The sequence below is a fragment of the Nylanderia fulva genome, unplaced genomic scaffold (assembly GCF_048542155.1).
Source record: "Nylanderia fulva isolate GAGA-0341 unplaced genomic scaffold, ASM4854215v1 Scaffold122, whole genome shotgun sequence".
In the NCBI taxonomy this organism is placed as follows: Eukaryota; Metazoa; Arthropoda; class Insecta; order Hymenoptera; family Formicidae; genus Nylanderia; species Nylanderia fulva.
The window spans coordinates 213,236-285,324 of record NW_028189432.1 but is presented as its reverse complement, the minus strand read 5'-3'; the positions used below and the strand labels follow the sequence as shown (position 1 = coordinate 285,324).

The 72,089-nt window shown below is 30.7% G+C and overlaps 5 protein-coding genes across 9 annotated transcripts; 2 read left to right on the top strand and 3 right to left on the bottom strand.

Annotated features, from left to right (window-relative positions):
- Positions 1-14,165: 14,165 nt before the first annotated feature.
- On the bottom strand, positions 14,166-16,428 carry LOC114937846 (uncharacterized). 2 transcript variants are annotated; one of them, XM_029311511.2, is made up of 9 exons: positions 16,133-16,423; positions 15,956-16,036; positions 15,466-15,780; positions 15,284-15,353; positions 15,134-15,207; positions 14,978-15,044; positions 14,827-14,897; positions 14,668-14,737; positions 14,168-14,571 (listed from the first exon to the last, which is right to left on the bottom strand). In XM_029311511.2, the coding sequence occupies exons 1-9, from the start codon at positions 16,238-16,240 to the stop codon at positions 14,360-14,362; spliced, it is 1,068 nt and encodes a 355-aa protein (XP_029167344.2). In that variant the 5' UTR covers positions 16,241-16,423; the 3' UTR covers positions 14,168-14,359. The 2 variants fall into 2 exon arrangements, with proteins under 2 accessions (XP_029167346.2, XP_029167344.2); XM_029311513.2 differs by lacking the exons at positions 14,978-15,044; positions 15,134-15,207 and having other exon boundaries at positions 14,166-14,571; positions 16,133-16,428.
- A 417-nt stretch (positions 16,429-16,845) lies between these two features.
- bc10 (BLCAP apoptosis inducing factor bc10) lies at positions 16,846-20,293 on the top strand. Of its 2 annotated transcripts, none has more exons than XM_029316194.2 (2): positions 16,846-16,993; positions 17,103-20,293. In XM_029316194.2, exon 2 carries the CDS (start codon positions 17,173-17,175, stop codon positions 17,413-17,415), a length of 243 nt encoding a protein of 80 aa, XP_029172027.1. In that variant the 5' UTR covers positions 16,846-16,993; positions 17,103-17,172; the 3' UTR covers positions 17,416-20,293. The 2 variants fall into 2 exon arrangements, with proteins under 2 accessions (XP_029172027.1, XP_029172026.1); XM_029316193.2 differs by having other exon boundaries at positions 17,091-20,293.
- A 913-nt stretch (positions 20,294-21,206) lies between these two features.
- On the bottom strand, positions 21,207-22,536 carry LOC114941263 (small ribosomal subunit protein eS10). The gene is made up of 3 exons (XM_029316187.2): positions 22,452-22,536; positions 21,706-21,850; positions 21,207-21,590 (listed from the first exon to the last, which is right to left on the bottom strand). Exons 1-3 carry the CDS (start codon positions 22,511-22,513, stop codon positions 21,255-21,257), a joined length of 543 nt encoding a protein of 180 aa, XP_029172020.1. The 5' UTR covers positions 22,514-22,536; the 3' UTR covers positions 21,207-21,254.
- A 7,557-nt stretch (positions 22,537-30,093) lies between these two features.
- On the top strand, positions 30,094-35,133 carry Mdh1 (malate dehydrogenase 1). Its single transcript, XM_029316188.2, has 5 exons — positions 30,094-30,255; positions 30,972-31,167; positions 31,499-31,821; positions 32,611-32,988; positions 34,444-35,133. Exons 1-5 carry the CDS (start codon positions 30,253-30,255, stop codon positions 34,540-34,542), a joined length of 999 nt encoding a protein of 332 aa, XP_029172021.1. The 5' UTR covers positions 30,094-30,252; the 3' UTR covers positions 34,543-35,133.
- Ufd4 (ubiquitin fusion-degradation 4-like) lies at positions 34,673-68,735 on the bottom strand. 3 transcript variants are annotated; one of them, XM_085479542.1, is made up of 23 exons: positions 68,484-68,735; positions 67,803-67,863; positions 67,423-67,562; positions 67,110-67,344; positions 66,347-66,687; positions 64,250-65,309; positions 63,739-63,849; positions 59,635-60,031; positions 58,616-58,651; positions 56,818-57,084; positions 54,089-54,642; positions 52,699-53,605; positions 51,734-52,020; positions 50,607-50,864; positions 50,092-50,302; positions 49,446-49,649; positions 48,972-49,228; positions 45,561-45,719; positions 45,264-45,479; positions 44,544-44,788; positions 43,894-44,470; positions 39,172-40,226; positions 34,673-37,850 (listed from the first exon to the last, which is right to left on the bottom strand). In XM_085479542.1, exons 3-23 carry the CDS (start codon positions 67,560-67,562, stop codon positions 37,568-37,570), a joined length of 7,800 nt encoding a protein of 2,599 aa, XP_085335668.1. In that variant the 5' UTR covers positions 67,803-67,863; positions 68,484-68,735; the 3' UTR covers positions 34,673-37,567. The 3 variants fall into 3 exon arrangements, with proteins under 3 accessions (XP_085335668.1, XP_029172017.1, XP_029172019.1); XM_029316184.2 differs by lacking the exon at positions 63,739-63,849; XM_029316186.2 differs by lacking the exons at positions 58,616-58,651; positions 63,739-63,849.
- Between the last annotated feature and the right edge of the window lie 3,354 nt (positions 68,736-72,089).

The following is a 72,089-nucleotide window of genomic DNA, read 5'->3' as shown; positions in this document are numbered from 1 at the left end:
TATATATTTTAATAATTATATTTTAGTTTTTATACAAATTATATAAATACATATATATATATATATATATAAATAAAGAGAAAAGATCGCACATATACAGAATGAATACGTGATACTGTGTTAACACGAAAATTATGGGCGTAGCACGGACTCGCACCAAATACAAACTTTATCGACCCTGCCAGAAAATGGGTGTGCAGTTAGTTCCGATATTAAAAACGGGTGCGAGGGGCGCTTCAAGCAGTCCCGTAAAAACGGTAACAGCCAAAACGCCGGCCTGGCCGCTCTCATCTTTCTCTCTGGTATTACTAACGATAAATAATAAAAACGTCTAAGGGTGCGATTACATGGACGCGCGGAAACGCGGAAACGCGGAAGAAAAAGTAACTAAACTTTACTAGAGTCCCGCATTTCCGCGCGTTCCGTTCCGTCTGTTTTGATTGCCTTATATTACATGGAGCACATTTTGAGCGCAAAAGCGGAACGGTATAGTGACAAATAGACATTTGTATTAATTTTTTAAATTTATATTTACTTAATTCATTGTAATTCCTTTTAATATGTTCATCTTTTCAACTTATCTATTGAATACAAGCATTTTAATCAATAAATATAGTTAAATATTAATATTTTATAATTCCCCGTTCCGCTTTTCCGCTCAAAATGTGCTCCATGTAATATAAGGCAATCAAAACAGACGGAACGGAACGCGCGGAAATGCGGGACTCTAGTAAAGTTTAGTTACTTTCTCTTCCGCGTTTCCGCGTTTCCGCGTTTCCGCACGTCCATGTAATCGCACCCTAATTCTAAATTAAATCATTCTCAAAATAGTTAATTATATGGGTTCTCGCAAGAAATGATGTAAAAGCGAAAAATTTTGGGTTTCGACTAATGGCGGGACGTCACAAAAGAATCGCTAGTAGAAATCCTTTCTTCACTAGTAACTAGAATTCCTCATCTCCAACGTCCCAACACTCGATCCCTAGTTCCACAGTATAGTCCGTGCTCTCGGCGTCCCTGAGGTATAGCCGGTGTAAGCAGGTTGCGTCATGAAAAATAGAGAGCGCCCCATTCTTTCTAGCCTAGGAATAGAGAGAGTAGGAAGGTCACTAGGACGTGACAAAACGTCTAATTCTAAGTTAAATCACTCTCAGAATAGTTAATTATATAGTGTTACGTCCGAGTGACCTTCTTTCCTCCTCTATTACTCTAGGTCTAGGAAGAAAGGGTTAGCTCTCTATTTATTTAGGACAATCTGCATGCACCGACTATACCCTGGGTGCGCCGAGAGCTGGAACTGACTTTTCGGATCTGGGGAATTTTAGGAATAAGAAATGTTTCGTAGGAATATATAATATCGTCTAGCAAAATTAATATTAATTCAAAATCGTATTTCCTATTTAGGATATAAGATATTAAAATAAAGTAAGTTATTAATAAAATAAAATAATAGTCTATTATCAAGGATTTGAACATTCAGAATAATCGGTATCCTAAAAAAAAAATCATAAAAATGAAAAGGTCAGGCCATGTTCAAAAGAAGGTACTCAAAAATTTAAACCTTTCAAAATTTAAACGATCTAATAATAAATTATCACGAAAAGTAACTGATATGTTATTCAAGGTGCCAGTTCAAAGTGAACATACGTAAAGTGTATATTATCTAAATTTAGTAATAATATATTACCATGAAAAGTAACTGTGATATTTTATTCAAGGTGCAAGTTCACATTGAACATACATACATATAAGTAAAACTGATTACAATTTGATTCTAGAAAATAAGTGCGATATGTTATTCTTAGTGCACAAAATATAATAGTCGTTTATAGAGATTTAATTTGAAATTCATACTAGCCCGTACAATGAAAAATAATTGCTCGTACTTCCAGAGTACCAATTTGTTAATGACTCAGAAAAATAACATGGCGGCCTGCTCTCAAAAAACTTTCGATGGATAGAATAAATAATTGAAATAAGAGTTGTGAAAATTGTATAAATTAAAAACCTCCAATCTTTCTTTAGTAAAATTTCCCGTTAATGACCATCATTAACCTAGGCAAGGTGGCATATGTGATTGGGATTTAACATTATCAGTAATTTATTGAACAGACAGAGAAAAGTTTTGTTGTATGCATCGGTTCAATGTTTGAAATAACCATGTACTATCCATATACTGTAAAGCACAAATTCTTCATTTCTATCATAAATAATATCTATTTATTAAAATTTTAGCAGACGTCTTTTAAATAGAAAATAGTGTCTTGTGATCATAAAGAATAGGTTTTGAATAGCAAGGTTTCATTTGACTTACAATTTTCTTCAGAAACACAGAAGAAAAAGGTATTTGTATATAGTTTTGTATATTCACTTCGTTGTGTGTAGAGCTTTTAAAAATACGTTGAATCCTTATTTTAATCTAATCTTCTTCTAATGTAATATTTTCGTACTTCAAATGTTGTAGTAATTATTCTGTAAGAGCTTCGACATTATTTCTAAATTGACATGGAGAAACATCATAGTTTTTTGAGAGCAGGCCGCCATGTTATTTTTCTGAGTCATTAACAAATTGGTACTCTGGAATTACGAGCAATTATTTTTCATTGTACGGGCTAGTATGAATTTCAAATCAAATCTCTATAAACGACTATTATATTTTGTGCACTAAGAATAACATATCGCACTTATTTTCTAGAATCAAATTGTAATCAGTTTTACTTATATGTATGTATGTTCAATGTGAATTTGCACCTTGAATAAAATATCACAGTTACTTTTCATGGTAATATATTATTACTAAATTTAGATAATATACACTTTACGTATGTTCACACTTTGAACTTGCACCTTGAATAAAATATCACTTTTCATGGTAATATACGAGGTGTGTTCAAAAAGTATCGCGAATTTTGAATTTCCGCGGGTTACGTATATTCGATTTTCGATTTTTTTGTGGCGTTATGTTGGTACTCATGTTTCTCATTTATGCCGACAAGTACGGCCATTTTGAATGTTCAGTTAATTTTTGACAGCTGCTTTGCTTGCACGTGTTTTGGCTCGTCTTCGATTTTTGCCTATTCCAAAAAATGGATCAAAGAATCTGTATCAAATTTTGTGTAAAAAACAAAATTAAGTGCGCGGACGCATTCCGAATGTTGACTGTGGCATATGGTGAAGCTACCTTGGACCGAAGCAACGTTTATCGGTGGTACAAAATGTTTTCCGAGGGCCGAGAAGATGTGAACGACGAAGAGCGTGCCGGACGCCCGAGCACGTCAACAGACGAAAACATTGATGAAGTGAAGAAAATAGTATTGGTCAATCGTCGAATCACCGTTAGAGAAGTTGCTGAGGACCTAAACATATCGATTGGCTCGTGCCATTCGATTTTTACCAATGATTTGGGCATGACACGGGTCGCCGCGAAATTTGTACCAAAATTGCTCAATTTCGACCAAAAACAGCATCGCATTAACAACACACTAATAATGCCGCAGCCACCGTATTCCCCAGATCTGGCCCCCTGTGACTTTTTCTTGTTCCCGAAACTGAAGAGGCCCATGAAAGGACGACGCTACGCTATGATTGAGGAGATAAAGACGGAGGAGCTGAACAAGATCACAAAAAATGATTTTTTGAAGTGCTTCGAGGATTGGAAAAAACGTTGGCACAAGTGTATAATATCTGGTGGGGATTACTTTAAAGGGGACAAAATAGATATTTATGAATAAATAAATAATTTTTGAAAAAACACAAAATTCGCGATACTTTTTGAACACACCGTATTATTACTAAATTTAGATAATATACACTTTACGTATGTTCACTTTGAACTGGCACCTTGAATAACATATCAGTTACTTTTCGTAATAATTTATTATTAGATCGTTTAAATTTTTAAAGGTTTAAATTTTTGAGTACCTTCTTTTGAACATGGCCTGACCTTTTCATTTTTATGATTTTTTTAGGATATCAGTTACTTTTTGAAGTACAAATATATAGAGCAGCTTTCTAGTAATTCAAGTATCACAAATATATGTATTTTCGATTCTTATCACATAACTTTGTATAAATAACAATTTATGCAATACAGTTCAAAATAATTGAAATATATATGGTATATATGTACATATATAAAATATATAATTATATTATAGTATACATATATATTTTATTTAATCATATATGTAAATGTTTGTATAATTGTAATAACTTTTAACGATACATTGCACATTTATTTCAATTGCAACAGAATGAATTTATATTCTTGTATGAATATTGAAAATAAAGAATGGGCTCCTCCATCGCCCATTCTCGTGAGAACGCAACCATATATTTTTCTTCGTCATGTTCAAAACAAGGTACTCAAAAATTTAAACCTTTAAAAATTTAAACGATCTAATAATAAATTATCACGAAAAGTAACTGATATGTTATTCAAGGTGCCAGTTCAAAGTGAACATACGTAAAGTGTATATTATCTAAATTTAGTAATAATACGGTGTGTTCAAAAAGTATCGCGAATTTTGTGTTTTTTCAAAAATTATTTATTTATTCATAAATATCTATTTTGTCCCCTTCGTCTCTCCGATTTTAACACGACATACATATTTCTGTCTGATAATTTTTTTCTTGATGATACTTTTTGAAATGTCATGAAGCCTAGGTCAAATTAGAAACTTATTGCACTCGTTTTAATGCAGCGCTTACAGCAGCTTTTATAAAGCGCCAGAGCAGCCGATATTTTATTTTGGCGCTTACGGCAACTTTTATACAGCACTAGAACAGTTGATGTTTTAATGTAGCGTTTACGGCAGCCTTTATACAGCGCCAGAGCAGCCGATGTTTTATTTCGGCGCTTACGGCAGCCTTTATACAGCGCCATTATTTAATCTGTTCTAAGAACAATATGTATGCTCCTTGTGCTTCTTTGGGCCATTTTTTCTTGAACACTTCCATATCATTAGAGTAATACCATTCCGATTTTGTGTCAGCTCTCAACATACACGTGTAGTGACCACGATTCATTTCTTCACCTTCGTGAAATATAGCGCTTATTACCTTGTACTTTTTTTTATTAATCGTGATATTACTCGTCGGCACGGCGGTAATCCGATTGTTGATAATTTTTTTAGAAGCACCGTTTACAAAAGTATATAAATTGAGCTGTATTACTACGACGGATAAAGTTGATTCGATTACGGTTTTCTTTTTCAACACGGTACCCTTACATTCGTTACAATTGCCGTTTATCGTTTCCCATTTAGAAAATTCTACATTAATCAAACTTTGTAGAGTGACACCTTTTTTCCTTTTTAATGTCGAATGTATAGGTAATATTAACAAACTACTGCTTTCCAGCTTAGTTACATTGTAATTACATTTGACATTCGAGCAACATGTTACGTGCTTTAATTCGAGTTCTAATACATCATTGATGTCGGAATACGTCGACATTAGAGCCGTAAAAAATTCCGAAACATCTTGTCGTGTTCGTTCTTTGAAGCGTTTTCCGACAGATCTAACCGCTTGAATGTTGCAATATTTAGGGTTACCATACGCGCAGATGGCATCAGTCAATGCATTCGATGCTTTATTTTTCAGTATTTGTTGCCTAATACGTACGCAATGAAACGCATATTGTAATATTACATTAGCGTAACACGAAACAGCATTGTTATTGCAAAGGCCATATATTTTCCACGTAACTATACTTTCTGGTTCCTCACAATCATAATTCTGCACATTATCAATGATATTAGGGATAGCCCATCGACGATCGTACATTTTCTCGGACGGATTGATTTGTGGCAGTTCAAATTTGAATATAGATCTCAGTCGATTATATTCTACAATGGCTCTCGAGTTTGCTTTAACTGATGCTGGATTGAAATTTATCAAATGTAGGCCTTCCAATTTACTTACTCGTGACAAACCTACATAGGCTTGACCATCACTGAATACAGTCGTTCCTAAATCCATCATTGCATTGTTACATGTAATTCCTTGACTTTTGTGTATAGTTATTCCATAACTGAGAAATGGAAATTGTTTCCGATGTACCACTAATTTGTGGAATACTTCAAATTTAATATCTACTTTCGTTATTGCGATTTCTTTGTTATCCGAAAAAACTATTTTGATGGAATCAATACGATTGCCGTCAGCAGAGCGATTAACTGCAACTACATTGCCTATCGTTCCATTGACAAGTCCCAAAGTTACGTCAATGTTTCATCGAATCATCACTTTAGCGCCAATTTTAATCGCTATTACTCTTTCAATGCCAGCTGTTTCAGACACTTTATCATCTTTGTCTTCTAAAATTTTATGCACCTTTTTTTTCATTGCTGGAGCACAGTCGACATCATCTTCTGCTATCAGTAGAATTTCATCGCTGTCGATTTTATCGAGCATTGCTGTGTTCAAAACCTTGCACAAATAACACGTGGGCAATAAACAAATTGTATCAATCGGTAATTGATTCATATAAGTGCAAAGTTCATTCAATCTTTCGTTGCAACTACTTTCTTTAAAATTGATTTTTCTAGACTGAAGAACATTGATGTCAGAATCCGTTACTAAACCTATTCGTATTCTAGAAAGTATATTACGATATGTATTGTCGCATCTTTGTCGCATATTAATCAAAAGTTCGTCGTACTCGAACAATCTCCACAAATCACATCCACCCATGGTACCTAAATACTTCTGAATCTCTGATCGAGACATTTTAACAAACGAAAACTGTCCTTTTACAGGAGGAAGCTGCAACAAGTCCCCAAACAGAAGAATGTGTTTTCTGCCAAAGAAACCATCATCTGTATTTGTCGTATCAAAGATCGTATCTAGGTTTTTATGATTTTTTGGAGATAGGGTGAGAAAGGACGAATGAGGGTCAGAGAAGACGAGATAGGCGAAAGAGGGTGAAAGAGGACGAAATTGGGTGAAAGAGGGCGAAAGAGGACGAAAGAGGACGAAAGAGGGTGAAAGAGGACGAAAGAGGGTGAAAGAGGGTGAGAGAAGGTGAGAGAATGAAAGAGAGGGAGAGAGGACAAAGGAGAGTGAAAGAGGACGAAAGAGGGTGAAAGAGGACGAAAGAGGGTGAAAGAGGACAACAGAGGGTGAGAGAGAACGAAAAAACTGAAAAAATAGGACGAAAGAGGGTGAATTAGGGCGAAAGAGGGGTGGGAGTGGGGGTGGGAGTGGGGGTGGGGGCGGGGGGACGGGATGTGGGAGGGAAAGGGGTGGGTGGAAGTTGAGGGAGGTGTGAGTAAAAGGTGAGAAGAGATTTATATATATATTATATATATATATATAATCCTGATGACGTCAGCGGACGCGAACAGAGAAGAAGAAGAAGAAGAAGAAGAAGACGACGTTACTTCATTTTTCATGAAAAACGTCATTTTTTGACCGCTTGTATCTCCAGAATGGCTTGACCGATTTTATTCTTTCTTGGCTCAAATTACTCGTGGCGATGCCGCTTTTCAGGTTATATTACGTGCAATTCAAAATTTTTTATATTTTAATAGTTCTACACCCCCAAAAGATGGACTTTGATGGTGCAGGATAAGAGACTTGTAGTGTCTTTTTTAAGGTCTTTTAGGGTTTGAACATGGCCGGAGACACTACCGCGTCTCCTGAAATAATCGCGAGTTGAGATTATTAAAGATTTAGATACTTCGAATAGTCGTCGATTTCGAGGGGAGGCTCTATCGGTCCTGAGCTTACCAATTCTGGTAAAGAGACAGCAGGAAAATTGTGGTCCTCGAAAGGTGGAAAATCTTGATAGGAATTCTTAGACGATTCTATTAATTCGTTGATTATATTATCAATCTCCTCAAGGGGAATTGGGGATAAAGGTTCTATTTTATATTGAGAATTGTCAATTGATTCGGAACCTTGGGGTAAATCAGGAGAGATCACCTCTTGAGACTCAGGTAATTGTTTATCTCCGGATAATCTCTCTTGAGAACTCGAGAAAGTAGTCGCGATTGATCTGTATTTCCTAATTATTGAAGGGCGTGTACGCTTCTTCTTACGTACAAGGTTGCGTTTCCGGCTGTCCATTTACAAGGATATGTTCATCCTTATAATATTAGTTAATTAGTTATTAGGAGACTATAAATTAGATCAAGGATTAAAAGGATTAGTTCTTACTTGATTTCGCACGGAGATGAAGATCTGCTCTGTTGTTCCTGGTGACTATGCCTGGGCTGTAGTTCTCCTGGGGACCTCGGTCTCAGGGTGGAATTGGAAGAACAGACGTGCACTGATTTTATATTAATTTTAATTCTTTATTTCTTTATTTATGAACAATTTCTAAGTCTGTGACTTATAATCGTACAATTTGGAGTTTACGAATTTAAACTATCAGATGAGTTAACTAGAATGATAACTAACATAAGAATTCGCAGAAAAATCTAAGTACTAAGTGACACGAAAACTAGATTAACCGTAATCGGTTAAGTGTAGAATTTAGAATTTGGAAAATAGTAATACGAAATGACCTATTCTAGAAGTTGACAAGAAGTGAAGTGCCTGCAGGACGCCAAATCCGCGATTTATATACCCTTTGGAGGACCAGGCGTGCTTAGATTTTTACATGTTTATGGTTCCGTAGGAATTCGGTTTGCGTCATCGAAAAGGGGGCGAAGGGTGGTCCATCAGCTAAGATGGTTCGTTGGCGCAGTATAATTACGATTCTTAATAGACGAATGGGAATTCTTACAATAATTTCTGAATTGCTTATTTATAAATCGTTAATATTTATCATTAATAATTTATACTAAAGGGTTAAATTGCGTGCCCTAGAAGCCATTACAAAATGTGGAGATTGTAATTCCTTGAATATTTATTATATTAATAATTGAGAGGTTTTTATTGTTAAAATAAAAGAACGTGCAACGTTATTCTGTAAAGGATTCAAGGGCTAGCTTTTGATAGTTTGAGTTGTAGTTTATAATGATAAAGATAATATTTCGCTTCTTAAATCTTTGGTTCGGCGTAGAGTGTTTGTTTTTTCCTAAAGCTCAGGAATGCAGCAGGGGGTCATACGAGGTCAGGTTACAAGCCATCGTGTCGCCAAGTCGATCTCTACGAATACTTATGTCTAGCAGTACATTTAGTATTCCTTTGATCCTTTTACGCATATTGATCAGTCAATTATGGCATCCTTCAATTATAATATATGATATTTATAGTTAATTATGGCATACTTCATCAATAATATTTGGTATTTATAGTTAATAAAATAAATCAAAAATTATTTATGGATCCATAATTCATTAATACAATATTTGAAGGGTTACATATTCAAATGTGTACTCGGATAATTCTTAGTCGCACTTACAGAATCGTGTTTCGTTTCAGTATGAATTCTGAAAGAATTAGTGTTTCTCTTTTAGTTATCATATAAATTTGATGTGATTAGGATTCCGTAAATCTGACTAAAAAGGGTTGTTTCGGAATTAATAATACATCGCGTTGTATTGTAATTTACTTTAGGAGGGAGTGGGTTAACATTTTTAGTCCTTATATCTTGAGCTTGATTATATTAATATTTATCTTACTTATTATTTATAGTTTGGCGTTATTGTAATAAGTGTTTGATAAGTACCCCTGTAAAGGAATATCTGGGGGTCGATTGTGTATCTCAAAACCTAGTGAAAATGACAAAAGTGAGCATTCACTTGATTGGCTAATTTTCACTATAGTGAAAACACGAAATATTTCACGTGAGATTATTCGACAAGAATTATTGTGTCGAATAATGTCAAAATGTGTCATATATCCTACTGCATTATATGTTATGTAGAGTAGAGCGCGAATAAATAGGTTAAAATTTAAATTAAAATGGACATTATTAATGTTATATTGTTGGTAGAAGAAGAGGAAAGAATAATAAATATAAATAAAAAACAGCAAGAATAAATATAAATAAAATCCATTTGATATCCCAGATAATGCATTCCTTAAACTGTATAGGTGATATATCCCAGAAAATATAATTTTATAATATTATATATATATATATATATATATATATATTATATATATTATATATATATTATTATATATATATTATTATATATATATATTATTATATATATATATATATATATTATTATATATATTATATATTATATTATATATTATATTATATATAATGTAATTTTTATATATTTCAGATTAAATAAAGCTGCAACTATAGAGCTAATAGAAGAATTAATACCTTTTATGCCAATTAAAAAGAGAAAGACAGCAATTCCATCACATTTACAAGTTGTTAATTTTTCAAATATTTTCCTTCATCTTTCCTATTTTATTAAAATGTTCTTATAATGTTTTCTACTTTATACATATAAACTGGACAGTCAATGCTCAACAAATACCAAATGCTTTATACTATATTTAGTTAAATTTTCTTAATTTTTATTGTTTTACGTAAAATCGTACTCATTGGTGCACGTAATTTTTATATTAAAGTGCGTAATTTTTATCAAGTAGAAAATGCTGTTTATTATATAATTTTTATGCAACGGGTGCGCGGAAAGTCGCCCTTTCCGCACATGATGGGATTTTAGAAAGGGCTCCCTTTACACGCACCGATCGCATAAAATATTGTGACCAACATATGTGCGGGTCGCAAATCGGCCGAGAGTGCGGATTGTCGCACTCGGCTTCGCCTCGTGCGCCAAACTTCCGCATTCTCGTCCGATTTCCGATTTCCCGCACTTGTTAGCCAATATACTATTATAATCTTAATTTTTATTATGTTTTAGATTTTTGCTACACTTAATTTCTTTGCATCAGGTTCTTATCAAAGAAGAACTGGACAAGATTATTTATCAAGCATGTGTCAGACTTCCATTTCTGTTGCTATTCATGCCACTGTAAATGCAATAAATACAGTTATGGGACGATGGATAAAATTTCCAATATCAAACAGAAGAAAACAAGAGATTAAAGAAGAGTAAGTACTTGAATCGCATATATAAAATTGAAGTTAATTTGTACAAAATATGCTCTGTAACATAACTCTACCTGAACTTATTATATAGATTTTTTGAGAAAACGGGATTTCCAGGAGTAATTGGAGCCATAGATGGAACTCATATTGCTATCTTTCCACCAAAAATTGAACGAGAACATCTATTTATAAATAGAAAACTATATCATTCCTTGAATGTTATGATCGTACGTATAAAAATAGTATAGTAATATAAAAAAAGAGTATAATAAAATAATTAGACGCATATTTTTTTCTTTAAATAAAAATCTGATCTGATAGAGTTCAATTATTCCTCCATTTATCGTCGATTGCTCTATTTTTTCTTTTACATTAAAAATTGCTAAGTGTAATTTGTATTCAATAAAATTCGCGCCAATTATATAATTCGGTGTGTTCGAAAATTTTACATGTTTCTGTTAGGTTTCTTCATATAACTATGAAATATTAGCAGTAAATGCTATGCATGGGGGAAGAACACATGATTCTAGAGTATTCCATTCCTCTCAATTATTTAATTATTTACAAAGACGACAGGCAGCAGGTGAAAGAGGTTCATGGCTTATAGGTATATCATTGTATTTCTTTATTATTTTGAATGATTAAATAATATATTTAAATAATAATATTAAGTATTAAATAATAAGATTAAATAATAATATTATATCCTTTAATAAACATTTTAGGAGATTCAGCGTACCCACTTATGCCATTTCTTTTAAAGCCATTCATGAATGCACCTGCAGCGTCACCAGAAGCTAGATATACAGAACACATAGTTAAAGCACGATCGGCAATAGAAAGATGCATAGGTGTCCTTAAAGGACGGTGGCGATGCCTTAGAAAAGAGAGGACATTACATTATACACCAGAATTTGCTGGTATGTAAATAATTATAGTCAGGGTTGGGAAGTAACGAGTTACTTGTAACGAAGTTACAGTTACAGTTACTTTTTTTCGGTAACTGTAACTTAACTTCGTTACTTTTCTCCATCTGTAACTGTAACTGTAACTTAGTTACATTTTTTACTAACTAGTAACTATTTTAACAGTTACTTTATTAATTACTTTTTTTGGAAACATCCGCTAAAAGTATCGTTTAAGTATGGTAGCCGTTATATTATTAAATTAAATTTTGATAACAGTAGCATATATATATGGATCTTCATATGATTTAATCTTTTACCTAAAATTTTAATTTTGTGTACATAAAATAATACAACACATAATTACAATCGACCAATCACAGTCAAGTATTTAAAAAAATTCTTAAATGTAATAATTGATCGATTTGCTTGCAACTTTGCGATTACCATTTAGTAAGTTACCATATATAACTATTTTTACTGTTGTATATAAAGGTCATTCATACATTGATGGTAATCACAAAGTCGCAAGCAAATCGATCAATATTACATTCAAGAATTTTTTTAAATACTTGACTGTGGTTGTGCATAAAATGTAAGCTCCTTATATTTAAAATAATGTATAATTATTTTTAAAAAGTAATTGAAAAGTAACGACTCGTTACTTTTTGAGTAACTGTAACTGTAACGAGTTATTTTTTAAAATCGGTAACTTGTAACTGTAACTAGTTACTGTTTCAATAAGATAACTGTAACTGCAACTAGTTATTTTTACAAAGTAACTTTCCCAACCCTGATTATAGTGCATAATTGAGATAAGAAAAGGTATTTTTTAAATCTATTCTTTACAGCTCTAATTGTAAATGCATGTTGTGTTTTACATAACATTGCTTGTAAATGGAGAATTCCATTAAATGAAGTATATTTGGAGGAATAAGGAGAAGTGCCGATACCATTTAATGATATAAATATAATGCAAGCAGAAGAAGTACGAAGAAATATTGTGCGATGGTATTTTGAATAGTATATATATATATTTATATATATTTTTTTTTTGCACATAAACGGTACACTGATCTACTTATCTATACTTATCTATACTTATACTATACTTATCTATACTTATCTATACTTATCTACTTATCTATACTTGTTCTTCCATCACCATTGTATTTTCAAAAAACCGTATAACAAGTTTCCTAATAAAGTATACCGTCTATATTACAAGAATGGTTTATTAGGTATTGTCTTTGAAAAATATATTTAGCCACAATTTATGTTCCAGAATTTATAAAAAAATTTTAAATATCAATTTGTAATAAATTGCTTGGTAGCACTATATTTATATATATATTTATCACATAAATTGTATCACAAAATTAGTACATTTCATAATCTTATAATAAATTAATAATTAAGATTATCACAGTACATTTCATCAAAATCTTAATAAAGACAACTTTTGTAACACGTGTTAATTTTATTTCAATCTTTTCGAAAGCAAAATCAAAATCAAAATGAACTAACAAATCATATTAATCAAAATCTTAATAAAGACAACTTTTGTAACACGTGTTAATTTTACTCAAATCTTTTCGGAAGCAAAATAAATCAAAATGATCTAACAAATCATATTAATCAAAATCTTAATAAAGACAACTTTTGTAACACGTGTTAATTTTATTTCAATCTTTTCGAAAGCAAAATCAAAATCAAAATGAACTAACAAATCATATTAATCAAAATCTTAATAAAGACAACTTTTGTAACACGTGTTAATTTTACTCAAATCTTTTCGGAAGCAAAATAAATCAAAATGATCTAACAAATCATATTAATCAAAATCTTAATAAAGACAACTTTTGTAACACGTGTTAATTTTATTTCAATCTTTTCGAAAGCAAAATCAAAATCAAAATGAACTAACAAATCATATTAATCAAAATCTTAATAAAGACAACTTTTGTAACACGTGTTAATTTTACTCAAATCTTTTCGGAAGCAAAATAAATCAAAATGACCTAACAAATCATATTAATCAAAATCTTAATAAAGACAACTTTTGTAACACGTGTTAATTTTTCTTTTCGGAAGCAAAATAAATCAAAATGATCTAACAATCATATTAATCAAAATCTTAATAAAGACAACTTTTGTAACACGTGTTAATTTTATTTCAATCTTTTCGAAAGCAAAATCAAATCAAAATGAACTAACAAATCATATTAATCAAAATCTTAATAAAGACAACTTTTGTAACACGTGTTAATTTTACTCAAATCTTTTCGGAAGCAAAATAAATCAAAATGACCTAACAAATCATATTAATCAAAATCTTAATAAAGACAACTTTTGTAACACGTGTTAATTTTACTCAAATCTTTTCGGAAGCAAAATAAATCAAAATGATCTAACAAATCATATTAATCATATTATTCTTAAATTTGTCAGACAGTTTATGGTGAATCTTGAAAATTTATCAAATACTGTCCACTTCTCGTATAGATAATATATTATTATTTAAATTCTGTAGTTCTTGCAGAATACCTTTATCAACTGCTAATTTTTCTTTGTTTAATTGTAGTTTTTCTTGTTTTAGTTCCAACATTTTTTGTTTTAAGTTTTCCGATATAGAAGATTTCCTTTCTAATAAGTTCATTGCAGTCGTCATAAGTTTTGGTTTCTTTATACCTAAATAAAGGGATGTTTGTAAAAAAAACTGAAAATTTATAACTAAAACTTAAAACTTATATGTGTAAATATTAATACATTTTTTAGTTTTCGTACCTTCTGAATATTTTGTCGATGCAAGTCCCTTAGCACTTGGAGCTGTATAGATTGCCTGAGTATCTTGCTCCTATTAATTATATAAAAACATAATATGAAATCACATTCAGGATTTCTAAAAATTGCAATACTATATCATAAAAAAATGATAATACATACTAAAGCATTATCGTCGTTTTCATTAGATGATGAATCGAATACATTGGTCATAACTTTTGGTTTCTTCGTACCTAAACAAAGGAATGTAATTACAATATTTATTATACATGTAAATATTAATATATTTAATATAAATTAGATTTTTTAATACCTTTTAAATATTTTGTCGATACTAATCCCTTTGCTGAAGCTGTATAAATTGCCTGATTATCTTGCTCCTATTAATTATATAAAAATATAATATGAAATCACATCTAAGATTTCTAAAAATTGCAATACTACATCATAAAAAAATGATAATACATACTAAAGCATTATCGTCGTTTTCATTATCAGATGATAAATCAAATACAGTGTTCATAACTTTTGGTTTCTTCGTACCTAAATAAAGGAATGTAATTAAGATATTTATTATACATGTAAATATTAATTTTAATATAAATTAGATTTCTTATACCTTTTAAATATTTTGTCGATACAAGTCTCTTTGCACTTGAAGCTGCATAAATTGCCTGATTATCTTGCTCCTATTAATTATATAAAAATATAAAATGAAATTCTATCTACGATTTCCAAAACTTACAGAATTATTTATTACAAAATTGCAATATTATTTATAAAAAGAATCGTAGTACTTACTGAAACGTTATTGTCTTCAATTTCAGATGAATGGAATATTTCATTGCTAAAATTATGTAGTGCCAAATCCTGATTTGGTATTCGAGGAGAAATGGGTTGAGAACATAATATCAACTGATTTGGCATTACATCTTCAAATCCGCCTTCAGATATTCCTGATAGGCCAGTAGCGTCTGGAGTTAAAAAGTCCAATAAACTTTGTTCAATTAATGTTAATTGTAGATTTTTAGCAGGTGATCCACCACCTGTTCCCATCATATGTGTCTTCTGTTTTGCAATTTTCTTTAATGTGTTGGATTTCCAATCTCTCCACGTCTAAATAAAAAAAATAAAGATCAGTGATGAATAATAATTTAAAATACTTAAAACTCAAAAACAAATATTACATAAAATTAAATATGTTGATGTAAACTAACTCGCTACTTTATCACAGATTTTGTTACAACTATTAGATTTATATAAAACACTAATAAAATGTAATAAAATTTACCTTGGCCCATTCTTTAGCTGATTTGCACGGCCCACATCCAGCTGTATTTAATATTTTTGTTAATTTTTCCCACAGTTCATCCTATAAACGTTTAGAAATTAAAGATTGTTAAATCATATTTTTAGGAAATCTAAAATAATATTTATTACGTTATTAATCGCAATATCCATTACTTACCATTTTTCGCTTATTTTCATTATTGTATCTTATCCGCCCCCGACCGAAATCAGAATGTTTAGTCATAAAATTTAATATAATTTCTTTTTGTTTCTCTGTAACATTCATTCTTATTCACAGAGGTTATAAAGATAAAGATATCACTGAAACATATATGCATGCATATACGCTTTACGGAGTATTCACAATGGTTTGTACTCCCGTGAATCTAGGGATATCGTATTTTCACCTTGCTCATAGCCAATCGCGTGTATTTCTTCACGTGAAATGAATGTGCGAAAAGTGAGAAAAATCGACACAAATAGACAATCGATCCCCTGGTTAGTTCCGCTAGTTACATGCCGTCTCTGGGGTCCCTAGATGGCGCCTGATTGGTCGCGTGGTTAGGACTAGATAGAGATGTTTGGTTCCTAGGTAGAGGACCCCAGATCTGGCGATTTTATCTATTAATGTTAAAATAGTCAGATTAGAGCGATTAGTAAAGTATAATGATTGTTAATAATTTTATTTCTACGAGAATATGAGTAGCGCGCAATAGTTATATTGAAAAATAAAAATTTTAAAATAGACGGGACGTCACAATAGATTCTCGCAAGAAATAATGTTAGCGCGAAAAAATTAGGGTTTCGACCAATGGCAGGACGTCACACGAGATTGGATGGCTGAGTGTAAACTAGGTCAGTGTTGATGTTGATTGGTGTTTTTCTTCTCCCTCTTTTTCCTTTCTAACCTTAATATATTTGCAGTATAGCAGCGAGCAATTGTACGAACGAAAAAAATGCATATTTAAAATTGTGTAAAGAATGACAAATTGTTGGCGACAAACTGATTTATGTGCAAGCAACGATGCTTCCAAATGAGGTTAATAATAATCTCTCTCTATTTATCTCTTTCTATGCCGATGAGATATTTGTTATTAGCTGTATTGCTCTGTTGCTCTCATGTTATTTCCCCGAAGGTCCTGTTGTAGGTGAGATACTCATTCGATGTGAACGTAACGGGAGGCAGTTTGAACCATCTTCACGCACGCACGAGAAAAAATGTACTGCCTACAGTGGCTGATTCCGGTGCTGCTAATACCAAAACCTGTGAATCCGGCGCTGCTGCAAACCCACGTCATGTTCATGGCGCTTTACCTGATCGGATTCTTCCTAGAGCGTAAGCCCTGCACTATTTGCAGCCTCGTGTTCCTCGCTGCTGTCTTCCTCATTTGTTACAGCGGCATAGGCAACTGCCTGCTATGGAGCACAAATTGCGACACAGTGAGATGCGATAATGGCTAAGAATGCGCTTTATTTATTTTAGAGAATTATTTTTATCTCCTTTTTATCGATTTCCATCGTTTCTACTTCCTTGCTGTAACAGAATTTTGAAGTGAAGTCCTGTGCACAATAAAGAAAATGATAGAAATAGGAATAAATATTAAACATTAGAAACAGAAATTATATAGGAATTACTTTATTTCAAAAAATAATAGAGAAAATATTTGGAATAAACTAAATGTTAATTTTTAGGAACTATTTTATTTCAAAACACTAATCGTGTATTAGTTTATTTTGTTTTCTTGTTTTGAGAAATAAAATAATTTATAATTCCTATTTCTAATATTAAATACTTATTTTTATTTGTAACATTCTCTCTATTGTTTCTTGAAATAAAATAATTTTTATTCTTAATATTTATTGATAATTACATATGGAGCACAAATTGCGATATAATGAGATGCGATGTCTAAGATCGCTCTTCTTTCTAGAATTATTCTCCTCTCTTATTGATTTCCATTATCTCTACTTCCTATAACAGAATATCAAAGTGAGACTCTGTGCACAATAGAAAAAATATTAAGTATAGAAATAAATATTTAATATTAGAATTAGGAATAAATATTAAATATTAATAATAGAAATTAGGAATTTATTTCTTAAAACACGCTAAAAATTCTTAGATGCCATTTCAAAATAAAAAAATAATAAAATTCTTTAATGCCATTTCGAAATAAAAGACTGCGGCGGGAACTCAGAAGTTTTAATACATATTTAAAAATTAAAATTGTTAGTTTTTTTTCTTTTTTTTAATTTAATTCTCAATGCATTGTATGTTAGTAGATTTCACTTCTTTATTTTGAGAAATAAAATATAATTTCTAATTTTTCTTCCTAATATTAAATATTTATTCTTGTTCTTGACATTCTCTTAATTTTTTTAATAAAATAATATTTATTTCTTTATATATATAATAGTTTCTATTCCTAATATATTTATAAGCAATGCTGCTGGAGCACAAATTGCGACACAGTAAGATGTGATATCGCACTTTATTTATTCTAGATAATTATTTTTGTCTCTACGGATTTCCACTGTTTCTACTTCCTTTCTATAGACGACTTTTAAAATGAGGTCCTGCGCACAATAGAGAAAATGTGAGGAATTATTTTATTTAAAAAAGATACAATGTGTGGAGGAAATTTTAGGAATAGGAATGAATATTAAATATTATGAATAATAATTTTCCTAATAATTTATTATTTATTTCTACTCCTAGTATTTTTTTTATTGTGCGTAGAGCCTAGCTCTAATCGATTACTGTGCTTCATCCATAATACTATGCTAGGCAGATAGCTTTTAAATTTTTTCGGTTTATAGCTAGTTGTCAAAATTTCAGTCTATGTATTGTATTGTAATATAATGTTATATAATGTTGAACACTTTAACACATTGAATTTGTGTGTTTTAGATTATTTATAGAATTCTAAATAACAGGACTAACAAAGATATAGTTCAATGAAATTTGTACACAGATACTAGAACTATTACAATATTTAAAGGTTGTACAAACTCTAGAATTATTACAATGGTTAACAAAAGTAAAGTAAATTTAAAAAATTCTAGTGCAAAATTCTAATACTTTTACTCATCATTATATACAAAAAATAGAAGTTTTATATTTATTGCTAGATTATGCATTAATAATATATTTTTTCATATTTCTCTAACTTTTACATGCAATTCTAATGTCTTTTTATAACAATAATGATATAATGTGATTTTTTCTTTTTAGAAAGAATAGAAATTGATTTTCTTCCTTACAAATGCTTGAAAAAATAATTGTATAAAATTACAATGTACTTTATTAAAGTCTTGCTTTGCTTTGAATAATATGTAAATGAATATTGTACTACGTAATATATAATATTGTTAAATTTATTTCAATTAAAAATAATGTGTTTATATTAAAACAACATAAACATAATGTACAAAAATCATTAAAATTTAAGATATTATTCAATTAATTTTGAAAAGATATAGACAAATTAACAAAAATAGGAAAAAAATATTTATAAAATATATATTAATCAATTTTAGAACTTAAAAAAAATGATGAAACCTTTATTGAATGATTGTTATGCATTAATTGCACTGATTTTTCAAACAATTTGTCAATATTTAATATAATTTGATTTAATTGCAACTTGTGTTAACCGCTTTATGTTGCCAGGAATATAAGTTATATTTATAGTTATAAATAGAAAAGAAAAAAATTTGCCAGATTACGATATTTTAAAGAGATTTAAGTGATACAAACTCTGTGCTATAATTTATAATTCTAACTTACTCTATCTATGAATAGATATCAAACTTAGTATAAGTATTTCAGAGTATATATAATGTTACCAATGTAAATATTGACAGTTATGGTAACAAAAGAAAAAAAATATTGTCGATAATAACTTAACAAATACAAATAAACATTGAATTAAAAGTTAGTAAATATTTTATATGTATCTTTATGCTATCGAAAATCAATTATATTCCTACATATATCCTGTAAACTTATATTGACAAGTAATACTTTGATATTAAACCAAAGAACTTAATTCTTCACAGAGAATTGCGAAAAAATTTTAGGAATATTTATTAAAATTTTTAAATTGTAATCGTGTGTGTGTGTGTGTGTGTGTGTGTGTGTGTGTGTGTGCGTGCGTGCGTGCGTGTGTGTGTGTGTGTGTGACAAGAATTTGGACTATACATATAAAAATTATCTGCTGTATAAACACAAATGTAGAAAAAATTTTGAAAAATCTTAATTTACTTTAACAATTATATAAAAACATAATAAATTTACTTTACATTTAAACACAATAAATTTCCAAATATATTTGAACTTTGCTGATATTATTCTGTAATCTTTGCTTCCAACACATGTAATTTAATATATATAAATTTTAGAAAAAAATCACATGTCTCTCCTTCATGTATATAATTACTCATATATAAGAGTGTTTCAGAAGGAAAGGTACATATTTCAGGAGGTTGTAGTATGGACCTTTTTGAGTAAAAAAATTCATATTAACATGTGTCCAATTTTCAATAGGTGTGGGGTTACAGCTGTTTGAATATTAAGCATCAACGAAATCTGCCACTAATGAACAAGAGTATAAAAATGACTTATTTCTGCAAAAAACTTACAATAATTAATGAAGACCACATGAAGAACTTACTGATGAAAATACAAAAAACTTATTGGTGCTTTTATTGATGCAAAAATCCTACAAACATATTTAAATAACATAGATTTTGCATCAATAAAAGCACCAATAAGTTTTTTGTATTTTCATCAGTAAGTTCTTCGTGTGGTCTTCATTAATTATTGTAAGTTTTTTGCAGAAATGTCATTTTTATACTCTTGTTCATCTGTGAAAAATTTCGTTGATGTTTAACATTCAAACGGCTGTAACCCTACAACTATTGAAAATTGGACACATACATGTTAATATGAATATTTTGCGCGAATAACTTTTTTACTCAAAATGGTCTATACTACAATCTCCTGAAATATGTACCTTTCCTCCTGAACACCCTATATAGTATTATTATTATTTAGTCAAAGGATCATAAGAAACGTTCAATAAAATTAAAAGACGAATAATTTAAAAATAATTTTGTTTTTGGGTTCCTTCCAGTCTTGTACGATTTTGTATAAAATAATTTAAATATATTCTTTTTATAGTACATATAAGGTAAAAAATTGAAAAAAGCATTATTTGAATTAAAGGACACAATATAAAAAAACGTGATATATTTTAGAATATTTATTTAGATTCATTATATATATAAAAAGAAAGCTATTGAAGAGCTTTTCCACGACCGAAGCCACCACGGAATTCGAGGTCACCGGTACCTGCGCCTACATCAGCCTTCTTGTCACCGGCGCCTGGAGGACCACCTGGACCTCGCCTGTATCCCGCGCGATCCTCCGTTGGTCTCGAACCTTCGCTCCTGGTCGCGGCAGGTCTCGGTCTCGTGGTTTCAGACCTCGGTTGTTTCTTGAGAGTCGAGGGCACGATTTCAGGCGGTAGATGCAGGTATCCACGCAAATATTCAATACCATCATTTGTAAGGTACCAGTAGAAATGCCTCCAAGCGAATTGTTCCTTCACGTATCCTCTGGATTTTAAAGACTAAAAGATAAATAAGATAAAATGCATTAAGTCCTACAAAGTAAAAAATGTTCATAATTTTTAACAATGCGATAAGATCTTTATATAATGTATAAAAGATATTATGGATCGTTACCTGCATAGCCTTAATAACTTGAAGATTGGGAATATTTTCTAGCTCCGGATGTTTTGACGCATGATAATCTTTCTTCGCTACCATAACTCCTTCCTTGAAAAGGTATTCGTAGATAGCTACACGATTCTTTTTTGGCATCAACATTCTATATGAAAATAATGAAAATACTCTGGTATAAAATCTTTAATAATATTACTATATTTATCGTTAATAAATATTACTATATTTTATTTTGTATGTATATACTTTATATTTTTAAATATATCTTAAAATATATTAATAAATGGAAAAAAAAGTAGATAAGTTCGTAAATATAATCTTTTATGTTTTTCTTTAATAATATGATCTCTAGTATTATATTTTCCTTTGTTTTTAAAGAACGTGCTTTTAACTTTAATTCAATCACTTAAATGAGGTTATGTATATCACAAAATAATCGCACACATATTACACACAAAAAAATTATATGTCGAAATGATATTTTAAAGAGCTACACAATTATATAAATTATTTTAAAAAATTTTAAAAACCTGCAACTTATCTTATTTAAAAGAAAAATAGAACACAGGTTATACATATCTACAAATATATATATCTACAAATATATCTATAATAATAGAATTATCAAAATATAATGAAATATATTTGATTTTGGAAAAATTATGGATTTCAACAAACTTTCCACTTTTTTGTAATTCTCACGAATAAATAGGATTAAAATGGATATTACTGGAAAATCAACTTACTTGACAACTTTAGCGTACACCTCGTATCGGAAAGGACCAGTCAGTCGCGACAACACCGACATGTGCCATGCGTCGATATCTCGAATTAATCGATGTCATATGGCTACGTTCAGTAGAACGAACCGCTTATTCGCAATCGAACGTGATTGGCTCTTTTACTTTTAAGGTACCTTTTCATGTATCGCTCATCGCTCGTTTTCAGCGATATAATGTCTCTAGCGATGACGTCACGTAATCGCTAAAGACATAATTTTGTAGTTGGATTTTTCTAACTACAAACGATATTAACAAGTGTGAAAGACAACTTTGAAATTTATGAATTAAATGGATAATAAAAGTGTAACATACTCAATCTACAAAAAAATATTTAATTTAATGAAAAATTATTATTCGCTAATATACGTCGTGACGTTCGGTAAAAAGCACGGTAAATAGTTCGATTCCGTGATATGGTTCATGTCCGAACTATTCAGCTAAGAACTAGCTTGAGAACCGAACAGCTGAGTCAGACAGAGATCAACGATCCATCGCTCTGGCTTTGTCTCACCTCACCGATGCGTCTCGTGGATTCGTGTGGCCAAAGGCGAGGTTTTGTCTTTCGCGCGTAGCGTTCGCGTAATTCAAGGCTTATAATTTTTATGACGTTGACTTTGGGCAATATATCAAAAAATTATGTACATATCTTTTTACTTTGCTTTTTATTAAAATATTTTATTATTTATTTTCCAGCTCAAAAGTCATTATAATAAAGATGACTTACTAAATATTTGAGATAGAATAGAAATATTTTGCTAGTAAAGGGATAGGGCATAAAGATTTCAATTAACTATTTTCAAGAAAAATTAATTTAAACAATACATGGCAATTTTTATATTCGGTTCGGTTAAATTAATTTTCACTTTCCGGACGACTGCTCTTACCAAGTTATTTACTAACATCTACTAAAAGGCAAATGAAAAATATAGGATCGAAAGGGTCTGAATAGCTTAGTTGGTAAGAGCAGTCGCCCGGAAAGTGAAAGACGCGGGTTCGATTCCCGCTTCAGCGACTTTTCGGACCTATATTTTTCGCGCCTATTTCTCTATATGTAAATTTCGAGATTAATTTATATATGGAACTTAGTGATCTCAAACCGAGAGATACAGTTCCAAATAATTAATTTTTTATGCTTTGGCTCTGTTGGCCGATTTAAAAACATCATATTTATATTCTTAATATTGAGAGCCGATAAAAATATTTTCTTTCCAAAATCATAATATTCAATTTATGTATTTAGATGCGGCCTCAATGTGATAATTTTTCGTTTTTAAGACTAATAATAAACCAAAAAACGATAAAATTAGACCAACAATCATCAACAAACGATTACGCATCGATTAGACCGTTTTTTAATTAAAAGTAAGATTTTTCCGGCTAACTTAATGCTAATTTTTTTTTTAATTAAATAAATATATATATAACTAACAAACGTTGCAATTGGACCAACAATTACCAACGAACGATTAAAAAAAAATTTTTTTAAGTCAAAATCGACCGGTTAAGTTAATGGAGCTGTACACTTGTGGTGTGTGCGAGACTATATTACTGCAACCACTACTATGCGTCGTTTCCGAACTTCTGCTGCAACTGTAATTGACACTGTACGTCTATATTGTTCTATGTACTTGTATTTATTATTACAATCCATTTAATTAATTTTTATACACGGTTAATTATTGAGGAGAACGGAACAATCAAAAGGCAAATTTTTATTTTTGTAAAAAATGCTGCTTTGTATTGCAGTGGAGCAGGGGTAATACGCCAGTTTTCTTTCGCTCCATGAAAAGGTAGGAGGCGATAACGAACAGCTTTTCAACGCTGCTTTGTATTACGGTGGAGTGGGGGTAATATACCAGCTTTCCTTAGCTCCATGAAATTGCACCTTTAGGCAACACAAACATATATGTAATACTACTATATTGCTAACACAGGTCGAGAAACTGTAGCCAACATTACGGTGCAGACAATATATTCGTGTCTTGCTCTAAAGGACAGTTGCGCGATGTGCGCATGTGCTAAAACCGAAAGTGGGGATGAGAAATATTATATGATACTAGATCTGTTCGTTTTGGCTACACTGGTCACACTAGTTCAGAGGTTGTCTTTTTTGCTCAACATTGGAAAAAAAAGATAACCTCTGAATTAGTGTAGCTAGTGTAGCCAAAACGAACAGACCTATTGATACGCCTTTATATAAGTCACGCATGCGCAGAACGGCTAACTGTCCCGCTATACTTGTCTCTCTTCGGCGTATCTTTTTTCTCTTTTCTTCTTATGGCTGTTAGCAATATAGTAGTATTACATATATGGACACAAACTCCCGTAAGGCCGGATTCACATCTTGGCAGAAAAGCAAAAAATAGAAACGCAGAAGCCAATCAGGGGATCGATTGTCTACTTGTGTCGATTTTTCTCACTTTTCGCACATTCATTTCACGTGAAGAAATACACGCGATTGGCTATGAGCAAGATGAAAATACAATATCCCTAGATTCACGGGAGCACAAACCATATATAGTGAACATTCCGTAAAGCATATATGCATACATATATGTTTTCTACTTGATAAAAATTACGCACTCAGTGCACCAATAAGTACGATTTTACGTAAAGCAATAAAAATTTAACTAAATATAATATAAAGCATTTGGTATTTGTTGAGCATTGACTGTCCAGTTTATATAAAGTAGAAAACACTATAAGAACATTTTAATAAAATAGGAAAGATGAAGGAAAATATTTGAAAAATTAACAACTTGTAAATGTGGTGGAATTGCTGTCTTTCTCTCTTTAATTGGCGGGTATCAATAAAAGGTATCAATTCTTCTATTAGCTCCATAGTTGCAGCTTTATTTAACCTGAAATATATAAAAATTACATTAAAGATATATGAAATTATATCATAACAAGAAATTATAATTTAAAATATAGATAAATATTCAATGTGTATATATATATATATATATATATATGCAAATTATAATTTAACATATACTGCAAATGAAATTTATAATAAAAATTTATTTATACCTGTATAGTTTGACAAATGTAGTCTCTGGTGTATCAAACGGATCTAAAGTATCTTTTAATTGCCTCCTTATAATATTTTGATATTTTATTTGTTGTCTTTTATTATCATTATCGTCGTTTTTCATTATTATAACAATAAAATGATTCATCTTACATACGTAATTTTCTCGAGGTATGTGTGATATAGAGGATATTAAACAACACTATACGCACGATTTTGACGTTATTCGACACGAATTTCTTGCCGAACAGTTTCATGCGAGTTAGTTCGTATTTTCACTATGATGAACGTTACCCAATCAAGCGAGAGCTCACTTTTGTCATTTTTACCATACTTTAAAATATACAATCGATCTCCAGGGTACTTATTACGGTTCTTTGGTTGAGTTTGCTCACGAGGTGAAAATCACAAAAGTGAGAGATTCACTAGGTTGTCTACGCTTCTATTGGTCAAAATCTAGTGAATCTCTCACTTTTGTGATTTTCATCTCGTGAGCAAACTCACCCAAATAACCGTAATAGGTACCCAGAGGGTAGATTGTGTATCTTGGGTGAGTTGCTCACGAGGTAAAAATCACAAAAGTGAGGAAATTTACTAGAGTACCCACGGTTTCATTTGTCGATATCTAGTAAATCTTTTCACTTTTGTAATTTTCATCTCGTGAGCAAACTCACCCAAGATACACAATCAACCTCCTGGGTACCTATTACGGTTATTTGGGTGAGTTTGCTCACGAGATGAAAATCACAAAAGTGAGAGATTCACTAGATTTTGACCAATAGAAGCGTAGACAACCTAGTGAATCTCTCACTTTTGTGATTTTCACCTAATGAGCAAACTCACCCAAAGAACCGTAATAAGTACCCTGAGGTCGATTGTGTATCTTGGGTGAGTTTGCTCAAGAGATGAAAATTACAAAAATGAAAAGATTTACTAGATATCGACAAATGAAACCGTGGGTACTCTAGTAAATTTCCTCACTTTTGTGATTTTCACCTCGTGAGCAACTCACCCAAGATACACAATCTACCCTCTGGTCAGAGTCGGGTTTGGTGAGCATTTTTACTGAAAACATCAATAACCCTATCCTATAAAATTTTAGGGTTAGGTAAGTGGTGTTTCCACCGTAAGGGTGCGATTACATGGACGCGCGGAAACGCGGAAACGCGGAAGAGAAAGTAACTAAACTTTACTAGAGTCCCGCATTTCCGCGCGTTCCGTTCCGTCTGTTTTGATTGCCTTATATTACATGGAGCACATTTTGAGCGGAAAAGCGGAACGGGGAATTATAAAATATTAATATTTAACTATATTTATTGATTAAAATGCTTGTATTCAATAGATAAGTTGAAAAGATGAACATATTAAAAGGAATTACAATGAATTAAGTAAATATAAATTTAAAAAATTAATACAAATGTCTATTTGTCACTATACCGTTCCGCTTTTAAGAGTGCTCACTATAACTCGACTCTGACCCGATTCGAGCTCTCGGTGGAAACATAGGGTTTGTTCTTTATTACTTCACTGATGAACTAATGCAATAAGTTAAAGTGAGACAAAAATATTTTTTTTTACTCTAACTTAATAGGTTTGTTCGCGTCGCATGCCCCAACATGCTCCTTCTTACTCCACTGCGCTCGTATTGGTGCGCTCCTCGAATTGGACCAATACAAGCGCATTGAAGTAAAAAGGAGCAAGTTGGGGCATGCGACGCGAACAAACCTACTGCAACAGTCTGCACTGGTTCACGAGTGCAGCAATAAAGAACAAACCCATAGTCATGAAAAAGTGTGTGCTCCCCGATTAATTTTGTAGGGACTAACTTTACGGCTACTTTTATTTTTTTATTTTTTGAAGGACTGATCTAACAAATGTTTTTATTAATCTAACAATCACCTACAAGACGACTTACAAACGATTAAAAAGAAAATAAATTGAAAAAGTAAAAATCGGGGGGAGCCAATTCACGGAGCTTTTCAATGGGATATAGTCTATCCAGTTAGAGTATATAGATCAGTGTGATATATCGTTCAATGCATTTTCATTATGTTTAGTTTGTCAATTAATAGGAATTTTACTCATATAAGAGGAAAAAACATAAACTTAGGAAAAATAAATCCTGGTGAGTTTATATTCTATTAATTTATAAAAAGATCTATATATCTATCTATAGATCTCCCAGACAGCACACAATATTTATAATAAAGATTCAAAAATATTTATAAATATATTTTTTCAAATATTATATAAATATTTTGAAAATGTTTTATAAAAACTTTTATTTAACATATTATTAAAACATAGATTAAATATTTCATATAATATTTATGGTATGTGAAAATATATAAAATATTTATAGTAATTTTTTTGTAAATATTTTTTAATTAAATTGTCCGTTCTGTCATTTACCGCTATGTGACGTATATCTTTCTCGTATTTAATTTTTGTCGTGAGAATTAAGGCTGGCTAAAACGGAATAATTAATAAAATTAAAAATGTATTAAATCTAAGACTCCAAAACATTTATAAAATATTTATGATAAATGATAAATATTTATAAAATATTAAAATAATTATTATAAATATTCTATAAATATTTTATAAATATTCTGTGCTGGGCTATAGATGGCTATAAATAATTTTCAACCTTTGCGAAAGAACTTGAGAATATGATCCGATACAAATCTCTTTTTGCTAATTACTCAAGGAGAACAGAAAAGTCAAAATGATGTCAATTTGACGTCGTATTGACTAAATTTATGTCATTTTTTGGTCAATATGACGTCAAATTGACATTATTTTGATCTTCTGTTCTCATTGGGAAGAAAAATATAATAAACAATATATAATAATTAAATGCTCTTAAATTCAAATAAAGTATTACACATATAAAAGGCTAATAAGAGCAGAAGTAATATTACGGTTATAAAAACTAATTTATTACATTTAATCAATTTGTATTGATAGAAACAATAAAGTTTAAATTAATCTAAAATTATAAAAATAAAATCGAAAGTTAAAACAAATGAGAAAGCGAACGTTTCGATCCAATTTTTCGGATCTTCTTCAGTTTCCTCTGAGCCGTTCTACTGACATGAGGATTACACTAGCGTCACTTTTGCTACTGTTACAACTAAAATATTGTCACATCATAAATATATGATGCGATTAATATTTTTATTTTAACACCTGCCAACCTCGTAGTCAAAAAATTAGAGAGGATCGCTTCCCACAGTAACGTGAATGTGATGGCTTAGTGAGAGTCATATTAATCTTACGACGTTTTATTTCGTTTACTGATGTAACCGCGTCTAAATATGTTTATTAGACATTTATACGTTAAAAACATTTAGACTTTAGTGATTTTAATTTGCTTTTTGTACTGCGCTGAAGAAGATCCGAAAAATTGGATCAAAACGTTCGCTTTCTCATTTGTTTTAACTTTCGATTTTATTTTTATAATTTTAGATTAATTTAAACTTTATTGTGGGATCTCAAATTGAGATACAGTTCCGTTTAATTAATTTTTCGTTTCGTTTCCTTGGCTCTATTGCCCAGCTTAGAAGACAGCATACTTATATTATTAAACTTTATTGTTTCTATCAGTACAAATTGATTAAATGTAATAAATTAGTTTTTATAACCGTAATATATTACTTCTGTTCTTATTAGCCTTTTTTATATGTGTAAAAATATAATAATCTTATAAGAAAAATGTTTTCATTTTTAATTAAAAATAGTTTAAGAAAATCTTATCAGTACAGCATTTATTATATTGATACTAAAAGTTCCCTGCTATAATAGCACACCGTATCCGATATCCAGGATTCGATATCCAGAGGAAATTCGAACATCCTCAGGATGTTCTCTGAACGTTTTCGGGATATGTGTGCTGTTAGGGTTATTTTACTAAATTAAAAAAATTTTGTATTTTATGAAAAATATCTTTTAAATATTAAAATTAAATAATTTTTTAAAAATTTTCTCTAGAGAATTTTTTGTAAACTCTAGAGAATGTTTTATAAAAATCAAATTATTTATGAATAATATATATATATATATATATATATATATATATATATATATAATATGTATAAATATAATTATAATAAATAAATTATCCTCAATATTCATATATCATTCTCCACTGTTGTTGTATTAATTGTTATATTCTCTACGTATTATTCATTTTTTTAACATAATATATTTAGATTTTGTATATTCATAGTCGGCTGTCATATAACACACTATATAAGTAACATTTAATATTTAATAATTCCGTCATTTTTTTTATTCCTTATTTCTAATTCTCAATGCATTGTGCGTTAATTTTCACATTTTCTTGTTTTAAAATAAAATAATTTCTAATATTTAATATATTTATTCTTGTTCCTAATATTTTCTCTAATATTCATGTAATTTCGAAAAATGGCGGGACTTCATGTTATAACTGCGTTCTCAAATTCACTGCCTGGACTGGAAATCTGTAGTAACATATATTATAGATTTCCAGTAGTAATGACTGCAATTTCGGAACACAGCCTTATATCCTATATCTTATGATAGTGGTTTGGCGACCCTGTTTTTTAATCATTCAATTCCAGTTGATCCGGCTGGTCAGGTGTTGCGTCATTGATCTCCTCAATAACACATCAGATCGTAATATTCGCAATATATAAAGCAAGAGCAATTCTTTATCGCTAAAAAGTAATAGACATATTGCAAAAAATGGTAAGTTCCATCAATATTATATATTACATTGAGTTAGAAATTATATAAATTAGATCTTATCATATCTTATCAAAATTTATCTTTATTTTCACCTTTGTTTGACCTTCACTTTTGCACTTGATGTTACATATTAAGCTTCCATTCATCAATCATTTGCGTATATATATATATATATATATATATATATAAAATGCAATAAATATATATGTTTATATTATATTATTTATAATTATTACATATTTAATTATTTATCATTATGTATTTAATATGCCTCAAATTCAATCTCTTTCTTTTTATTTTGTAAAATATATTAATTTTAAATTATTGAAAATTGATAAAAATATACGTAAATATAAGTATCTAATAATATACATAATAAATAATTATGTTATCAATAAATTTAATATTTAATAAAGAAAATATATATTTAAATATATATTTAAATATATATATGTGCATATAATAATGTGCATGTAAAATATATATAAAAAATAATTGTTTAAAATTATATATACTATATAAAATGTATTTGAATATTGTGTGTGTGTGAATGTAGAATATTAAAATTTATTAAATCTTATATTTCTTTTAAGAATAAGTAATTGTAAGATGTACTATGTTGCGCACACTAAAAAAAAATTTAAAGTTATGCAACTAAAAATCTGTACTTTCTACTATATAATATTATAATTTTGATTTTTTTTATTTTGTATCAGGCAGAACCCATTGATGTCGTGGTTACTGGTGCTGCTGGGCAAATTGCCTATTCTCTATTGTACCAAATTGCAGCTGGTACAGTTTTTGGTCCAGAACAACCTGTTAATCTTCGATTATTGGATATTTTACCTATGATGAAAGTATTGGATGGAGTGGTTATGGAACTGGAGGACTTGGCACTTCCTCTGTTACGAGGTTGATAAAATGAAACATTTGTACATTTAAATAAAGTTTTTGTATTAAATATTGCTTAATGCTTGTATATTCATATATTTATGTGAATCATACTAGTTGTACAAATTGGGAATTGTATAAGTAACTTAATAATAGTTGCTTAAGATATTATATGTTATATATTTTAACAATTATTTAAAGGAAGAATTTTTTAAAAATAAGGTAACTGCAAAAGAATTTTATTATTTTCAATGAGTAATTGAGTATATATTATGTTATTGCTATTTAATGATATTATCTATTTTAATGATTTTATATATGATTATATAATTAAATTAATTTAAATTTGTAGAGGTTTTGCCAACGGCTGAACCAGCAAAGGCCTTTAACAATGTAGCAGCTGCTTTCTTAGTTGGAGCAATGCCTAGAAGAGAAGGAATGGAACGTAAAGATCTTTTAGCTGCAAATGTAGAAATTTTCAAGGTGCAGGGCGAAGCATTAGATAAATATGCTCGTAAAGATGTCAAAGTGTTAGTTGTAGGTAATCCTGCTAACACTAATGCACTTATTTGTTCACATTACGCACCATCTATCCCAAAAGAAAACTTTACTGCGATGACTAGATTGGATCAGAATAGAGCACAAGCAGCATTAGCCACACGATTAAATGTGCAGGTAAAATTCACATTTACACACATTTTTATTCATTCCTTTATTCATACTATTTATTATGCTTAAAATGAGAGGTTTTTGTAATGTATATACAGAATTTGACTACATATAATTATGTATTTTTTTATATTTAACATTTTTATTTATAATGCAAGACTATATACACTGTGTTTATGAAATACTTACAATTAGACAAACTTCTTAGGACATATTTCTCACATCAGTATACAGAAAAAAAGTTTATATATACCCATACTCAAAAATGAACAACTAACAACTACATACTTTTTCTACAAACAACTGTGTTTTCTTTATACCAATTGATTTCTTTCATTATTTTATGCATAAAAGTATTGAGATAATATTGTCGAAAAATGAATATTTTATGAGATATTTCATAGTTTATGTAGGTCAAAATAAAGTATAAAATATCTCGTAAACTATTTGACAATTCTATAACTTTTATGTAGAATATTTATAACTTTTTATGTAGAATATTGCAAGGAATTAATTTATATAAAAAAAGTGATGATTCCATTTAAAAAATTCAAGATGACTTTGTCTTGACTTTGGTAACATCACCCAAGAAAGTAATAGGATCAGCACAAGTAGATGTTTTTAAATCTTGCAATTTTTATCTGAAACATTTTTTTATAAAACACATCTTCCGAGTTCAGGGGTATTGATATCTTTTCCTTATTCTGTATATATTTAGCCCATCATGTTGTATTTTGCAGCACTATATAATCTTAATTTAAACAGTGTTATATAATTTTCTTGATATAATAACAGGTTGATAAGATCAAGAATGTCATTATTTGGGGCAATCATAGCTCTACGCAGTATCCTGATGCAGCACATGCAACAGTAACTCTTTCGTCCGGTGTAAAAGCCGTACCAGTTGAGATTAACGACGATGAATGGCTTAACAATACCTTTTTAGCAACGATTCAAAAACGCGGCGCCGCAGTAATAGCTGCTAGAAAGATGTCCTCCGCCATGTCCGCCGCTAAAGCAGCTGGAGATCATATGAAAGATTGGTGGTTCGGTACTAAACCTGGAGAATGGGTCAGCATGGGTGTTGTATCTGATGGAAGTTACGGAGTGCCAAAAGATATTGTCTTTTCCTTCCCTGTCGCCATTAAGGACAAACGCTATGAAATCGTCCAAGTAAGTTATATAGGGTGTATACTCCCTGAAAAAACCTGGAGTTCTCAAGGAATTTTGTTCTACTTTGAAAAATCCTGGAATTATCATGAAATTTAATTTGAACTCGGGGAATTTTCAAAAAAATTGCTCCTTTGATTTTAAAATACAGTTTTAAAAAATATAAAATTTATTAGCTTTATATAAAGTATATATTAAAACATATTTATTGTAATATAATACTATATTACATTATTATGTATAATTAAAAAATACTTTATTTATGTTAAAAAATTATGTATAACATATAAACTTATTTCAAAATTTGTATTCTAAATAATTAAAATACTTTAATTCTACCTGAAAAATCATGGAATCCTCAGGAACTTTGTTTATAAGATTTGAGTATATACTCTGTTATTTCTTGTGAAATATTTAAGGATATATGGGACGTCGGAGATAAAAATATTAACGCTATTTATGTTGTACGTACATCTTACAAAAATTTTTTTATAATGCAGATTTTAAGGTTTAAAAAGGAAACATCCTTTTAAAAAAAACGGTATTTTTTTTCAAAGGTTGAATTGAAATTATAAGAGAAAAAAATGTTAAACGACAATTTAATTGCTTGAAGAGTACTTTAAAGTTATAAGAAAACAATTTTTAAACTCCCACCTCTTAATTTTTTTCAAAATTTTATATTTTTTTACCGAATCCAAAGTTTATTTTTTTCGAAATTCTTAACTATATATAATTAAATTTTGAAAAAAAATTGGATGAGAGGTTTTTTAATAACTTTTTTTTTTATAATTGTATGAATAGAAAACATTAGAAAGACACGTACACGATAAAGAAACTTATTTTAAAAAACTGCATCTGCAAATTATTTTATCAGATATTTTGAAAATATTTGAAAAATCAAAAAATTCTCAAGGAATTTTTTTATAAAAAAGTGATGGTAAAAAGGCCTGTTTTTTCGCTCATTTTATGGAGTCGAATTTTTGGATCTTAAACAAACTTTTTATGCCAATAGTACTATGTTTGATGAGACATTTCCCAGAGAAATTTCAAGATAGGCACGATTTCGGAGATATGAAGAAGTGAAAGTGATAGTTTCTCATACACCCTGACTAGAAATTTTCACTTTCACCCCCTTGTATCTCCGGAACCGTGCTTATGCTCATTTTGAAATTTTACTGGGATTAATGTTTCATCTAAACGTACTATTTGCTATGAAAAATTTGAAATTTAAGGTCTAAAAAATGGGCGAAATTTGCTATCACTCTGAGTAGATATCCTAGTCAAGTAATTTTTTCATATTTTTTATCTGTAGATTTTTGAAAATCTTGAAGTATATTTATTAATTTTTTTTTGAGAATTTTCTTATATTTCACATTCATTAAAAATGAATACATTTTAATTAAAAATATAGAAAAATATTTTTAAAAAATGCTAAAATACTTTCCAATTTATTTTCAGAACCTTGCAATCAATGACTTTGCAAAATCAAAACTGGACATCACATCTAAGGAATTAGAGGAAGAACGTGCCGAGGCAAACAACGTATTGAAAAAGTGACTAGTAGCGTCAGTGCAAAATGATGAAATGAAAAAAGAGGAATTTGTGTTAGCAAAATTGTAAAAAAAAAGTATTGATAATGTTACTCAGATAAAAATGCACACATATAAAACAAATGTTTTTAAAAACATTACAGTTAAAATCACGAAAATAAATAATGAATAGGATTTTACGTTTCAAACAATTTTTAAAATATAGCAATTTGATATTTGAGTAATTATAAATTATGATCAACGTACAATCATTAAACAAGGGATTGCACATCAATATATTGCTGCAATGCTTGCATATATTTTAGATTACTGTATGATGTGTGTAATTCAATGTAAATATTATAAATGAACAAGTTAAGGCTCCTGGCCATGTTAGATTGTGACGTCAGAGGCGAGAAAACATATGCTATTAATTCAGGAGTCTTGGGTAGAAGGTAATCGGAAGTCTTAAATGGTTAAATGGATTATAAACAGTGAAATGTAAATGCTATGTTTACTACTATAGATTACGCATATGCAAGTATTATCAATGTATATGTGTACATATAATCTTTGTAAAACAAAAGTATATTAGAGAACAATATATATCTTATAGCAATTTTTGCTTTCATTTACCATTCACCTCTCCCAGGAGAATTCATTTTATCATAATTTTCAATATCAATATTATTATATTCAATTTTTTCTCACATACATTTATATTATCTTCATGTATCTTATTTTCTATTATTACATTTCGAGTTTTTCTTTATTGTAATTATCGCGTGAACGCACGCATTAAGTAGCATATTTATACACAAAGAATGTTTAATTTATTCGATCTCTTGACATTCTCAGTAAAATATCGCAACTTTTTTTCATTTCATTCAAAGATCCTTTTTTTTTAAGTTAAAGATGATACACAAATATATTAAGTTAAGAAGCAGATGTTTAGAAGCTGTGAACATCGTGGTCTAAGGTACTACAAAACCCTTTTTTTCAATATTATTAATGAAAAATTAATATTTTGCAAACGTGTCAATTTTGATTTATATTATTGCGTAAATATTTATAGCAAGTTATTTGTTTATGTGAAATATATGCCGTATAAGTATTTTCATAATAAAGAAACTATAGAAATTTTCAAAATTCATTACTTTTTATACAATAACACGCACATTTCCAATGAAGATGATATTCCAACGAACATTGATTTATATAAGTGAGGAACTTTTGAGATTTTGTTGCACGAAAACAATAAATAATATATTCGAAACACACACTTGCAAGTGTTACGAAAAAAAAACTTAAATTATGAATAATTTTCAAATTTCGAGCCAATTATATAATAACAGTTTATATCAAATAACTAAAACAAATTGTTTCAAAATATCTTTTAAATATTTCAATTGTTATACAACACGCAAACGCATACATCCATACACACATCCTTACATACACACACACACACACGCACACGCACACGCACACGCACACGCACACGCACACACACACACACACACACACACACACACACACACACACACACACACACACACACACACACACACTTAAACAAATTGGTTTTTTACTTACAATGTACAAGAAAATAATACATCTGTCAAATTATTATTAATATAATATATGTCAACAACCAATGTTTGAAGAATTCCGATTAATAATAGTTTGCAAATTATAAGTTCTCTCAAATAATAGATTCCTATAATTAAAAAAATAAAATAAAGGATACTAATATAATTCACAGCATGATTACATTGGATATAAATATGTATATATACCATATTTTGTGTCCTATCTATTATACATATAATACACAGGATGTTGAAAAATTAGATCGACAAATTTTGAAAAGAAATAGAAGACTTCAAATTAAATATTTTTTGTTAATAATAATTTTCTTTACAACGTTTAGTTTTAATACTACATGATATGAGATGAGTTTATGACCTTTGAGTTTGTCATCCTTCATATTAAGGTTAATATGAAGAAATTTTTTAACATTTATACTGTAAAAAGAATGAATCACTTTTATATTTATTCTGTCTTTTGTTCAAGATCAAAATGCAATTTAATTTTTCCACTTGTTTGTAGTATAAAACTAAAAAAGTCGCGGAGAAAAATAATACTAATAAAAAACGTTTATATTTTGAAGTCTTCTACTACTCTTAAAAATTTGTCGATTTAATTTTTTAATATCTTGTATATATATATATATATATATATATATATATATATATGAAATTTGAATATTACAAAGATCAACATATAGAAAAATTAATGTAATTTTAAGAGAGCATCGGATCAAGCATTGGATGATGGATATATCAGATGTATCACGACTATTTAGTAATCACGGATTTACTGAAATAGTACAATACATTAATCGATAAATATTTCTCAAATAAAAACAATTTAGGAATATATATAATATATGTGTAATTATTTTACATTTAACTTTAACTAAAGAGAATATAAGATAACAGAATAGATAAAGCAGATAGACTTAGAAGGTATATATATATATCCAATATTTGTAACTGTGTTTTTAACTAATCTACTATCTTACAGCAACATCCTTCATTAGTAAGCGTCAACTTAATCTTTTAAAATGCTAGTTTTCATGCCTATAGTTCAGTTATAACAATATTATATAATATCGGCGTAAAACTAGTGTTCGCACGATGTATCAAGTTAATAATTTTACATCAGATTATGGATGTTACCGTAAAGCAGATTAGTGGGAACATGTGTACATAATTATTTCTGGAGAATAATATATGTATACAAGTATTTTTGCAGAAATCAAATTCCGTCCCTGATTACTAAAAGTTGCTGGTTTACTTATACTATATTATAGTTCGTACCAAAAAAATAAAATTATTAAATTACAATAAAGGCCGTATTCTCTCTCTTTCTCTCATTTCTACGTACACGTATATCAATATGCGCTAAATTATAACTTTTTTTTATTTCTCCGCATTATTTAATGCGAATATTTTAATTGGAGGGGGGGGGAGTAAGAAAAATTAAATTTAATTCAAATGAAATCCTCGTTCTCGGGTAGCAGCCAAGAGTCTCTCTTTCAAAATCTCCTCAGTAGGATACTCTGGTAATTTTAAGTAATGAACACAGGTGTTAACTGAAGGATAACCGCCAGAACCAGCATCCACTTTCCGTACGACTGTTAATCTTGGATGTAAATTACATAAACCTCCTGGAGGTAGAGCCGAACATCCGGTAGCAAATTGTAAGAATGCTTTTCTTTCCGCACCGGTTAATGATAACAGCACGTTGACGAATCTTTGGAAACCAGGGCTGAAAATAATTTAATGAAATATCAAGATTAAGTCTTAGTATTTGCTGTTACCTAAACAAAATTATATAGATGATCATTTAGATAAAACTTTTGCATCATCTTATCTTTATATAGATAATAAAAATGTGTATCATCTATATATGTATGTATCTTAGATGAAAAATGTTATTTTTACTAAATTATCTAGAATAATTTTTAGATAATTTTGCTTTAGAATCATAGCACATAAAAATACTTAAATAGTATAATTTAAGCAGTAAGCGATAACTTAGAAATAAAAATATGAATATATATATATATTTATATCCCTTTTATAATTTACATTTTTTTATAACTAAAATTTTTTAATTGAAATGGGACACCTTATATACATATACAGGGTAATTCATTTTAATAGCCCTAGGCAAATATTTTGAAATCTATGAGATATGAAAAAATGATGTAATTTTGTGTATATGTGTGATTTGATCTTGTTTAATTATTTGAAGGTTATGTAAAGGTCACCTTCAATTTCTTAAATAAAACCAATTATTTTTTATCACATATTCTTGTAGCTTATCTCAAGATCTTTCCAAAACACTAAAATAAAGTATTTTTCTCTTAGTACTTTTTGAGTTATTAAGATTTTAAGTTAACATTTTTTGACATAAAATATAAAATATTATATTAATTTTCGGTAATCATACTTTTTGGAAAGTTCTCGAGATAAGCTACAAGAATATGCAATAAAAAATAGTAGGTTCCATTTAAGAAATTGAAGATGACCATCTCGTGACCTTCAATATAATTACCTAGTTTACATCGTCGAAACGTTGGTATGCTTATTCAATTTGATGCGCACCAAACTTTAGTACGGGTGCGTTTACATCTAATGTACTAAGGGAAAAATTAATACGAATTTAATAATTTAATAATTTAAGAGAGCCACAAGATGCACAAGATTAACCGGTTTTAATTGAGATAATGAGGTTATGCTCAATGCTAATTCCCTCCAAAATGCGTTTCATGCGTTTACATCGTCATCTAAATCATTTGGTACGCGTATTAGTTTAGTACGATACTCCTACTTGATGCGCTCGTACCAAATTGATTCGGCAGCATTTACATCGTGCGTACTAAATATTTAGTACGAATTTGGTACAAATACTACAAATATAGTATCTGATATGCGTATCAAATGCACGATGTAAACTAGACCAATGACACCATCTTATGTCCCCCTCAAGATTAAAAAAAAAAAAAAAAAAAAAAATTTTGAAACATGTCTCTCATAGTTTTCGAAATATTTGCCTAGGGCAATTAAAACAAATCACCCCTTACCTTTCTTTCGTGTATCCTAATTTTGGCTCGGTATAATTGAGCAAATCTTCCTTCGTCCACTGCGGATTCTGTTCCCCGCAGAGCATCGCCCGCATTTCTTCCGGACTAAAAACGTGTAGTTTCTCCATCGGAAAGACCTTTGAGAAGCCCGACTTGAACGCCTCGAGCTGCCTATAAATTCCCTGATTAAGGCAGTAATTGATGGTGAGATTAGTGTATTCTCTCGCGTTTTCTATCGTTACTGCGACATCCGAGCCACCTCTCACTAATTCCACGTAATCGTGTTGAAAAACTTTCGAACTTGGTGAATACGTCATGGTCAAGGTCAGATCCTCGATCGCCACCGAGGTGCCTGACGGATGCGTGATGTACAACGACGACGTTTTTTCGCCGTCGGTGGAATTCACGTCGTCGGAAAAAGTTCTGTCGCGCTTGGCCATCGCGTTCTGTATCTCCTTCAGAAATTCTCCTCTTATAGGATCCACCTCGACGAGATCCTCGATGTCTAATAGACCGGCATACCATGGGCAGGGTTCCAATGAGGAGTAAGCGGCGTCCGCCTCTCCCTCTTCAGATATGAAGCTACTCGACATGCTGGACGACATGCTGTCTTGAGTGATGCCGGTGAGACCGATCTTCTCGTTGACATTGTTCGAGATATCACCGCGACACATCAGTTTTAAGAACGGACGGGACAATGGTAGATCCACTAATCTATTGTCCTGGAGGACCTTCGCTAGGAAGACGCCCAGGAACCAGAAGTACCGAACGGCGCGGTCGCAGGTCGCCGAGTCCTGGGGCAACGGGGCCGGGAACAAGCCGCTGCCCCGCGTCACGTAATATCCCGCGGGCCGGACTTTCTCCTCGGTCGTTTGACCCTCGACCATGATCTGCGCGCCGCCCTCGTCGGCGGCGTCGTCGCACAGCCAGAGACCCAGATCCTTGCGCTGCAATTCCGCCGCGACTAACGCGAAGAATTCCAAAGTCGGCCCGAGACCGGTGCCCTCCTCTCCTACGAATGCCACTTCAAGTATGCTCTTACGGCTCGCGTGTATCTGCAAAAAAAGAAAGAAACGTCAATTTGTAACACTTTACGTAGGACCACTTTGCACATTATAATATGTTATTAATTAATTAATTAATTAATTTATTATGTTATAATGTGCAAAGTGATCCTACGTAAAATGTTACAAATTGATATTCTAAAAATATTTGTCGTATCAAAAGTTGTTGAGAAAATAATAAATTATATACATTAATAAATATAATTATTTAATAAATAAATTTCAAGCACCCTTCTCTCGACCAAAATGGCAATTTTTCTTTATTAATTCAAATCACAACGTTTCGACTATATTTTTAGTCCTTATCAAGTAATATAACTATACAAACATACAAAAATACAAAAAACGAGATTCAGTAACAAAATTAATTTTGCTATTAATATTTTAAAATTAGATGAAATTTATACGTACTTATAAAAAAGGAAGAAAAGAATTATTAAATTCCAAAAACTATCTTTAATCTGATTGACCATGCGATTTTATTATCAGACAAACAGTTCCATTGGGATAACATTAACATTGTTAAACGAATTTTAATTAACAATTGCTTTCCCAAACATATCATTGATCGATGGGTGGAAAAGACTTGAATTTTTTAAAACATAGTTTTATCAGCGCCTTGGATCGAAACGAGAGACATATTGACAGGTCTCCTTTCGTCTCTTTACCATACGTTAATGGTTTTAATCACATAGATAGAATCTTTAAGAAAGACTTGAATTTTTTAAAACATAGTTTTATCAGCGCCTTGGATCGAAACGAGAGACATATTGACAGGTCTCCTTTCGTCTCTTTACCATACGTTAATGGTTTTAATCACATAGATAGAATCTTTAAGAACATCACAGGGTTTAATGTGGTACACAACATACCCAATAAATTAAATTGTTTAATTAAACTCGGCAAAGATAGATTACCTACAGAGAATAAGACCGAAATAGTTTATAAAATTGTAAAAATTGCGATTGTTCATATATTGGACAGACAAAGAGACATTGAAGTACACGAATAAAGGAACATTTCAATAATATTAAAATGCATTCCAGAAATTTATCTGTAATTAGCAAGCATAAAATTAAATTTAAACATGACTTTGATTTGTCTATGTCTAATATCCTACACAAAGAGAAACATGTTAGAAAAAGAGAAATTGCTGAAATGTTTTTTATTAAGAAAAACAACAACACTATTAATTTACAAAAGAACACTGATAATTTAAGTAACATATACGACAAAATAATAAAGGTCACTTAGTCTCTCTTTATCTGTTTAACATACATGACGTGATATCTATTAGACACTATTCTCCTAAAACATTTTTGGAATTTAATAATTCTTTTCTTTCTTTTTTATAAGTACACATAAATTTCATCTAACTTTAAAATATTAATAGCAAAATTAATTTTGTTACTAAATCTCGTTTTTTGTATTTTTGTATGTTTGTATAGTTATATCGCTTGATAAGGACTAAAAATATAGTCGAAACGTTATTATTTGAATTAATAAAGAAAAATTGCCAGTTTGGTGGAGAGAAGAGTGTTTGAAATTTATTTATTCTTTATTTTGACTGGCGAGACTCGAAGAGTGACCGTGTTAATTAATTAATATTTAAGTAAAATGCACATTTAAATTAATGAAGAAAAAACCATAAATTAAAATAAAAGACTATAGGTTATTTTCTCTCTTTTTTACTTATATATTTAATTTTTCCAGAAATACTTGTTTATATTACTTATTACAAACAACTACGTGTTTTTTTTACATCAATTAATTCGGATCCTGTACAATTAATTTTTCAAGAAATTACATTTAATTTTATATTTTCTAAGAATATTAGTTTTAATTTAATTTAAAACAAATTATATATATATATATATATATATATATATATATATATATATATACATATATATATAATACATATAAATTTAAAAAATGTATATCAAATTTAATAATATTAAATCTCTTGTAGAGATTATTCCAATTTTAAATCTTGGCCGTGTCCAAGTAAAAATTTAGTGCCTTGTGCACAGGTTTTAATCCTAACGAAAAAATTTAGTTTCGTTGGGATAACGCACTGTCATCCGCGATGTGATTCTTATTGCCTGTTTAACACTCTCAATTTATATTTATATTAAAATTACTTAATTTTCAAATGTATAGTTTTTGGAAAATTAAAAAAATTAAATAAAAAATAACATAAATATAACTTTTACGACTCACATTATATATTTGCGTTATGACCTTCGTATTTACATTTGAATTTTGTCTTTTTGTTAATTATTTGACCTTCATGACTTTTGATTAATTTTTATACTACACAGCGTTATGTGATTGCGTTAATTGTAATATTTATACCCGCGCTGAAGAAGGTCCAGGAAAGAGGAACTGAAACGTTCGCGAGAATTTAATATTTAATAAATTTTACATGCGAAATAATTACATTACGTTGTTCTATTAGCGTTTTGTTCTCTTTTTAGAAAATAACATTCTTAGAAAATATAAAATTAAATAATTTTTAGAAAAATTAAAAAAAATTATAAACTTATTTTCATGTAAAATAAAATTTATTTCCTAGGAAATTAAAAAGATATTTAATTATAAAAAATTTTTTTTAATTTGGAAATTAAAATCTGCCTCCATAAAATCTTGTTCGCCTCGTATTATCGTATCGTGTGCAATTTTTCTTTTTTTCGTGATTTTAATTAATTTATATAACTTTAAATTTAAATTTAAATAACTTTTGATCTAAACATTTTTCAAATAAATGTTACGAATAAAATTTTTTTGTTATTTTATCGTAAAATCTAAATATGCAATTTATTTAATATGTATTTTATAGAATGATTCAAAGTTATTCCTTATCTATTTGGAAGAGGAGTGACTCAATGTTTATATAGTTCGAAAGACTCCTCAAATAGACATAAAATTTTCTCTTAAACAATTTTTCTGATTCAACATTTCACAACAAATATTTCTAAAGTTATCGGCTTGTAACACTTTATGTAGGCCATCCTGTATAGACAGGGTGTATACACAAATCTTAGAAATAAATTTCCTGAAGATTCCATGGTTTTCCATGTACCGTTGTTCGAAATTCCAGGTAAAATTAAAATATTTTGTGCAACCAGCGCGCGAAAAGTCGCCCTTTACGCACATAATGGGATTTTAGAAAGGACTCCTTTTCCACGCACCGGTCACACAAAATATCGTAGCCAACATGTACGGGTCATAAATCAGCCGATCGTGCGGATTGTCACACTCGGCTTCGCCTCGTGCGCCAAACTTCCGCATTCTTGGCCGATTTAAGATTCCCCGCACTTGTTAACTAATATACTATTAAATAATATTTAGAATATAATTTTGAAATAATTATTTGTTATACATAATTTTTAACATAAAGTATTTTTTAAATATAATAATGTAATATAGTGTTATATTATAATAAAATATATTTTAATATATACTTTATATATAAAACTAATAAATTTTATATTCTTGAAAATTATATTTTAAAATCAAAGAGGCATTTTTTTTAAATTCCCTGATAATTCCAGGATTTTTCAAGGTAGAACAAAATTCCCTGAGAATTCCAGGTTTTTCCAGGGAGTATACACCCCCTGATAGAGAATAGCTCCTTAAAAATACCAATTTTTACCTTCAGCACTTGTTCTGCCCAATCCAATAACTTCTCTCCCCTAGGTACACTGACTCGTTCATGCTTAAGCCTACCGACACGAAATTCGTGGCTGTCGTCTCGTCGCGGGCTTAAACCAGGTGCTCTCTGTCTCTCGAGAATCGCGTCTCGCTGCGTCTGCAGCCAGACGATGGACCGCGAAGCACCGAAGGCAGTGCAGCTGAAATAGAGTCGCCTGGTTTCGAAAGGCAGTAAAAACGGACAGCTTCGCGCAAGTTCCTCGCACCAATTGGGCAATGCACCAGCGGCCAGAGCCAACGGGTCCTGAATCTGCTGCACGATCTTATTCGTGATCTTCTTGGACGTGAAGTCGTCTGAATGAAGCCAGTAGGTCGTGCTATCGTTGGATTCTTCCTGTTCTACCGAAGTGGTACCGTCATCTCGATTGGTGGTCAAGACAAACACGTGTCTCAACAGCTGCAGAACATCCTCCATGGTGCACGCGTTTGCGTTTTGCGTAGCATTACGAGAGTATAATGTTACGATCGGCGTCGCTCTACCGGATAATTCCTCATCTCTGGCTTCCTTGTATATTATGCTGTAAAAATCAGACAGTCAGGCTATAATTTTCTCTCTATGATGATAAATTAACAAAGGTTTGGACACATTACGTGTAAGTAGGTTCCCATATCCTTTTCAATTTTTCTTGGCGACTACCCAGTTCGGTTAATTGCATCAATTCCTGGACCGCTTGAAAAATACTAGCATGCGGATCTGAAAGTGGTATCTCGATGTCCGGTATGCCTGGAAAACCTGGCCCTTTCAGCGATAAGGAAAGCCTAGGCATGGGCAAGGTTCCTATGCGGCTATTAACTTGCGCTTCATTGCCAGGAGGGGGAACTTCCAAATCCGTTGTCTATTTTTTAAAGAAAATATTTCGAAATAACGCAAGCGTTCTCGCAAGATTTAATTCTAATGTATACAGGGTGTATACTCAAATCTTATTCCATAATTTTCCAGGTACTTTTGTTCAAAATTCCAAGTAAAATTAGAGTATTTTAAATAATATTTAGAATACAATTTTGAAATAATTATTTGTTATACATAATTTTTAACATAAAGTATTTTTTTAAATATAATAATGTAATATAGTATTATAATAAAATATATTTATATGATAATAAAATATATTTTAATATATACTTTATATAAAACTAATAAATTTTATATTTTTTAAAACTATATTTTAAAATCAAAGAGGCAATTTTTTTAATTCCCTGATTATTCCAGGATTTTTCAAAGTAAAACAAAATTTCCTGAGAATTCCAAGTTTTTCCAGGGAGTATACACCCTGAATTTAATTCTAACACGTAATTGTTCGCATTACTTGCCTGATTGATGTTCGTCCGACCGGGACGTGGATCAAAGGCAGGAATAAGGGCGGAAAATTGACGCTTCAGCACAAACTCGTCATCCCACGCGCGCCTTTTGCTACTCTGTGGTGCTTCTTCTTCCATGAATGCCGCCAAAAGATTGCGACTTACCATTACTTCTTCGTATTCGCCTTCGCAGCCGTCACCTTCCTCTTCATTCTCTTCATCTTCTTCCTGAAATATGTAGAATACACATGTTTATAAATTTATTTTGGAATTATCCTGTACGATAAAATGCCGCACAATATTAGGTACTTCTTGATCATTTTCTTCGTTATCTTCTTCTTCCTCTAGAACGCCATCTTCGTCATCTTCTAATTCAGTTAAAAGCGTAGGTCCGCCCGTAGTTCGACCTCCACCGGCGCTAGAGGTCGCTACACCTCCGCATGATTCTAAGAAGTCTTCAAGACTGACCTATTCGTCACAATAATATTGAAGTAAATGAAATAATAAAAGAGAACATTTTTTTTTTCACGGGAAACACATACAAGATGTCCCATTTTAAATGACGACCTCAAATATCTTTTAAAAGAAGCATGTTAGAGAAAAATAAAAATATAAAATGTGTTAATAAACCGACCACAACTGGCAATGTTATTCTTTAGTTATTTATTCAAAATTCAGACAACGTTTCGACCTTAGTTCAGGTCCTTATCAAGTCTACAATCAAAAAGTAATAATTATAAATGTTGATAAATTATTAATAAAAATCACATATGTGTTTACTCAAAACCGAATGATTAGACTCATGTAATTTAATATTGCTAGCATGTTCCTTCACTCTAGTGCATAAATGTCTTTTCGTTTGTCCAATGTATGAGACATTACAATTTTCACAATTAATCTTGTATACTACATTAGTTTTTATATCATTAGTTATTAAATCTTTACCTCGTTTTATCAGCCTATTCAACTTTTTTGGCAAACTATAAACGACATTTAAGTTAGCATTTTTAAGTGACCTTTTAATACTGTCGCTAACGTCTTTAACATATGGAAGTGGAATCACATAATTCTTATCTTGAGTCGAATTCACATTATCGTTATTATCCAAATCATTATTCAAACTATCGTTATTATCCGCATTGTGACGGTTAACATTTCTATTATTATTTAGTACATTAATTCTTTTATTTACATATTTATTAATAATACGATCCGGAAAGCAATTATTAATTAAAATGTTCTTTACAATCTCAATATTCGTATTGTGAAATTGTTCGTTTGAAAGTAAAATTGCATGGTCTACTAAATTATAAATCGTATTAATTTTATACTTAATAGGATGACTCGAAAGAAAATTGATGTATCTGCCAGAACATGTAGGTTTCCTAAACCAATTAGTTGTCAATTCATTCCCACTGCGGATAACTGTGGAATTTAAAAAATTAATAGAAGAATTGGTCTCTCTATTTCATGCGTAAATTTTAATAGTTCATGATAATTATTAAACGTACTTAAAATTTTATTTATTTTAGAGTTAGGTAAAATAACATAATTTAATTCGAAGCAATAGAGTTAATGTTAACCCTTTTAGTATGATTTTTAGCTTATCACAATTTTTATATGGAGTTGAAGTTTTTTTAGAGTCTACAAGTTTTTGTTTTAATGATCAATTTTACGAACAGATTCATGGTATCCCAATGGACTCCCTCCTTTCACCTATTTTGGTTGATTTAGTTATGGACGATCTCGAAACAGAATGTTTAAACGCTTTACAATGTAAGATTTCAGTTTATTATAGGTATGTTGACGACATTTTTGCAATAATTCCACGTTCTGAGATTGATAATATCCTGATTACATTTAATAATTATCATCAACGTTTACAATTTACTTATGAGATTGAAACAAATAATATGATCAATTTTCTAAACACAACGGTTATTAGAAACAACGGGAAACTTTTAACAAATTGGTACCAGAAACCCACATCTTCTGGCAGATATTTAAACTATTATTCGAGTCACCCATTTAAATATAAAATTAACACTATTAATAACTTAGTTGATCATGCTATTTTGTTATCTGATGATAGTTTCCATAATAAAAACTTATATATAGTTAAAAGAATTTTATCTAATAATTGTTTTTCCAACGCGGTTATAGAACGTTTTTTACACAAGAGAGTTTGTTTTCTTAAACAATCCTACGTCGTGGGGGATAAATACAAAAATAAAGAATTTGATATTTCAAATTGTATCCCAATGCCGTATATCAAGAATTTGAGTAATACTATCGAGCGATCTATTGTAAAAGCAGGCTTAAACGTTATCTATACGATACCAAAGAAATTAGATTATGTAATAAAAAGAGGAAAAGACAAACTTCCTAAAGCGGAGATGACCGAGGTTGTTTATAGACTTGACTGCAATGACTGCAACGCTACATACATTGGACAGACTAAAAGACATTTAAATACTCGTATAAAGGAACACATGAATAACATAAAAGTGCACAATAGTAACCATAACGTAATAAGCAAACATTGAAGTGAATTTTTACACGACTTTAAATGGACAACCTTTAATATTTTACATCGGGAAATACATACGAGAGAAAAAGAGAGTTAGCAGAAATGTTCTACATTAAAAAAATTTAACAATACGATCAACCTTCAGAAAGACACAGAGAATTTAAATCCTATATATGATTTGGTTATTAAGGCTGCTTCGTTTTCTAATATCACGACGTTAATGTCCAACAAACGTAGGACGAATTTAGTATGAATTTTATTATGTAGAAGTGTGTCAATTTATTTCTTAGCAGGTATGATTTTTATTTAATTAATTTATATACATTGGTTTACGCTATTTCTCATTTTTTAAAAATGTGCTTTTTATTAATAATTTATCAACATTTATAATTATTACTTTTTGATTGTAGACTTGATAAGGACCTGAACTAAGGTCGAAACGTTGTCTGAATTTTGAATAAATAACTAAAGAATAACATTGCCAGTTGTAGTCGGTTTATTAACACATTTTATATTTTTATTTTTATTTCACTGGCGACTCATAAATTACTCGTAATTAGAGAAAAATGTTTCAAACAAAAGTTGTAGAGTTCAAAAAGAGCCAATAGACGATCTTATTAGATTTCGGATAGGGAGTTTGTTTTGGTTTTTTAAAATGGGACATCCTATATATCAGGGTGTGTACTCAAATCGTTTAAATTCCATGATATTCCAGGTTCAAAATTCCAAGCAAAATTAAAGTATTTAAAAAATTTTTAATACAATTTTAAGTTAAGTATATTTTTGTTATACATAATTTTTTAACATAAATAAAATATTTTTTAATTTAATAATATAATAGTCGAAACGTTGTGAATATTAAGTTAATAAATTGCTAGTTTTGGTCAATAAAAATTAAAAGCATTTATTTTATAGTACCTACTAGCGTCCTGTATAACTAGAGTATTAATATATATTTTATAATAAAATATATTTTAATATACTTTATATAAACTTAATAAATTTTATATTCTTTAAAGGTATATTTAAAAATAAAATCAAAGGGGCAATTTAAAAAAAAATTCCCTGAGTTCAAAATAAATTCCATGAGTATTCCAGGACTTTTCAAGGTAAAAAAAATTCCCTGAGAATTCCTGATTTTTTCAGAGAGTATACACCCTGTATATTAATAAAAAAAAAAGTAATTTTACCTGCTCGCTATCACTACTTGTACTAGTTAGAGACATAGTCAGCGCTTGTCCTAAGCCTGGTCCGGTTGTCGTAGTGACACCACTACCAGCTACCTGTCCACTACTCGTCAAGCTTGGATAGCTTTGCGCCGTGCTAAGTAATCCACCGGGAAAATTTGGACTCAGCGCTAATCGTACAAGACTGGATACAGAATTTGGTCCTCGTGGATTTGAACTCGTATTAGAATTCGAAGCAAGGTGTTGTCCACCTGTAGGTCCTACAAGATGTATTTTATTTCTTGAAAAATTTATATTATTTGAGAATGTTGCAAAAGATGAGTCATTTTTCTACCATGTAGAAAGAAGGTAACAATTAAAGGTCAATGTAACGTTCATAAAAAAAGTATACATATGTTATTAAAAATATAACTAGATCATAATAATAAGCATATTTGTTTATAAATATGTGTACTATATATTAAGTTTAAAACTGACCTAACGTTCGTCTTCGAGCCATTGCAGCAAAAGTCTCCAATAAACCAGTAGCAGCTGTTGATTCCAAGGTATTGTTAGCATCGGAACAAGCGAGATTAGGTACAGATACCGACATGGGATTGGTAACCACAACAGGACAACTACCCGTTGTATTTTGTGTAGATGAGCTAGCTTCTTTTTCTCGAGTAGTACAGTCTTTAGCAACTTCGGAAGAAATATACGGAATTTTTACATGTACTATTAGCACGAGGAAAGGAGATTAATATACAATCACGAATTATAAAGTACGGCCGAATATTTTCCGCATATAAACAACGAGAGATTTAAATAAAGTTATAATTTTATGTCGTTGACGAAACATCATAGCGATGGGACGTGTTCCTCTTTTAACTATTAATTTTAAATAAGATCGTTTTTATGGTGTGTTAATCTCATTTTAATTGATGGAATTCTCACTTGATAAGGACCACAACCAAATGGTCGAAACGTCGTGAAAGTACTGAATAAAATTGCTAGTTACGTCGAAATCAATTTTGCCAAGTTTATAATTTTATGATTATATATATAACTTTATACGTGTTCAATTTAAATATAAGCATTGTAGCAATAAAACCTGTAATTAATGCAAACGAAACACATATCATACCATCTGCGATTCCAGTAGGATGATGTCTTGGTACAGATTTTATCCTTAATGAGTTTTCATCAGACTCGCCGGAAACGCTGATTCTAACAGGAACTAAACCAAGTAGTTCGCCGCTCAGAAAACTATTAGTATTGTTGCGTAATCTGTCAGCTCCTTCTCTCATACGATCCAGAACCTCAGCGGTCTCTAAACTCAATAATCCTCCACTAGCCTAATGTTATACAGACAATCATATTCATGTTAGAGTTCATTAGAAATAGTAATATTTCTTTTAAATAAAGATAGTAGAAAAACTAGCAGCTCTTTTTAAAACAAAAGAACATAATTTTTGTTAAAAACTATTGTGTAATATTGTGTTATAGAATTCTCACTTGATAAGGACCACAACCAAATGGTCGAAACGTCGTGAAAGTATTGAATAAAATTGCTAGTTACGTCGAAATCAATTTTGCCAAGTTTAATTAATTTATATACATTGGTTTACACTATTTCTCATTTTTTAAAAATGTGCTTACCTTGTTGCCTCTTATAGTAGCAAAAAATGGTTTTGAACTGGACGCTCGATTACTAGTACTGTTAACGGGACAGTCCGTATTAAGGGTGAGACTTTCAACAATAGTAGCTAAGTCACTAGTAACCGCTGTGTCCGGTCTAGGATGCAACACGACTGAAAGTTCACTCGTCGAGTTTGCTCCACCCTCACCAGTTACGGCAACCACCGCTTCGGCACGAGCCACCGATAACACACTCTCGGCGATCGATTCGGCAGCTTGCTGCTTGTAAAAATAAAAATACCAAATCAGGAATGACTCTCGCATATTATGTTAATTGTTCTATTTTGCTTTATATGAACACTTTTATATTAGAATTGTGACATCATCAAAATATCTTTTTATTTTTTTTAAAAAGGCATCTATAAGAATTTTTAGTGCGCGTTTTGTCGCCTCTGACGTCATAATCTAACATGATCGTGGCAAGGAGCTTTAATTCAGCAAGTATGTGTGTATGTCTATATAAATTTTGTAATAAAATTTCTTTAGATTTTCCTGATCTTTCAAGTATTTTTGTTTAAAATTCTAGGTAAAATAAGAAAATTTATTAAGTTAAATTCCATCCAAAATAATTAAGTTGAAATGACTTTGAAAACCGTTAGTTATAAACATTTCTGTAACATCAATTTATATCTCCCTACTTCAACTTTTATTTGAAATATTTTCCTTTAAAAATAAGATTTTAAAGATGAAATTTTGTAGCGCTCTATTTTCAACATACGATATAATTTATTGAAGTATTATTAAATATTATTAAAATTTAATTTAAAAGCTGAAACAATTTTTTATAAAATTTACATAAAACTTTGATATTGAAAGAAGATTGTCAATAAAATCGCATGAAATTTTAATAAAAATATTGTAGACACACACAAATGTATTTCCTAAAAAAGAAACAAAATTACATTTATAAAATCAAATATTTAAAAAAAAAAAAAATTTTTGAAAAATTCCCTAAATTTCAAAATTCCATGAGAATTCTCGGTTTTTTTCAAGGTAAAAAATTATTTCTTATAATTCTTGGCTTTCCCCAGTTTTTCCTGCAAATAGATACCCTAATATGTAATAAAAGAGAAATAAGAATAAATTACCTTTGCCGCTAGATTATCCGCGCTTGCCGCTTGATCGGTGGAAGCTACAGAACTATGTATAGCGGTATCAGTGCAATCGGGTAAACTAGGAGTGCTATTGGACTTCCGACCAGTTAAAACTCCACTTCCACTTTTACATTTCACTGTACTGTCTGCCTCAAGACTGGTGCCGACTAATCTGAGATCATACTTCCCTTCCGCACCCATTCTATAGGAATTTGATCCACCGTGATCCCAGGTTACATCTATCCATCCGTTGTGCAATTCTCCCGTAACTGTACCTTCACCTGCGAGACATTAAGACAATCAGCTTTATTTAATCGAAGTTTTAAAATATTGTTAATTAATTAATTTAAAATAAAAGTTAATTATATATCCATTTTAATGATAAACGACAAAACAAGAAATTTTTTTCATTTTTTTAAAAAATACAATTTCTATCTATTAAAATTCAAAATTAATAAATACCAATTTTATTAGCATATTACATAATTTAGAATAACGTTAAGTTTTTTAATTATTTTATTTGTAATCATTTAAAATTTTTTGTATAAGTTTTAACTTTTAATTTTGTTTTTTGATTTCTTTAAATTAGATTTTTCTATAATTATTTTATATTTTTTTCATTTGTTATTTATATATTTATTTTTACCAGTAATATAATTTTTTTTTAATAACATTTCATAAATTTTTTTCTGTGTTTTCAGTGGCATTTTTCTGTTAAAAACATTTTTTCGATAATTTTTATAAAAATTTTCAAAAATAATAAAATTAAGATGTTCTAATAAATATTTATAGTTTTTATAAAAGTATCAAGAATCTTGCAAGAATCAAGACAAGAAATTAACTGTCGAAATTAAGATATCATAATTCTTAATTAAAAAAAATGAAGACAAAACAAGTATATCCAATTCTTGTCTTGTCTTGAATCAATCACTAGTCCATTTGAAAGTTAATATTCCCACCTGGTGGTACACCATCTTGATCTCTCCACTTCCAGTCTAAGCCTCTAGCCACTCGCACTCCCGCGACTAAATGTTTGAGAACTTGGGTTTTAATGAATCTTCTTTGCTTCCGTACACCGGCCTCGGCTTCCTTGGCTGCACGGCCCAAATCCTCGCACACCCCGGTAACTTCTCCATAAACCTCGAAGCCGGATACGGATAGATAATGCGTTTGCCCAGATGCGTTCTTTCCGATTTGCTGTAAACGCAAATGCCGCCAGCCTTGCGTCTCTTCGCTCGGTGGTTCCAGGGTCCAGGTAGCCGTGCTACCCGGTTCGTTCAAGGAACAATCATCTACGTGAGCGTACAACGTTATCCACGTAACGCCGTCCTTCGACGCCTGAAACATCCAGTTCCTCAAAGCACTTCTACCGTATCCCCTCGCGTGTCTCAGGGTATAAGCGTTGGGAATAATCCAAACTCCAAGATCGATCGAAAACCAGGCGCGTTTATCGTCGTTGGTGTGACAATTCAGGGCCGATGGATCGCGACTGAGAATATCCTCGAGGTGGCCGTACGGCAGGTTTCTCCCATCGCTCGATGTGATGACGACCAAACCGTACTGACCCGGGTTTACCCATTCAGAACAGGTTTTAGCATTTGTACCGACCCAATAGAGCAAGCCGTTCTCGTCGAAGTCGTGCTGATACTTGAACACTATTTTATTCTCCTCCTTCAATTTCTTCACGAACGTGAACGTGGATCTATCGTGATCGTGCCACTGCTTAGCTACCATCTTCAATAAATGATTCTCCAGCTGCTGTATCGTGCTCAACGGTTCCATCTTTAAGCTACGACCGGATCGATCTATCAATGCGCTTTCGCCGGAGGCCTTTTCCAGTCGGAACCGCAATCTTCTCGTCAAAATCTATGGGAGGAAAAATAAAAAATTGAATTAAAAAATAAGCGGAATAATCAGGATGTATACTCAAATTTTATAAATAAATTCCCTGAGAATTTCATGATTTTCCAGGTATCTGGATCCAGGTATTCATGATATTCCAGTATCTTTGTTCAAAATTCCAAATAAGAGATTAAAGTATTTAAAAAAATTTTAAATACAATTTTAAAATAAGTTCATTTTTATTATACATAATTTTTTAACATAAATAAAATATTTTTTAATATAATAATATATTGTATTTTATAATAAAATATATTTTAATATACTTTATATGAACCTAATAAAATTTTATATTCTTTAAAAGTATATTTGAAAATAAAATCAAAGGAACAATTTTTTTTAAATTCCCTGATTCAAAACAAATTTCATGAGTATGCCAGGATTTTTCAGGGTAGAAAAAAATTCTCTGAAAAATTGTCCAACAAAAAATTAGGCAATAAGTGTTACCTGTAAACCGTAACCCGATCCAGGTGTGTCATACAGATACACCGGTAATTTTTCTATGGATTCTAGCACTGCGACCAACTTGTGAACTAAGATTTTAGCGGAATTGTGCTCCTTATTCGTGTCTTTTGTTTGAAAACAGGTATTGAATACAGTTATTCTCTGCATTCTGAGTTTAGTCGCCCTCAATGTTGGTGGCGAGGGTCCAGGAGGTGCGGCCAATAGAGCTAATAACGCTTGAACAAGACCGCTGGAGTGTAATTCGTATGCCGACACTCGACCTTCCTCGTTCAATAATAATTTAAGTTGCTCCAAGGCGGACTGCAACACGTTACGCCATTCGCGATTTCCAGATTGTTGTTTCTGAGACGCTTTCTCTATTTGACTAACAATAGCACCAAGTTTAGCGACTACACCGCGTGGTTGAGCTTGAGCCACTTTGAAATAACGTTCGTATATTTCCTGCGCTTGCACCTTGACCTTTTGCTTAATCGCTTCAATCTTAGATCTCAATCTCTTCCCTCTCTTACCAGTCCAACCTGCTGCAAATTCTGGACCTACAATGAATCAAATTTATACAGGATTATCGAAAAATATCGAACTTCCCTAATATTTTTAGTTAGAATGCATTTTGGAGAAAATGAAAGTTGTATGGTTTCAAGCGGGGAGTAAGATGATGACCTTGACTTTGACCTTGATCATGTCCTTCAAGATCATTTGAAAATCAACTTCAAAATTTTAAATGGGAACCCTTATTTTTGAATCCAGATTCCGAAAGAACGCACCCCGTGGTATAACCATGTATTTTGACGTAAAATTTCACGCTCTTTCGGAATCCGGAGTAATAAGTAGGGGTTCTCATTTAAAATTTTGAATTTGACCTTCAAATGACCTTGAAGGACATGATCAAGGTCAAAATCATCATCTTCATCATCTTACTCCCCGTTTGAAACCATACAACTTTGCTATTAGGCATTTTCTCCAAAATGCATTCTAACTGAAAATATTGAGGGAGGAGCGATACTTTTCGATAATCCTGTATAATGTAAAGCTTTATAGATAGTTTTTTTATAGGTATAGCTTTTATATACAAGGTGTCCTATTTTAAATCTCTCTACAATCTCAGATCTTTTAAAAGAAGCATTTTAGAGAAAAATGTTTCAAATAAGTTGTTTCAGGATTCAAAGAGAGCTAAATAGATGATCTTATTAGATTTTGGATCAGAAGGTTGTTTTGGGTCCAGTAGAGTACAAAATAATTTTTTATAATTGAAACCCCTATTTTTTAGTGCAAATTTGGATTTTATGCCTCAAAACAATTTTGTTCTCGGTAGTTTTTTGCTTAACCTTCTTCTCCAACAGACCCAAAACATTGTTTGAAGTTATTATTACGTAAGTCATTACAAAACATCGATTTTTGGCATAACAATCTTAAAAATGTAGAGTTCAAGAAAAAATTGTTTTTGTGACAATCTGATGATTAGATTGAGTGTTGGGCCCATATCTCAAGTTAGGCCCAATAAAGCCTAGATCAATTTTTTAAATAAAACTCATCAATTTCTTATCGCTAATCCAGATTTTGCCTCTTTAATTCAAACAGATGTTTTTGAGATTGGTTAGTTTGGATCTGATTGTATATAATATATATATATATATATATATATGACGATGACGATGACGATGACGATGACGATGACGATGACGATGACGATGACGATGATAATAATAAATTCTTTTTCATTTTTTTTATATTTAATAGAATTAAACTATTTCAAAAAATTTCACAAATTTTTATGTATCAATACATTAAAATATACTAAATTTATTTTATTTATGAATTAATTTTTTTTGTTTAATTTATTATTTTTATTTATTTTAATTTTTATATTTTTTATTTTATAAATAATTTTTATTAATAAAAAAATTACTTAATTATTTAAACTTATTTAAATGATTTACTTATTTATTATGTTTAAATATTAATTTAATTATGTTATACAATTTTTTTATATATATATACATATATATATATATATATATATATATATATATGTATATATATATAAAAAAATTGTATAACATAATTAAATTAATATTTAAACATAATAAATAAGTAAATCATTTAAATAAGTTTAAATATATATATATATATATATGTATATATATATAAAAAAATTGTATAACATAATTAAATTAATATTTAAACATAATAAATAAGTAAATCATTTAAATAAGTTTAAATAATTAAGTAATTTTTTTATTAATAAAAATTATTTATAAAATAAAAAATATAAAAATTAAAATAAATAAAAATAATAAATTAAACAAAAAAAATTAATTCATAAATAAAATAAATTTAGTATATTTTAATGTATTGATACATAAAAATTTGTGAAATTTTTTGAAATAGTTTAATTCTATTAAATATAAAAAAAATGAAAAAGAATTTATTATTATCATCGTCATCGTCATCGTCATCGTCATCGTCATCGTCATCGTCATCGTCATCATCATCATCATTATTATTATTGTTATTGTTATTGTTATTATTATTATTATTCAAAATTGAATAAAATCTGACTTTTAAACCTTCTTACATCTTTTGTTTGAAACATTTTTCTCTAAAATGCTTCGTTTAAAAAATATTTGAAGAACACTCTGTACAGAGATCGTAATATGAAAAGAAAGATTAAAATACATAAAGTGTAACATAATTGAATAGTTTTCTCATACCTAAACTGGTTTCGGCCGTGAAAGAATGCTTGGTACCTCTGTTAGATTCAAAAATAAAACCTGGCAAGTCTTCCCTCAAAATGGTCGCCTGTTGTTGACCATCGCTATTGTGTATACACAACTCGCTCTCTTTTCTACTGGACAATGCCCAATTTCCTACAACCAAACGCGTCGTACCAGGCCGAGAGAGCACAGGCTGACTTACAAAGTTTACTTTTAACTGACTACGGGCCCTTTGCAGTTTTTCCAGAAATTCACCACGGTTTTCTGTAATATAAATATATCATATTATATGACAATTAACGTTAAATTGATTAGAATGGAATGGTATGTCATTGAGAGAGAAAAGGGAAGAGGGAGAAAGATAAAAAAATATATTACATAAATAATTTTATTTATATAACATGTATCAGAATATAAAAAAAGAACTCTCTCTCTCTCAATCTCTCTTCCTCTCTTTCTATATATATACATTTTTTCTTTTCACGCACACATACACACATATACAGGATGAATATATAATATATTCATTTTTTAGATAAAAAATATATATAACTGCATATTGTACTTATTACATTTTTCTACACAAAAAATTATTTAGATAAGATTATTGAAAAGTGAATATATTACGATATATTACATATTTTTTATGTCAATCTAAATTTTAAGCACAAAATATCTCGTAAATTAATCTTATTTCGACTATTTCATTCTTACAATTTTTTACGCAAAATATTACGAGAAATCGATTTAAAGCTCCTAAGTCCTCGTCGCGGTAATATTAGATTTTGATGTCAGAGACAAAAAAATACATGCTAATAATTTTTGCGTGCTATTTTTAGATAAAATATATATATATATATATATATATATATATATATACAGGGTGACCCATTTTAACTTAGGCAGCCAAATAACTCGAAAAATAAGCACACTACGAAAAAATGTTTACAATCAAAATTTCGTCATTTCAAGGGGGACGTACAATGACGTTAACATCAGCCCCCCCACCCCTCCCCCTGGGCGGTGAGGGGGGGCAAGTTTGAAATCTTAAATGGAAACCCCTATTTTTTATTGCATATTCGGAATCTTTGGCTAAAAACACATACAATTTGTCTGAAACATTTTTCTCGATTCATGATAGATGGCGCTGTAATCGACAAAATTTAAGATTTCAAACTTGCCCCCCTCACCGCCCAGGGGGAGGGATGGGGAGGCTGATGTTAACGTTATTGCACGTCCCCCTCGAAATGACGAAATTTTGATTCTAAACATTTTTTCATAGTGTGCTTATTTTTTGAGTTATTTGGCTGCCTAAGTTAAAATGGGTCACCCTGTATATATATATATATATATATATATTATAAATATATATTAAATATATCTTATAAGGATAATTTTTGGAATATTTTAGAAGTATTAAAACCATCTAAAGTTGTGTTTTATCAAAATATGTTTTTTATCTAAAAATGGCACGCAAAAATTTTCAGTGTATTTTCTTGCCTCTGACGTCATTATCTAACATGGCTGCAACGAGTACCAAGAAGTCTTGTGTAAGAAAATGATCATGGTTTCGTTTACAAAAGTAATGATAATCTCGAAATCTCAAAAATTCCTTCAGCTGGAATAAGATTATGCTTACGACATAAAAGACATCCCCCTTAAAATCTTACACAATTTTTGTATGAAATATTTTTCAAAGCCTTGATTTTCGAGAATTAGCAATAGTTATTTAAAATGGGACACCCTGTATATACTGTGCGAGTTATTAAATGATATAAACATATATGTAACCAACCTTCAGTAGTAAGTGACTCTGTGTTTCTTCCTTTTCCTGTAGGCAGTTAGTAAAACCAGTTATTCTTTACATAGTCCCCTCTCGCAAAAGTTAATCACAAATGATAAAATATAAAACAAAGTAAAAAAAAATTAATAAAAATTTATTTGTCGTCAACAATAATAATGAATGACACATTGGTAAAAAAGACAATAGTACACAAAATGAATAATATGTGTGCAAGCCTGTACAAATTAAACATGTATGTATATATATATATATATACACACACATATCACACACACGCACGCACGCACGCACGCACGCACGCACGCACGCACGCACGCACGCACGCACGCACGCACGCACGCACGCACGCACGCACACACACACACAAGGTGTCTAATTTCACGATCTCCCTCGATCACCCTCAAAAACTTTTTTATTTTTGATTGTACAATAAAATGTTTCAAGCAAAAGTTGTTTGATTTCAAGGGAGACAGAAGAAAACGCTACTAATTTTTTTTGAAAGACGCTTTTCAAAGTCATTTGAAGATAATTTTTTTTTTATAAATGAAACTATTATAATTTTTTTTAATAACTGTGTTTTCTTTGTACCAATATATTCCTTTTATTATTTTGCATAAAAGTATTGTGATAAAATCATCAAAAAAAAAAATAAAAATATTTTATCATATATCATTTATTTCATAAATTTACTGTAATTAAAGTATAAAATATTTCGTAAACTATTTTTTTGCAATTTTGTATAACAAAAAAAAGTGCTCTTCAGAAAGGTCAGTAGCGTCGTCTATCCCTTATCTATTTATTTTTTTGCTATCTTATATAACTCTTTAGACAAAAATTGCAAGAAGTCGATATAAAAAAAAATTCAAGACCTTCAAATAATTTTTAAAAATAAAAGTCAGTCTTCTATCGGTCTTCAAATCAATTGTTGTTTGAAACATTTTGTTGTACGATCAAAAATAAAGTCTTTAGGAGCGGTTGATTAAAATTGGATATCCTGCCTATATACTTACCCGATGTATCCGTTCCACCTTCCGGACTTCCGCTGGAATACATAGTCGCCAGTTTGCCGTCGAGGATAAATCTGAACCATCCGTTGCTCCCGTTCGATAGTTCTAAAGCTGCCGCGTCGGACCAAATGTACAAACAATCGCGTCCTCTGCATATACACCAGTCTCTCCAATGATAAGCTCTACCTATCAACAATTCTTTCGCGTCCTCCATTCTCTGATCGTCCCCGGATTGATTTGACTCCGCTTCCGGTTCGGGTGTAGCCTCTTGCGGTCCGGCTAGAGCGGCGACTTTGGAAAATACTCCTAAACGCGCGAAATGTTCTAAGAATTCATCTTTGCCTTTAATCATCAAATCCTGTATCATTTGCAGGACGACTAAATGACCGTCTTCATCCTCCTGTTAATATATAGAACGCACAAGTTATTTAAACGGGCTTTAAATATAAAGCAAAACATTCGCAAAACAACCAAAAAAACAGATAAGGTAATAAGATTATTTCTTTCCAAAAATTCCATTTTTAAAAAATATGCTTAAATATGAAAAAAATAGCGTTGTCGAAAACAATGTTTAAATAAAAGTTGTTTGATTTTGAAGAAAAAGAAATTTATAATCTTGAATTTTTCAGGATCATTTTTCAAAATTATTTTAAGGTCAAACTAGTTCTTTTAATGGAACTATCTTTTTTTTTTTAAATATAAATTGATTTTTTGAATTTTTTGATATAGAATATTATATGAAAAGTGGCTAAATATTAAATAATTTACAAGATATTTTATATATTAATTTTATATTGTAAAATATTCATTTTTAATGATCGTACATCAATATTTGTATACATAAAGTAATAATAAAAATCAAATGGTGTAAAAAAAATATGTAGTTGTTTTTAAGAAATATGTAATTTGCAACTAGCAGTTACATGTATATTTGTTTTTAAAAACAACTATATATTTTCTTCATATCAATTAATTTCTTATTATTTCGTACTAAAAGTATTGAGGTAAGATAATTGAAGGAAAAAAAAAAAAAAAAAAAAAACCCGAGATTTTTCAGTTTCTGTAAAATTATGTCAAATTAAAGTATAAAATATTTTATTCCATTAAAGGAAACTAAGTTTACCTTCAAATAATTTTGAAAATGACGAGTTAAAATGCACGATTATCAATTTCTTTTCTCCCTCAAAACTAAACAATATTTGTTCAAAAATGTTTTAAAAAATGCAATACCTTTTATATATTTAAGTATATATTTTAAAATGGAATACCTTGTATGAAAAAAAGGAAAAATGCAAAATAATTTACTTTTATTATAAAAGACTAAAAATACATAAAAAAAACTTTTACTTTGCTAAATTTGCACACAATAAATAGAAGTGTTATAATGCATTTTTTTTAAATTTGCAAAAATGCGAACGGATCCCACCAATGACAAACAGGCAGTAGACAAAAATAGACCTAATACTTTTCGTCAATGTTATCAAAAATACAGATTTTTCAAAGGAGGATGTTAAAAAAGGTCGATTTCCCGACTATCGATGGAACCTAAAATTCGAGTTCCATGGGTATCTATAAACCATATAAGACGTAAAAATGATGGTCTTTTTTCCTAGAAACCTGGGGAAAATATTGAAAATCTATCAAAACTATTGTAAATAGCGTCATTCGATCAATCTGAAGAAAACTAAAATCGATGACATGAATGAATTTTCAATCAAACCAAGTTCTGGTCTTATCAAATAGTTTTTGAGATCAATAATGTTTTAATATTATATTTGTTTATGTTTGTTAAATATTTTTGTTTCTCAATTGATTGCTCACAATTACTTACGTTTCATTGTTGAACAGAATTTTTTAGTTCTAACATAGAGAATATTAATAGTTCTCATATTTTCTATGTTAGAACTAAAGAATTTTATTCAGCAAAGAAACAAAAATATTTAAATAAAAAACTAAAAAATATAATGTATTTGAATGTAGAATCAGATTTTCTATTCAGAGGTAACTATATCCTCTAATCTAGTTTTTCTCATCATTGATCTACCATATTGGATCCGCAATCATGAATTTTGCGATCCCGATATTAAAACATTATTGATCTGGAAAACTATTTGATAAGTGCTTAACCAGAACTTAGTTTGATTGAAAATTCATCCATGTCATCGATTTTATAGTTGTCTTCAGATCGATCAAATGACGCTATTTTCAATAGTTCTGATAGATTTTCAATACTTTCCCCAGGTCTCTAGAAAAAAAGACCATTATTTTTACATCTTATATGATTCATAGATACCCATGGAACTCGAATTTTAGGTTCCATCGATAGTCGGGAAGTCGACTTTTTTTAACATCCTCCTTTCGAAATTCTTTTATTTGTCTCTTCCACCAGTTAATTATATCATTAATTTTATATTTTCTTAGAAATCTCGCAATAATAATCAAATTTATTATCGTAATTTTTTACACAGGGACACTTTATATATTATTAAAAATATCAGAGAAATCATTATTGATATTTTATAATTGAGAAACTAATTGTATTAAGATTCTGATTAACTACATTTTGTCTTAAAAACATAACACTAATATAGAGATCTATGATTCTATTAAAAAGCTCCAGGCTTCTTCCTGTTGGAATTGTGACGTCAGAGACGAGAAAACACACTAAAAATTCTTAAATACTATTTCGAAATAAAAACATATTTCGATGAAACAGCACTTTAGCACAGTTTTCAAATATCTCGAAAACTTTTCTTTTCCTTTTATAATCAATAAATAACAATAAAATGGATTGTAATATGAGGTGATCATTTTACCAGGATGTATACTCAAATCTTATAAATAAATCCATGATTTTCCAGGTACTTTTGTTCTAAATTCCAAATAAAATTAAAGTATTTAAAACATTCTTAATACAATTTTAAATTAAGTATATTTTTGTTATACATAATTTTTTAACATAAAATATTTTTTATAATAATAATTATTTTATAATAAAATATATTTTAATATATTATACTTTATATAAACTTAATAAACTTTATATTCTTTAAAGGTATATTTGAAAATAAAATCAAAGGGGCAATTTAAAAAAAAATTCCCTGAGTTCAAAATAAATTCTATGAGTCTAAATCGTAAGAAAGGCGTAAAGAGCCATACGCGGATGTTGCTGCGTACATTTCCAATGAAACTAAGTTTTCGTTGGAAATAAACCGTGCACGTATTATTCTCGGTGTACTACCAAGACTTAACATTTGAAATAATCTCATACTTGAGATTTAATTTCAAAAACCCCCTAACCCCCCTACGGAAATAAATAAATAAATGCGAGAGAAAAATATAGATCCGAAAGTCGCTGAATCGGGAATCGAACCCGAGACCTTTCGCTTGCCGGACGTCTGCTCTTCCAACTGAGCTATTCAGACCCTTCAATTCTATACCTCTGTTTATATATACTCTAAATAACGCCTATTCGCCGGCATGTATAAATAACTAAGATTAAATTACGGCTCAGTAATATAATAAATATAAATCTAAATTGTAGGAAAGGCGTGAAGAGCCATACGCGGATGTTGCTGCGTACATTTCCAACGAAACTAAGTTTTCGTTGGAAATATAAATTCTATGAGTATTCCAGGATTTTTCAAGGTAGAAAAAAATTCCCTGAGAATTCCAGGTTTTCCAGATTTTTCCTGGGAATATACACCGTTTTACAGTTATTGACTGTCAAGGAAAAAGAATATTTTTCAGGTATTTTAAAAGTGCACTGAAGCCATCTGAAATAATGTTTCATCAAAATATCTTTTCGTTTAAAATGGCATGTAAGAATTTTCAGCATGTGCTCTCTTATCTCTGACGTCACAATCTAACATGAGCCTTAGGTAATATGTAATATCTGAATGGAGACATGCGCAATAAGTATGTTAAATTTCACGCTTTCTTTATAAGTACATTGCATTTTATGTTAATTATAAATGTACATGTAAAATCTCGACGCAATTATTAATTTTAAAAAAATTAATGGAATCTTGCAGAATTACGAAACAGCATGGAAAGGACTTAAAAAGGGCTTTCGCGAGCGATGGAAATATGCACAATAGACGTTACCGTCTTATCGAGAATGTAGTTGCGACAAGGCTTGCGAGTCGTAAGGCCAAGTTTTGGGCCAAACACCTTAAAAGCCATAGATGACGATAAAGGCGCCTTTATTTCAAGTTCCTGAAAAATCTTAATAAATCACCGTCTCTCTGCCTGCATGCATGTTGGGATCTTTGAAAATCTCTTGTGTGCAAAAATATTTCAATTTTTTTTAGAAAATAAAATTCTGTTTACATTGTAAGCAATAAATGTGCATAGTTTTATTGTGTGAATTTTGTTTGCAGTCTTTTATATGAAAAAGGGAGGAAAAGATAATTTCTCCCACAGTGTCGATTAATATATACACAGAATAATCTTTATAAAAAATCAAGTATATAGTAAAATATGTAAATAATAGCATTCTCTCTTTATGATATTACACACATAAACATAGTGCAGTATACGCTTTTTTTTAAATATAAATAAGTGTAAAATAAGTGTAAAACATTGATACACGAGAAAAATTAGATATTACACTTACCTCATTATCTAAAACGTTGGCAATTACTTCTACAAGCATAGCTCCACATCCTCCGGTTTTATCAGATCTACAGGTTTCTATAAGCAATTCTGGTTGGATGTAATGCACCATTTTTCTAATCAAACTTAAACTCGCTTTTCTAACACTCGGTAACATTGTCGACTGAAAGGTCGCACAAAACACTGGCAATAATCTCTTTAGATAAACAGGTGCCATTTCAGGATCTCCTTTAGGTTCTGTGAATTCTTCTATTTCTGTCTCAAGTTTTCTATGCTCTTGACTCGGAGGTAACATCCATTCTCCGGGCGACTGTAAAATGGCTGCAACCTCTCTGTGTCCTTCGTCGACGCGTTCTCTGGCTTTATCCAAAGGTGTTTTACCATCTTCGTCTCGTAAATCAGGATTAGCACCATGTCTAAGTAAAACTTTGGCAATAGCTGGTCTTCCAAAACAAGCCGCATAATGTAGACTCGACGATCGCTGGCCTTTATTAACGTCTGCTCCTCTATCGCACAAGAATTCGACCATCTCTTGCGTACCAAACGCTGAGGCCCAATTGAGTAAAGTTTGCCCAACGTCGTCCATAAAGTTTACTTCAATCCCACCTGTATCGATCGCCTCGATCAAAGCATCCGTATCTTTAGAGCGTATGCAATCGATTAATTGTCTATGCGATTTCTCTCCGGCGCTATCTAAACGTCTCAATCTCGGTAACAAAGGACCGGATGGACCACTGGTAGTGCTACGACCCAATGCTAATCTACCCTCAAACAATAAGACTAATAGAAGATCTATCAACCTCATAGAATCGAGAGCGCATCGTTCGTCTCCCTTTAGTGCCTTTTCTATCGCATCCGGTAATTCCGAACGTAAAAGATCATGTGTAATTGACGGCGATCCTCTACAGAGTGTCGACAAAAGGCTAATTATAGTCGAAACAGAAGCACAGGATTTTGGTTCCGGAACTGGAACTGTGCTTATGGTGCTGGATGGCGGTGGCGTTTTTGGATTGCTGCAAGCCGCCGTAGTGGATGTGCCAGGTCCAGCTGCATTTGACAATCTAAAAATAATTTAAATTGTGCATAAAAATATATTAAATTAAAGATACATATACAGAATGTTTGTAAATAAGTGTGAAAAATTTTAGATGACTTTTTGTCGAAAATTAAGGAGGGTTTCTTATATAAACATATACTCTTATACCGTCCCTAGGACTTTTCTAAAGAGGGAGGTAAAAATTAAGTTTTTATTTTTTTCCTCAACAGACAAATAAAAAAATAAAATTTGATGGATATTTTCCACTAAAAAAAAAGGATATTTATTAATATTTTTTAAAAATCTTTGTATCGTTATAAGGGAATGAAACTAACTTTTCTTTAGAAAAGTGCAACTCCTCAGGGAGAGATATGAGAATATATGTTTATATAAGAAACTCTCATATTAATTTTCGATAAAGAATTATCTCCTATAATTTTTCACACTTATTTAGATACCTGTATAAAAGAAGATGCACATAATAAGAAAATAAAGAAGATATTAAGAGGCTCCTAGGTCTTTGCTGCAATCATGTTAGATTATGATATCAAAGACGAGAAAGCACACGCTGAAAATTCTTAGATGTGATTTTTAAATGAAAATATATTTCAATCAAACACTATTTTAGATGACTTCGACACACTTCAAAAATACCTCGAAAACTATTCTTTTTTCTTGACAGTTAATCAACAACTGAAAAATAACTGCAATATCACACTTTGTCATGGAATAACAGCATGTGCAAAGACAGAGACCTTATATTACAATTATTTTACAACTGTTGATTGATTATAATGAGAAAAGGATAGTTTTCGAAATATTTTTAAGATTGTATTAAAGCCATTTAAAGTGTTGTTTCAACTAAAATATATTTTTATTTCGAAATGGCATCTAAGAATTTTTAGCGTGTTTTCTCGTCTATGATGTCACAATTCTAACATGGTCGGTGAGAAGCCAGGAGCCTTAATATAAATAAAAGAATATACATATATAAATAGAAGATACATTAATATAAATAAAAGAAAATTAATATAAATAGAAAAATATCATATACATATGTACCGATATAAAAGTTCAGAAACTAATCCATGAGATGCTAATGGCGCAGGATCTGTGCCCCTTCTGGAAAATCTATCCGCCAGTGACGCAAAGCAACGAAGCGCTCCGTCTGCAACATGCGCATCCTCGTGTCTGAGTAACACTGACAGAGCCTCGACACAATCGGGCAAAGCTTTATCCTGTGGTTCAACTTTGCCGCACAGTCGCGTAACGACTGCCATCGCCGAATGCAAGGTATCTCGATGTACTCGCGCTCCGTGTTCTCGGATGAAGCACAATGCGCAGGGTAAACCTCCAGCTTCGAACACAGCACCCGCTTCTCTCGCGCATACAAGTTCCAACACCTGATTAAAAAAATATGAAGATGAGATTCGCTTCTTATATTTCGCTATTTATTGGGCCATTTTAATGTTCCATCTTTTTTTTCCTATGTCTTTTACAAAAACATGTTTCACACAAAAGTTGTTTGACTTAACTCAAGGAAAAAATAAAGAAAACAATTAATATAACTAATATAACAATAGAAAGTAAGTACTTGTAAGTACTATTTCGAATCTTGAAAGTATTCGATCGAAAATTCGAATATAATTGTTGAAGTTCTATTAATTCACAAATACAACATATGAAATGTATATATTTCTTAAAGTATTATTTGTTACTATTCCTTTCTACAAAACAAAACTTGATAATTGAATTCAATTTTTCAGTATATATATAATTTAATCCCATTTCTACTATTTTCATGTACATGAAATCAATTATATACCTTTATACATTGTTCTGCCAAATCCCGACTGGCTCTGGAGCCGAGTCCGGCACCAGACAGTCGACTGCAGATAGCCTTCACTGCACCTTCCATAGCTACTACTCTGCGAGTACATTCTGCAGAAACATCTAAATAATATGTAATAGCTCGAGCAGTCACTTCTAGCACACTGTCTGGTACTAATTCATCCAAGAAAATTCTGCAAAGTGCTGGGAGAAATGTGCGTGGAGGGCAACTGTAACATAAAATGTTCATGTATGTTACATATATATATATATATATATAATTTACATGTAATTATGTTAATGTTTACCATTCAAAGCAGCGATCAACATTATCGGACATGAGTAACAGCATGCATAGTTGTTCTAATGCAATTAACTGCATGTCCCTTTCATCTCCTTGACCCATACTGAGCCATTCCAACAAAGTTTCAGGGTCAACATCTGCCATCTTGAAAAGAAAAAAATATATATAATTTTTTTCTTAAATAGTGTGTAAATTAATGCTAAAAATCATTTAGTTACTTTAAAAAGAAAAAAATTTAAATTAATGTGCACATATTTGTCTATTGTAATTTGATCAAACTGACAAAGTACTTGATTACTTTATTCAGATTTGATTTAAGTAACTCGCACATTTTTCATCTTACAATTTTTATTATATAATATATATTCTTTTCATATCGCTTACCTTATACTTTGAATATATATAGCATCGATTGGCTCAATTTTATATTTAGATACTCTGAAAACTGCATAGAAAGAATCATTAAATTATGCAAATTGATAACCTACAAATATCTAAACAAAAGCAAACATGATATTAATGTCATCACAAATATTCACTATGTTTGATCCACAGTGAAAAATCATAATTTGTGCCAATACAATCTATATACATTTCTTGATCATTTTAAGATATTTTTCATTCACTTTGATGTCTAGAATACTTTTTCTTGGGTTCCAAAAATACGACAATTTGTTGCATTACGAGATATATAAACAGCAAAGTCAATCTAATTCAATGAAAAGAAGATACATGTGAAATTGGAATGTATGAATATTTGTACCCGATAATTATTACGATTCAAAATTATAATGAAAAAAAAGGATTGCTCGCGAAATAAGATATGAAATACGATATGATTAAGAGAGAAAAAGGGGGTACGTAACCTTTAATATATATGCTCAAATTTATTCGACTGTAAAAAGTTCGAGATAAAAGAGATGAAGAATTCATAATAAAAGTGACAAATAAAATTGTGACATTTTGACAAAGTTATATGCATATATGTATACATGTATATATGTATGTATGTGTGTATATATATATATATAAATATATATATATATACCTACCGTTAAAACGTACCGTTGCATACAACATTCCATTCTCTTCGTGACAGGTCAACTCGCCATTCTCTTGTCAGAGACGTGCCGTTTACTAACGTGAGAAAACAGATAGATATCGTCTGTTATTTATTTCGCCCGTTAATAACGCGATCTACGTATTTCGTATTAGAAGGGTCGACTTAACAAAGCACTTTCTCACACGCTACGAGTAATTTTTTTCTCTATATATCGTCTCGTATACGTCACATACATTTCTCGTCTCTTTTTACGTACCTTGGAATATTTAATTCTCATAGATTAGAATCACGCGATTCGTTAGGCCGTATTCACACCTTGGCAGTATTACAGTAAAACCAGTATGTGCATTCCACCCTTTTTTCTAGTTTGCATCGATCCGCCATGTTTTTAGGTGGAACCAATCAGATGCAAGTTCAGTGTGATGCTGCTGTAACATCCCGTCATTTTTTCGAAACCGTATTTTTGTGCGCTACAATTTTTTCTGAATAATTACTTAAGAAATGCAATTGTATTTCTCAATATTACTATTATTATTCATTATTCATAATTATTGGGACGATTTTACTAACCGTACTAACATCTAGGGTCTTCCTAATTCTAACTAAGCGGCTCAGCCAATCGGACAGCGTCACTAGACCTCATCTGAGCGCATACTTCCAACCATACGACTAACTGAACCGCATATAGATGCAACACCAACATATTCAAAATTAAGAAATAATAGAACTTATGGAATCATAACATAATAATATAATATAATTATAATATTTCAAATACTTGAATGATTGATAAGATGCTTCAACCACCTTTTAAAAAAGGGGCTTCTAGCCTTGATAAAATTATTATGAAGATTCCATAAATCTCTAGCTATGCCTAATCTGAGAAACGCCTTTTTATCGGGCGTTAACTTGTCAATTATATTCACGAAACCTTACCTTCTAGATTATTGAATAATCTCATTAAAAATGACATTTCAAGAATTTAAGATTTTAAGATCTAATCTATAATAAATAAATTACAGTAAGGTTTACGTAAATATAACAATATAAGAAAAAGGGCATATATTATATCATGTAATCGAAATATATAACCCAAACTCTCGCCGCTACATCGTGGAATTGTAATCATATAATTTAGAAATTCTCAGCGCTTCCGCTTATACATTAGCGACAATTTTTACCTTATAATTTTATTCCTCAATTTTAAGTAATATAAAATAAATTATATGAACTGTACAATTCCACGTTTGTAAGAAATAAGCATATCTATGCGCGAATTCTCTGAAATACGCTCTTTAAAATAATCATGTTGATTGAATTTATATACGTTAGTTTTAAGGCGACCTAATTCTCAGCTCTTTGTCGGCCGAAAAACCCTCGCTACTGTTTGACGCTTCTTGGAATCTGTATCTTCGCCGAATCGTTATCCACTCTCCCTCCATACCGCATCGCCTCGGTACCCTACGCGCCGAAACCCATATGCATGTCATAAATTATGCCTCTATTTGGAACTCTTGCTCTCCTAGACATTCCATTGGCTCTCCTCCCTTTTTCCACACATATCACTTACACCGATGATCTCGAGATGCAGTTTACGAAGAAACCCCCAAAGGATGCAAAGTACAAGACCTTTTTGGGAATATAAACCCTGCGGTCCCAGTATCTGAGCGGCATAATTATACTCGGCATATTACGACACACTAGATACTGCATCTCATTGTGTCACTCTAAATTTCTGTACGAAACTTTGTCACGCGTTCGCCGTCGACGACGTTGACTTTCTTCATTAATTTTTGATCGCGCATAGTTTGTAAAGTAAAGAGAGTTACAATAAAGAACTTTAAACCATTAGAATCTGTGTACCTTGATTTCGCTACGCGCATCCCGACCGAGGTCTTCTAAAGAGGTACAGGTGAACGTGCTGCAGAGCGACGGTATATAAAAATTCATCCAACGTAAGGTAAGTACCTTTCACACTAACAAAGATTTCTCTAATATATTATTTGCATGAGAATCTGAATCCTATTCAGAAGTCGCGCTAGATCAATAATTATCATCTTACTATTATTCTCCTGTGCCCTCTTCTTCTATTCTTTTATAATCGTCGAGCAGTGCATTAATTTGTTTTCTGCCCTTGATGATTTCCAGCCTCCTTCTCTATCCTTTTATAATCGTCGAGCAGTGCATTAATTTGTCTTCTGCCTTTGATGATTTCCAGCCTCTTTCCCTATCCTTTTATAATCGTCGAGCAGTGCATTAATTTGTCTTCTGCTCTTGATGATTTCCAGCCTCTTTTTCTATTCTTTTATAATCATCAAACAGTGCAAAAATTTGTCTTCTACCCTTGATGATTTTCAGTCTTTTTCCTCTATTCTTTTATAATCATCGAGCAGTGCAAAAATTTGTCTTCTGCCCTTGATGAATTTGCGCCTTCTTTCTCTATTGTCGAGCATCTTTTTTTGTCTCGTCAATGCTTTAATAATCAATGAACACTGCGTTCTGCTCTTGATTATTTTGTGCCTGCTCTATTTATTCTTTTATAATTATCGAGCAGTATAGTGCCGCCCTTGATAATTTTGCGCCTTCTTCCTCTATTCTTTTATAATCGTCGGGCACTGCGTTCTGCTCTTGACGATTTTGCGCCTTCTTTCTCTATTGTCGAGCATCTTTTTTTTCGTCTTGTCAATGCTTTAATAATCATTGAGCACTGCGTTCTGCTCTTGATTATTTCGCGCCTGCTATATCTATTCTTTTATAATCATCGAACAGTACAATTCTGCCCTTGATGATTTTCCCTCATTTCCCACCATCGAACTTCCTTCACTTCCCGAGAACTACCCATTTATTTCCCCTACTACATAAAACCAAATAAACACTCTGATCTAGACGCATTCTAACTCCATTGTAGATGAGCAACCAGAAAGCTAAAAACGAACGGCGAAATAAACGAAACCATCGAGCCGGCGTAAAGCCCGTGCAAAGAACGTAGCCGCGTGCCTGCGTTGGTTAACACGCGAACAGATTGCCAATAAACCTCGCATCAAAACAATCGAGACGGTTTCGTTCCCTCGATACATATTGCGCAGCTTCTGGAAGACTAACATTTCTCCTAATTCTGCCAACTTACAATCAGCTTTAACACCCGCGTCTAACAGAATTAAAATTAAGCCTACGGAAGGCCACACTCCAGATCTACCGGCAGCCGCTTCAGACCTATTAACTTACCTCGAATTAAATAGGGAATCTAAACCTAAAGAAGATACCTCACAAGGAGAGTTATCACCTATTGATTTAAGTACGAGACTAAAAGACCAATTACCAGAGAACAATATGCAAATAGACCAATACACAGCCTATTTGCAAAATTAAATTAAGTACATTTGTATATTCATATAAAATATCTAATAAAATGAAATAAAACTACCTATTTGTTATTTCAAATAAAACCTAAATTTTCGGATAAGACTGTACAAAACCTCAGGAAAATAGGTCTTTATTCTATTATTGATATTATTATTGGACTATTAATTGACTTAGCTACGGGATTAATAGATGCCGATTTATTCGCAGTCCTCATAGAAAATCTTTATATTTCCAAAGGGAAATTA

Coding starts and splice junctions, on each gene's coding strand:
- LOC114937846 (XM_029311511.2), bottom strand. CDS start 16,240: ATGAATGTTACAGAGAAACAAAAAGAAATTATATTAAATTTTATGACT. Junction 15,045..15,133: donor AAAACGACGATAATGCTTTA/GTATGTATTATC, acceptor TATAATTAATAG/GAGCAAGATAATCAGGCAAT. Junction 14,572..14,667: donor ATCGACAAAATATTCAGAAG/GTACGAAAACTA, acceptor CCCTTTATTTAG/GTATAAAGAAACCAAAACTT.
- Ufd4 (XM_085479542.1), bottom strand. CDS start 67,562: ATGGCAGATGTTGACCCTGAAACTTTGTTGGAATGGCTCAGTATGGGT. Junction 45,720..48,971: donor CAAGTAGTGATAGCGAGCAG/GTAAAATTACTT, acceptor TGTGACGAATAG/GTCAGTCTTGAAGACTTCTT. Junction 44,471..44,543: donor ATATGGGAACCTACTTACAC/GTAATGTGTCCA, acceptor TGATTTTTACAG/CATAATATACAAGGAAGCCA.
- Mdh1 (XM_029316188.2), top strand. Junction 31,822..32,610: donor CCACACGATTAAATGTGCAG/GTAAAATTCACA, acceptor ATATAATAACAG/GTTGATAAGATCAAGAATGT. Junction 32,989..34,443: donor AACGCTATGAAATCGTCCAA/GTAAGTTATATA, acceptor ATTTATTTTCAG/AACCTTGCAATCAATGACTT.
- bc10 (XM_029316194.2), top strand. CDS start 17,173: ATGTACTGCCTACAGTGGCTGATTCCGGTGCTGCTAATACCAAAACCT.
- LOC114941263 (XM_029316187.2), bottom strand. CDS start 22,513: ATGTCGGTGTTGTCGCGACTGACTGGTCCTTTCCGATACGAGGTGTAC. Junction 21,851..22,451: donor GTGTACGCTAAAGTTGTCAA/GTAAGTTGATTT, acceptor ATTTTCATATAG/AATGTTGATGCCAAAAAAGA. Junction 21,591..21,705: donor AAGTTATTAAGGCTATGCAG/GTAACGATCCAT, acceptor TTTATCTTTTAG/TCTTTAAAATCCAGAGGATA.